The following is a 71,595-nucleotide window of genomic DNA, read 5'->3' on the forward strand; positions in this document are numbered from 1 at the left end:
ATGCTGCAAGGAGAAAGGCGAGGTAGCCTGGAAGGACTCGGCGCTCCTGGCAGCCAGGGAGCTGGAAGGAGAGGAGGCGGCTGCAGCAGTGGCTGCAACCCATAGCAGGGCGGGCAGGCACGAATGTTTCTCTGCAGGGAAATGTAGGGGGGAAGGAACAATACTAAGATATCTGAGGAAGTAGGGACATAATAAAGGGGAGGAACCAAGAAAGTAAGCCAAAACAACTAACAACAGTTAAAAAAAAAAAATTACGCAGGCTGAAATAACTGGCCTGTTCCACAGCCTTGATCTTCAGTCCTTACTCCTTCCTTCCTTATTCATGGATACCTGGCCTAAGGGACGTGCCAGTCAAAGCACTGCATTGAATTTGTATCTGAAGGCCAAGAAGATGGTTTAAAATGTGCTGTTGTTCCTATTTTAGCTACAAAGTCAAGAGACTTTTTTTTCTATCAAGGTAGTAAAATTCTGTAGGTTTTCACAGAGAGAACATAAGTGCAAATTAAGTTCTATAAAGCACATGTGTGATGATAAACATCAACAAACATAAATGTGGTTATGAATGCACCTGTACACCTGTGGTCACATCCTGCATGTTGGTTAATCTGAACTTGGCAGTATTAAATCTGCATCCACAAAATGCTTCTGAACCTTGTGTGTGGCCACAATGAGGAACAGGAGCACTACAATACCTGAGTTGGATTCTTCTGACTCCTATCAGACTCTGTTCTTGCTTTACAATGTAAAAAGCTACAGCATTACTAGATAGGGAAAAAATCCTCCTTCAGCTATGGAGAGCAAGATTGGCCGAGATTTCACCAATAACTCTGTTAAATCATGCTGCAGGACTCCAACACTCAAAATATATTCTTTCTTTTAGATACTCTGGTTTTTGTGAAGGATAAGGCCAAAGCAGAAAACCATGTCATAAGATTTCTTCAGTTACTTTGGGGTTTCCAGCTTTCAGGAAGAGAAGAATCCCCTCAGATATCTTCAGGAAAAGAAATCTCTGGAAAATCCCTCAGGCAGCCAAATGCTTAGGCAGACAGATGTACCAGTCTCCTAAGGAGTTGCATTAAAGGATTCATTAATTGGCAACTTGCATGTACCACTGCTTTTCTTTAACGATGCTGTGAACTCAGAGCAGCTGATAACACTGACAAAAATGCAAGATTAAATCTGGAGGGGAAAAACATGTTTTGTGTCTTTTCAAAAAAGCTATCAGTAAGCAAGTAGTAGAACCAACATACAAGCAAAACTCAAGAATGTAGGATTTTAAGCAATACAGTGATTGTTTCAGAAAAATGATGTACAGCTCCTGAGCAACCCTGTATGTATGACTGAAGGTAGTCCCTGCACATTTTCAAAATTCAGTATAGAGTAACACAGACATATGAGGGCAGCACACAGTATACTTGTTTGTCAACTGTACCATGCGCCAATATGTCATTCTTTATGTAACATTTGACTGATTACAACTTAAGGCCATTGATGGAAATATAAAGTCAATAATGTGAGATGAGCTCAGATTAAATATCAGCAGGTGTTCAAAGTCCACAACTGACGCTACACCTGAAGTAAGCCTTATGAACAGGATTCTATTGAATTTAAAACCTTACAAATATCACCACAAATAATGAATTGAAGAAAGCAAGACTTCAGCCCCTTCCCTCCCACAGTTGACTAGCAGACAGAAAAAGTTCAAATATGAAGCAGCCTGAGGGACTTCAGGCCAGTGAACTGACCTGCTGCACCTTTGCTCTCAGCCCCAACCACCAGAACAGTGTTGCAGCTCAACACTAGTGGCAAATCAGGCTGTGAGGCTGGGGCACCCAAAAACAACAGAGATGAATTTTATCTCGGTATGTCTATCAGGTTTGCAGTATTCTATTTAACTCTGCTTGGATGGTGTCCAGGATTGAGATCCAAATGGACAAAAGGGGCATGTAACGTAGTGAAATAATGTAGCAATCCCACAAAGGCAAATAATTATGAAACATGCATGGTACAGATCAAAGTTAAGTCATTTAAATGCAGAAAAAAACCCGCTACTGAATGGGAGAAGGCAGCTAAGCTTTTAAATTCAATGTAGTTAATGAACAGCATTATGTTCTCAATAGCAAACTACTGCCCTATGCTGGTACATTTTTGCCATTTCTTAGAAATTTAACTCTGGGAAATGAGGTCATCAATTCACATCTTACTTGCTATAAGTTGCACAAAGTTTATTTACTACTTTGCTATGAACACAATCAAATGGACATGTGCTTTCCATTAAATACTCAAGGCAGAAAGATTTTTGCATTATTTGCTAATGGTGGCTCAGTTTTATTATAAATAGATGAAAAGTAACAGGATTTCAGTGTTCACTGATTTGCCCTCCTGCTTAATAACTTTTTTCTGAATCTGACCTTATAAAAGATCACTATTGTTACCAAAATGTGAAGCCATTGCTTTTTTTTTCCTTAAATCTGACACTTGGAATGAATATTTGCAAAAACAGGTTTGTTTGACGTGATTTTTTTAATAAAACTAAGCTGCACCTCTTAAAGGAAAAAAAAACCCCAAATACAATCCAATTAATTTAAATTAAGAAATCATAATACGAGATAATTCTAATTTTTTAAATAGATTTCACAACTTTCCTGTGACAGCAAATTCTCTAGTCTATAAAATCTTATATACAAATACTGGTACTAATATCTGCCTAGGGCACTCAGGCTTCCTGGATGCCTTTAGTACCTTAAGGCCTTTTTTGATGTGTAAAAAGACAATTAATTCCTTTTCCAGATTTTCTTAGCAGTGGACTGACATTCAGTCATCTATGAGTAGGTTGAGCACATAAGGCATGTTTTAAAAACAGACACACTGTTTTCACAGTGAGGCAAACAATTACATTTTCTAAAATTTCTCAATCTCCCACCTGACTGACAGGGTCCCTGGAAATCAAGGCAATAAAATTTCCTTGGCTGTGTTAAGAGCAATCTGTGTTTTTCTTGAATCCATCTTCGTAAAGGAATGTTCATAATTTAGCTTGAGTCACCATTTGGTTGCAATTGTACCTGGATGGATTATCAGTCAGGGGATGTTTTCAGGAAAGGCTCTGGAGTTCACTCTCTAAATCTAAATCTAAATCTAAATCTAAATCTAAATCTAAATCTAAATCTAAATCTAAATCTAAATCTAAATCTAAATCTAAAATTTACAGTTAATTAAAAATAATTATTGCAAGAGCTTTCTGAAGAAGTTTAGTTACTTCTTGCTATAAGGAGGTAAGAAAAATAGGTGATAATTTCCATAGAAGTGTGCTAGCAGAGGATATAAAGATTGCATTAAGCCTGCAGCCAGGAAGCTTCTCTAAAAGAGAGAGTTCTCTGATGTCAAATTTGGGCTTTCCACAGCCCAGATCTTTACCTAGTATTTACCTGAAGGACCTCTCTGTATCACTTTCCTCTCAGTGCAATCCATAGATTTTATCTCTCTCCCACACCTGTGGGCTGCAGCAGCCTTTTCTGGTGCGCCTGAGAGCTCATTCTCTGCCGCAGATGTACCACGGGTTTGCCTTGCTCCATCTCCTGTCCTTACAAGTCAAGGACAGCCTTCGCAAGAGATGGTTTGCCTTTCTTTAGTTCCTGGTATTTCAAGGTCCTTTAAAATGCCAAGAGTATGTACAATTCTCCAATTTTTTTTTAACTTTTAAAAAAGGCTTTATGTCATTTCCCCCCTAATTCCTCACTTTCCTGACCTGCAGACTAATTTTTTAAATGAGTGTTTCACACTAGGAAGCCTTTTCCCTCACAGCCTTCCTTCCCTGAGGATGAATAGTATCCCTTGGAGCTGGGAAACATCATGGTATTTGTGTTGGTCCAGAGGGCTTCCATGTGAAACCAAGGGGTGGAATAGAAACCCAGAACTGAGCTGGTAAAACCAAGGAGAAACCCTCCAGTCAATGGATAATTAAATTAATGAGTAACACAGCATCATTCAAGGAACCTTAAAACCTGGTGAGCTGTGCTGCCCACACATTCATAATCTGGTTCCTATTCCATTTTATCATTACAGGTCAATCAATATATGAATTTGGCTTTTGGGTTGGTGCTTGGACAGATCATATAATGTGCCCTCTGATCCAAAGACCAATGCTGCTGCTGGGGGTTATAATACCACTAATTACTTGAAAAGCTAATTCACTCCAGTTACCACACTGTAAACACAACCCAAGGCGGGTGTCGACACATTTGTTACAGCAGCATTAAAAAGTTCCAAGTTAGTTCTCACTGTGTAATGTGATGTGCAAAACAGAACAAAAGAGTATTTCAGTTAAATGTCCTCTTCCCAAAGGTATCAGAGGACTGGTTACAAAATTGTTGCCCTTATTTCCCTAAACAAAAATTATAGGTGTAGCCTGATAATACACTTACTAAGCTGGAAGTACAGAAGAAAGGCATCTCGGAATATTAAGCTCTGCAGCTCTACATGCTCCTGTCTGCCTGCCTCTTGCTCAGCTAGCATATTTTCCCACAAAGGTAATCTACACTTGTAAAGATAAACTTAAAATAACTAGGTGCTGACAAGGGGTAAAAAATGCAGAAATACATTCTATGTGCTCATGAACACAAACAACTGTGGAAGGTTCACCATCCCACACCTTAGAGTGTATCTGAGCTAGACCTTTATCTCTACTGCTAAGAAGACACAAAGAAGGTTTGGTTTCTGAACATGATAAAAAGTAGCTGAACTCTAGACAGAGTACTGGGAGATCCTGAGTTTAAATCAACACTGATGCACAGAAAATGTAAGGTATGTTATACACAGAACAGCAGCAGCCCCAAGTGTATATCTGCATCTATTTTATGTAGGAAAACTTTCTTCTCCTGCTTGGTTTATATGCTTTAGTATTGTAATGTTTAGGTTTGCACACAAGGAAATTAAGCCAATTTGCTACATTAATGTTCTTATTAAGGCCTAGTCTAATATTTCAGTGCATCTCTCATGCTGCCATATTTTGGGATGGCTTAATCTCTAAATTGGTATCTTGAATGCTTAAAACAAATATCTGCAAGAAAAGCAGGAGCTGCTAATGACAGCGCTCTCTTTTAGCTTTTAAATGAGGAAAGATTTCAAAAGCATTCATTCCTGAATGGTCCTTTCTCCTTGTAGCCACCTTACCACCCTACCTCGGGTAGCTACTTCAAGTCTCTTGTAGCGAGCTTTGTAAACGTTCTAAGTTCTCAGTGAAAAATCTTTATATTCATATAAACACATGTGGACCCACATGTGGATGTGGGTTCTATCCTGATTATATTGTTTCTGCTACCAGTGAGAGTCAGGAGCACCTTCAGCACTGACATACCGAGAGACGAACTATTTCATCTGGGCGACCCGGGGGACAGACTAATTTAGCCCGCAGAAGCCTTACGATTTTGCCGGCGAAAGTATTTACCCAATAGCACAGCTTGTGAAAACACGGACACAAAGAAGGATAAACTTCATCTCAAAGCACCAGCTCAGTGCTAGATCGCAATGAAGGGCAAACTTCACTTTATTGGTTTTTATTCCCAAACGCGGAAACTGATGTTTGACTTCTTTAGAAGCAGCTGGAATTTAAATCCTTTAATTAGTGGCCGAGGGCACCGGCTCCAACCGACGCCGCCGAGCGGCGGGCAGGGAGCCCCGGCAGTCACGCCGAGAAGCCAGGCACCCCATCTTGCACTTAATTTACTACTGCGCGCAGTTTTCCTTCCCAGAGGTCCCATCTTCTCCGCCGGCCTTCCGGGAAGGCGCCAGGCGCTTTTCCCAGGAGGCGCCGGGTCCCGCTCCCCTCCCCAGCCGGTTCGGCGGGAGACGGGCGCCGCTCGCTCCATCCCGCCGCACAGCGGCGCCCCCCGCCGGCAGGAGGCCGCGCGGCACCCCAGGACACGGGCGCTGCGCCGCCCGTCGGGCTTTAAATCGGCGCACTAGTAACCCGGGGGAGCCGCCGCTTCCCGGCGTGGGCGAGCGACGATCCCTCCGCGGCGGCCGCCCCACGAGCGGGCCGAGGTATCCGCGCCGCAGGCCCGGCACCGCTGCGGCCCCGCGCCGGGTGCGCACGCAGCCGCCGCCCGCGGGGCGGGGCGGGCGCTCATTTCCTCCCTGGGCGCCATTTTGTAGCGCAGAGAATCCGCAAATAAAGAGCGGCGGGAGCGGCGCGCGCGGGGGACCTCGGGCGGGGGGGGGGGTGGCGGCGCGCGGTGGTTCCGCGGCCGCGGAGCTGGCGGCGGCGTTGGCAGGCGTGGAGGTGGCGGCGTTTCGCCCCCGCTCGATGTAAGGAGGAGCGCGGCCCAGGGAAGCGGCGTGCGAGGGGCGCGGGGCCTCCGCGCCGCGGGCGGGAGGTGAGTGGCCGCGCGAGCGCTCCGCCCCGGCGGGACGGACGGGACCGGGTGACCCACGGTCCCGGGGTGCCGAGCCCCGGAGGCGCCTCCATCCCTCACCTCGGGCGCCGGGGGGGAGGAGCGGAAGCACTTAGGGCCATTTTGTTCGAGGCCCCGAAGCCCGGCCTGGCTGCGCGGCCGGGATCCTCCTCCCCCTGCCTTGGGCTGCTGCCGCGGCACCAGCCGGGAGCCGTGTTTGTCGCTCCCCTTGCGGGACGGGAGCGAGGGCGGCGGGGCGGGCACTGCCCGGCCTGGGGGGCGGCCGCAGCAGCTGGGTCTGTCAAACACCTGCAGCTGCGGCCCGTGGAGCGGGCGGGATCCCCGCGGTTGCTGAGGCGAGTGTGAGGGCTGACTAGTTACGGGGTTACTGTGAAGCGTTTCTTTTTAAACATGAAACGGCTCCTCAGTACGAGAAAGACAAGGAGTTGCTGGAGGGCGTCCAGGGGAGGGCCACAGAGATGATTTGGGGTCTGGAATATTTCTTTTGCGAGGATGTACTGCGTGAGCTGGGCCTGTTTACTCTAGGAAAGAGAAGACTGAGAGTGGCTCTCATCAATATATACAAATATCCTAAAAGCGGGTAAATTTTATGGTGCCAGAATCTTTTCAGTGGTACCCAGTGCCTGGTCGAGGGTCAGTGGCTAAAAACTAAAAGATAAGTTTCACCTCAACATGGGGAAGAACTTTATGTTTAGTGCGGCAGAACACTGGAACAGGTTGCTGCGGTGGTGCATTCCCCCTTAACTCCTTTCCAGGCTGCAGTGTGATTTGAAAAATTTTTGAGTAATCTCAAGCACGCTCATTTTGGACAGCTGGCCAGGCAGGTCATGGAGTCTCCCTCTCTGGAGACATTCAGAACCCACCTGGACACGTTCCTGTGACCATGTCTTGGTGGGGGGGCAGGGGTGTTGGACTATGTGTGCCTTCCAACCCTAATGATTCTGTGATTCTGTGAAGTATTTGTTTGTATATATGTGCACACACATACATGCTTTTGGAGCTGGGAGCCCATACTGGGATTTTCCCTATGGAGCTCCTTCATATGATTAAAATAACTTTCAGTTCAGGTATAACAAGTAAAGGCTCATACCTGGCTCAATTACCTTTCTTCATTGAGGTTTTTTTTTTTTTTTTTTTTTTTTAAAATCACATGTTTTATAAGCGTTGTAGGAAAAGGTGTGCGGGCTTCTACCAGAGTTACTGGAATTAAAATGTGCTTTCCCAATTCCACATCTCATTTAATTGAAACTGCCATAGAAGCCTAAAACGTTGAGTTTTCATAAAAATTCTTTTAGTGCCTGTTACAATGCTATTCTAAGTATAGAATGTGGTTTTATGTTGCTTGTTGCCAGGAGCAGATATGCAGAAGGAGTTGTGTGTGGCAACAACTTTCTGCAAAACCATGAAAGTGCTTAGTTAGGATAGTACAGTTAAGCTGTTCATAACATAAATCAGAAAATACAATCATGTTAATGTCAGTTATGCAGGAATGTTGTTTACATTGGTTATTTTTATTGTAGAAAGTGACAATCATGTTCTTGCAAGATGTTTCTGATGTGGATAGTAGAGAGATGATCTCTTTTAGAGGAGAGCCGAATGATAAGAAGCATGTCTTGGTGCACAGTGCTGGAGAAGTTACCGTATTAGATTCAAAGAATGAGCATTTCAGTTGGAGTTGTTGTCTGTAGCATGGAGATTGACCTATTCCTTAACAGAAAACTGAGGCAAATCACTATGACAGCTGCTGTAGCCAGCCTGACACTGCTGATGTTCCTGAGAAACATGGAGCACAATGATAGCAGTGTACAGCAGTAATAAATGTTGAAGCTTCTACTAAGTTACTCCAGGTTCTCAGAAAGCTGTCAGAGGGCAGTAGTGAGGTGAAATTAATACTTGTGGAAAGAGCTCTTAAGTGTTGATCTGTAGGTATTATCAACCTAACTTTTCCAGAATAATCAGCAGAATATTTTTATATAGTGTGTTTTTATTTTTTAGTGTGTGGTTCTATCTTGGCAAGTAACAACAGGTGGCAGTAAGGCAGTAACTTCTGTAATGCAGTGGCCCATAGCTTCAGTCTTTTGTGCTCTTGTCTGAAAGCAAGAGGTGGTGAGTGTAGAGGTTAGAGTAGCCTGGTCTGGTGCTGGAATTTTGTGCGAGGTCTGGGGAGAGGAGGTTGAACTACTTTTGCATGGAGCATCAACCTTTGATTTCTCATAATCGTGTCTTGTAGCTGTGACAGTAATCATATGTTTATAATTGCCATATGCTGCAGCAGGGATTCCAAGCCAGGTCTCTGGGGGAAGTTCACCTTTTTTGGTATTTGTGTGCTTCTGGTACTTTTTTGAGGAACACACATGTAATTTCTGGATGTGTGTGCACCATTTAGTCAGTGTTAGCTGTAGTTGTGTGCAACAGTTGAAAAGCTTGTTTCTCTCTCTCAGGAACTTAACATTAGCTGAGATCTTCAAGACTACTTCCAAACTCCAAAGGAGTTAAAAATTCTAAAAATCTTTGGAAAAATCACAGTGGGGAAGGTATGCAGCCTAAATACAGGGGTCACAAGCATTCCATCTGTAATCTCCAGTTACCCTGAATGACTGAGTCAGGCACTGGCAATTTGTATCCATAGCCTCTTACGCTTGTATTTTGTGTTTAAGGTACGTTTTTGGTAAAGCAGTCTCAAATAAGGAGCTGTGTGCAGAAGTTCAAGCAAAATGCTTGAGTAACTTCTTGTGAGTGGGAGGGAAGGGGGTTGAGAGTCGAGGGGACTTGTTAGTTTAAGGAAGCACTGACATGCCTGTGTGTTACTAAGCCTAGCAACAGGAAGCTGCCATTCATTAGTGAGATGCTTCTACTGAATGTTTTCTTTCTGTGGGTTCTAATGTCAGTGTTTATTGTAGGGAGTGCGTGTTGGCTGTTTTGTATGTTGTTAACCAGGACCTTGTTTGGTAGGGTGCTGTGTAGTTGTCAGTGGTGTCAGTTAGTGCAGGTTGAAAAGGCTCTGCTTCATTGGAATGCGCTTGCTTGTCTTACTAACCCACCGTTTTAGGATTTGGAAAACTTAAATTGGCTCTTGGAGTGTCATTGTGAAAATACTACTGTACAGTAGAAATCATTGAGAAAATAGAATGTTTGCTCCCTAACAGCATTGTATCTTTAAAGCTAAGTGTTCACGACCAAGGAGTTGACACATCCTTTCCCTGGTAGTACATGTACAGTGGCAGCTTTACGAGCTTGTCAGCTCTTAATGTTATATGTAACTTTTCCACTGGAAAGCATATTGCAAAGATATATACCTCCAGCAAACCTTGCATTTGTTGAAACTTGAATGCCTGCAAGATTTAGGAAGCCAGTATTTTTTACATAATCATAGTTCTAGAAAATACTGTGTATTACTCCTTTGAGATTAGGAGGCATGTCCTGTAACTCAGGGCATTGTGAATATTTAACCTAGCAAAATGCAGTCCTCTTATGCTCTGTATGCACTAGAGGAATTCAGTTTGGCCTATCTGAGCCATTTATTTTGCATCTTACTTTTCCTGAAAATATTCACATGGGTTTTAAAATAACAGTACTTCGTGTTTATTAGAATCATAAGAGAATAAGTACTTGCAAGAACATGTTGTAATGTTCACAAATGATTCTCTTTCATTCCAAAGAGGAGGAGCAGTAGTATAAATTGCTTTCCTCACCCTTGTTATCCTTTATCTTGTAAAATACAATGTAGGCGTAGACACGTACTAAATGTTAGTTTGATACAAAGTTGGGTGGTTTTTGATTAGTTGAACAGGAAGCATTGATTACTGATTGGCTTTTTAGACATAAATAGAAAGTTTGAGGTAACTTTTAGAAATAAAGCATCGTCTAAATTGTAGGAGCAAACATGTCATAGTGTTGTTTAGTACTCTGGTGCTGCATTGTGTGGAACCAATATTTCAGTGGTGTAATACTGCAAACTGAAACAAGGCTAGAAGAACAAGTTTCTGACTCGTTCAGTGTTCCGGTTACACTAGAAACTGCACTAAATGTAACTCTTTTTTTTTCTTTTCCCTTCAGAGTTCATAATGACGAATGAAGAACCTCTCCCAAAGAAGGTATGTGTAAAATCACTTGTGACTTCACTCTTCCAGGTAATCAGGACAGCTTGATAAGTTATGCTTTTCTTTTTGTTTCATAGGTTCGCCTTAGTGAAGCAGATTTTAAGGTTTTACCTAGAGATGAACTTATCCTAAGGTAACGTAAAAAGTGTTTTTTCAATCTCATCATTTTAGTGAACTTTCAGTGGTAGATGTGTGAATTTACTCTTCCATTGTCTTTTAGCATCCTTGTTCTGAAAAACAATTTTATTTGTTTCATGATGCATCTTTTCTGTAACATTATCCTCTTCTCTCAAATATTTTTATTTGTGGTTTGGGAGGGAACACTTTTTCCCAAGAGGCAAAATCCTCAATAGTATTTTGTAAAACATGAGTATGAATGTTTTTTTTCTTCACTTGTAACTAGAGATGATTGCTTGCATTCCTTGATAGATAGGAAGTTATTTTAAACATCAGAAAAAATGTCAACTCTACTTCTCCAGTACTTCTTGCACTTTCTCAGTCAATGGAGTTGTCTTCTCAGCATGTTCAGATATTAACAGAAAAACTTGAAATCAAGTTTTCATCGCCTAGAACTTTGATAAGGAAGAATCTGGCCATCTTTTTCACTTTTTAGAAAGCTTAAGTGTCACCGTGGAAACAGTTGTAGGGAATCCTGTTGCACAGACCACCCCAAGCTACTCGTCTCCGTGTGCCTGAATTCCCTGATTTGTAAACCAGGAGCTATCGAAACTAGCCATCTGTGGGGCATCTGTTTTATCTGCTGGAGTAGTCCGTGCATTTTGGTAAACATTAATTCTTGGCTTCTTCTACACTGAGTTATTAACATTAATAGGGTTTCAAGGTAAATTATGCTGTTTCATAGAACAAAGACTAAATTGTGTAGAAACACTGGGTTACATATGCAACACTTAGTGTACATGGTAATCAGCTACCCTCCCTTCTGGGTAAAGTATCCTGCCAGCTACTTTTGGGGTGACAGTTTTTATCAGGCGGTAAACACAGGCTGGCTCCATATGTTTAAAATTGGTTTCTGTCTGCCTCTGGGTATCCAGTCTTTTGGGCTGTAAAGGAAAGTGTATTTAAACAGTAAGAAAAAGTGCTTCTTTCATAAGTGGCTTTGACCTTGCGATCCTTTTTATGGAAATGTCTATACTCAGGATTATCTCTGGCAGTAGTAAACTCCTAAGTCTCTGAAGCTGTGCCCTTACTTCCTGCAGTAAAATTCATGTGGAAGTGTGAAAGTACCAAAGCATAGATTCTGTGCCACTTGCTTTGACTGATAGTGTGAGAACAAAAAAAAGGCTGTCAGTTGTAATCAGTTTCTATAATGTGCAATGATTAGTTGCTGCCATAGAAGAGATGAATTTCCAGCACATGTTCAGGGGAGAATGTGATGGAATACACTCAAGGAGGTAAAATATGTCAGCAGCTCACCTGTGTTGACGAAGAGACAGGAGGGGATTTGCTAATGACAGCTATATTGTTATTGAATTATCTTCTTAGTGTGTAGAAAAACTAACATGCTCTCCAAAAGGGCACTTGATGGATTTAAGGAGAATAACTGTTCAACAAACCAAGACATGGAAATTTAAATTCCATTTTGGTCATGTCCGTTTTATTAGTTTGCATTGATCAGTCTTTCAAGCACTTCTTTTGGATGGGGGGGGCAAATTATGGATTTCTAGTTCACCTCTAATTGTGATTTGACATAAAACTAGCAATTACTGCACTAACTGCTGGCTTAATTTGTAGGCTGGAATAAAATATTATTCCACATGTATTTTAATCAATGTCATTTCTCTTTGAGACATAGAAAAGCCTGTGTTGACACCTTTAGATTGACTTAAGATTTGGATGGAATGTATTTTTTTGGTTTGTGTTTTGTTTTTTGTGAGGCAGTGCTTTTGGAGACAGGCATGTGTAATCATCTTTTAGGTAGTAAGTCACCATTGCTGAACATTTGCAGTGATGAAATACATAAGTAGAAAAGATTTTTTTTTTTTTTGTCAGTTTCCATGCCACGAGTCTCAGTTTTACCGTTCTTTCCCATGAAGTACATAATTTAGATTTGCTCATCTTTTATTGACTAAACATGAGCAGGACCAACACAGAGACTTCAGATCTGACCTTGAACTTCTGCTTGTCTCATGACTTGTTGGTGTGGACTCATCTCAAACTTTCCCCTCTTTAATGCAGTAGTTACTTACCTTGACTGTAGGAGCTTCTGAGAGAAAGAGGAGCCACGAACACAGTAAAGAAATACTCTGGATCATAGCTAAAAATCTGATCAGTATTGCCCTTATCATTTAGCTGAGTTACCTGGTAAAACACTGAAGCTGGTAAAACAACCTGATATACGCCAGCATTTTTGAGGAAATACAATGCTTTTACTAAACTTCAGTCAACAAGGACTTAGAGCCAGTCATTTTTGGAATGGCCTGGGTGCAATGTGTGTCTTAACTCTTAACTGCTTATCATTTACTGTAAACCCCAAAGCTCAGCATAAAAAATGGGTGCTTCAAGAAAAAGTTTTAGGACTTCAAATTACCTCTATAAAGTCTGATTAATATTTTTAGAGGATGAAGAGAATTAAGTAGCTGATGTAATGCTCTCATGCTCTCAGTTACCTTCCAGTTCTTGTGAGACTGTAAGTGATCCCTTGAACGCAGAACAGATTTAGGAGTGTTCTTCCAGTTCTCTCCTGAATGTCTTTTCAAGTAGCATTTCTATGAAGCTCTTCAGGTTATTAATTTTGTACCATCAGAATACAGACATGAACTACCATACTGAGTAGAAAGCATACTGGTAAGAGAAAAAAAAAATCTGACTTTTAGCCTTCGTCATTCTTCTCCTGCTCAGATTCAGCAGTGAGTTGCCTTAGTCCTCTACAGGTATGCTAGAAGGCATAATCTGGGGCAAGGAGGTCAAGGGTCTGGCTGTGTTTGCTCCCAAGATCTTGCTCATTCCTGGCCTAGTGGTGAGGGGGAAATGTTGGAAAACGTGCCTTGATGATGTGTGAGCACTTCCAGCAGTGGCTGAAACACTGGTGTGTTACTAACACCATTCTAGCTATGAGTGCAAAGCTGTGAGGGCTGCTATGGGGAAAATTAACTCTGTGTCAGCCAGACTCAGTACAAGTTGCTTGAACTGTAAGAGTCGTCACCAAAATGCCACATCTGAGTAGTTACATTTTCCAGAAGTGTTGGTAGGCATATGACTTGAAATCCATGACAGTGCCGTCTGTTTTTTTTCCCCAGGAGTTTGATTCTTGCCTAAATAGTAGCAGTGGTTGAGAGGTGACTTAGAGGTATTATCTACAAAATTCTTGGTGACCATAGGCTACATGGTTTGATTGTGGGTGGTTATTTCAGGGGTTCTTTTCCTTTTTTTTTTTTTTTTTTTTTTTTTAGGTAGTGGTCTGGTACATCTGTTTAACTTGTGTTTCATGTCCTTGTTTCACTTATTCTGTATGTTGCTCCTGTTAGGGGAGTGTGGACGTCTTAAAATTTTGATAGAATTACTAGGTTTGCCTGTGAGGTGTAACTTAAAAGTCAAGTAGTCCTATATATTTGAAGACCAGCTGTTTATTGCATGTCATTTTTTAATGTAAAATTAATCTTTTTCTTTCTAGATTTGCTATTTAGTAGACCATTTCAGTTTTACTTCTGGGAGATTGAAATCTCCTGAACGAACATATAATTGTTAATAGTCATATGATGAAACTTCTTAGACCAGAGAAATTATTTTAAGGGTCAAGTACAAATACTACTGCTCGCTTTTACAGAGCTTTGAGAGTTCATTCATGCTGTTGTCATTTTCAGCCAAAGAGATGTAAAATTTTTTTTTTTGCTTGAAGGAGGAGATATTGTGCTTCCTTTTCCCAGTGATGTGGTCTTGCTTGCTATTACAGATCTGTAATGCTTTTCAGACCCTTTAATGTACTGTTTGAATTCAATAAATGGTCCAAATTACCTAGAGCTAGGTTTTATAGTTTCAATTAAAGAAGTGGTGTCGGTTAGAGAGTTAAAATGGAGCAGTTGTGATGAGTCTGGCATAAAATACGTGTCAGGGAGAAAAGTTAATTGGGAGGAGGGAACAGACACCTTTTGTAGTGGTAAGCTATTAGATGAGTTTTCTTTGTAATGTGCAGTTGTACCATCATGAGGAGCACACATAGGTGCAGGGTACTACTTAAAAATCAAAAAACACTATGCTGTGAACTTTTTGCATAAAGCATTTAATGCTGAACTTCACAGCAGACTTTATTTGCTACTGATTTGATGGTTTGTATAAATTGCAGTGCTGTTTTTAAGTAATGTTTTTTGACTGCAGATGAATTGTCTAAATATAATGTTTTAAAACCGTTTGGCTTATGGATGATGAATATAATCATAGAATGGTCTTAACCTGCATGAGCTGATAAAACTGCTTAACCTAGACTGCCATTTCTAGTGTTACAATACACTTTTGCTTGTCCTGTTCACTTGGTAACATACTTAGTATTGTATTTGTATCACACTTTCTGTTACAGAATTTTCTTTGAATTGATCTGCTATGAGAGTAAGATGTATTATAGGGTACTTTATGAAGTTAACAAAATAAGTAGTGTTTGATTTTAATGTTTGTCTAAAATACTGATTTTTAAGATATCAGTTTTAAGTGTTGTAATGCACAGCTACTATTTTATTCCTCCGAGATGCAAGGCAGATTTAGCTATTTCCACCATTAAAAGCTCCTTTTTAAAAACCGGAATTGTCTTTTGTGCAATTATGTAATTCCCTCTTGACATTTTTTGATTGTGGTAACAGTGTGTGCTCTGAAAGCTTAGGTATGAGATGCTATGATTTAATAAACAGAGCTTCAGAAAATTCTTCTTTCTTTTTATATCTGCGACAGGTGGAAACAATATGAAGCATACGTGCAAGCTCTGGAGGGCAAGTACACAGACCTTAATTGTAAGTTAGCCGGGTTTCAAACTGGTGCAAATTATCAGAATGTATCAGAGTGGTCAAGTAATATGTGTGCTTTCTCAAAGTGCTAGAAATAAGAGATTGTAATCTGTTATGTCAGTTACTTGTCAGGAAAAGAGCCTCTGTTTATTCTGCTGTAAGTTTTCAGCCTCTCCGAGCTTCCTTACCATTTTCCAGTTGCAAATTTATTGCACTATCTAAAAGGTCTTATTTTTGCATCTGTAGGACACAGACTGCTGGGCAGGGAAAAGCTCAAAGCATAACCCCATAAATAGGTGTACTTTAAGAATTTTGCCGTTAGAAAAGGAAACTTTATCTACTGAAATACTCCAGGAATGCGTGTGCCTTTAGTAAGTCTTAGAGAATTGTAAGACTGGGAGGGGAAATAGTGTGTTAGAGGTCAGTGTCTAAAATGAGTCCCCAAGGATTATTTGATCTGATTAGGCAAATTTGATTGTCATTCTTACATGGTCATTAAAGCTAGATCTTTTGGAAGATAATATGGGGAAAACATCCTACTCTGAAATGAGAAAATACGAATGCATTCTGGGAGTGACTGAACAGCCAATCCTAAGTCACGTTACAAGTTATGTTGGCAGCTAGAGATGGTATATTTCCTGTTTTCCACTCACCTTTTCAGTCTCAGTACTTAAAGATGTAATACCACTTAGCTTAAAGGGTATTCTTCTGTCAGTCCAAATGGATGTCTTCTCTTTCACTGTTGTTACATCCTTCTTCTACTGCTGTCTCATAATGTTTCAGGTTTTGGAGAGACTAAAATATAGTAAGTGGAAACAGGTGATTCCATTCAGATCTCAAACTGTCTAAACATAGATAAATAAGTTGTTTCAACATTCCTGGTTTCTTGATTTTGGAAGCAGTACACACAATAGTAATCAGTGTTAATGAATTATCTGCAAAGATTTGTTTAGAAATCATTGTCCTGAAGCAACTTAAAATGTTCAGGTTGTATTTACAGCTGATTATTCTCAAGACATTAGAAAAAAATGAAAATGTAAATTATTCAAATTTTTAATTGTTTTACATATGACAAGTAGCAGAGTGAATACAGTTGGTATTGATTGCTTGCATGTGTTTTTGTTTGAGTAATTTGGAAATGTGCTGCCTACTCTCATATTTAATATATAAATTTTCAGAAATTTCCATAGATAAGAATTCTGCTTGTGACAGAATGTTCTTGAATATCTTACTGTTGGCTCATGGGAGTGTTGAGACCAGTTTTAGGATTGCCTGTAAACAGTCCTGTTTTACAGACTACAGACTGTTTTTTGTGAGAGTACTGACTTCCCTCCTGTGCCACCCTGGCCTCAGCTTTTCTTATACATACCTGGGCAGTTCCAACTTCCTGAGTTTCAGACTGCAGGTTGTAATAATACTTGGTTCAGCAAGCAGTTTAAAAGTGATTTCCTGTATAAACATGGAAATAGCTTCAAAATTTAGTAAGTCTTAAAGAAGTATTGGGAATACAGATTTAAAGCCACCTGTTGTCAAGCTTTTCTAATACTTAATGATATTTTTTTTTCGTTTATGCTAGTTATGAACAAAAAGCATAACTGTTTAACTTCTGTTTATGAATTTGGCTTTTAGAATCTTTTAACTATCTTTTAAAAGCTTCCTGTGAGAGGGTACTATAAAGCATGCTTTCTCTGTGTTGTTTGTGTTAGCTAATGATGTGACGGGGCTGAGAGAATCTGAAGAGAAGTTGAAACAGCAACAGCAAGAGTCTGCCCGAAGAGAAAATATTCTGGTGATGAGGCTGGCAACTAAGGAACAGGAGATGCAAGAGTGTACTGTAAGTATTTAGAAAGGATAAATGTGCATACAGTTGCAGCAATATCAGATGTTGAGCCAGTATCTATGTGCTATGCTATATTTTTGTATATTTACATCACATTTTCTGTGTTTAAAGACATGGCAGGATACTTCAGCTTTCACTGTATTAGTAAAGATCACTTCTTAAAGTTTGGGGGTTTCTTAATATTAGTTACTTATACTGATTTTCAGCAGCAGTTGTGATTGGAAGGGCTTTTACTTCAAACCAAGCTAATTCTTGCGTGTCCAATGCTTACTCTCTTCTAACATTTATCTGTGGTACAAAAATGTTACTTCTGATTATCATTAGAGTCAGGAACAAACAAAAATATAAGGATATGATTGAGTTTATTTGGTTTCATTTAGGAGGTTTTAGGCTGATACTTACATTGCCTTTGGATAGCAAGGTATTTGCAAGCTTCTGTTTGGCTGGTTAGGATTGCTACTGACTTGTTCAAAGCTCTTTTGAAATTTGGCAGATCTGCTTGATTTCTAGTATTCTAAATATATATTTTGTTGATCTTTGTTTCTCTCCTTTGTTTCAGGCCATTTTCTGTGACTTATATCTGTCTTCAGTCTTGGTTTCTTGGAAACTATCTCATTTTGGATTACATTCTTAACATAATTTTCATTCTGCTTGAATCTGACAGTTTCTGAGAGGATTGTAAAAAGCTTATTGCTAGTTTTGGTAATATACTCTTCAGAGCTTCTCTTATGAAAAATACAAGCTCTGTGCAAAACTAATAACTATGTTGTAGCTTTCCTTTGCTTTTTAAGTCTTCCTTTGTTTTCTGCCTGAAGTTTTTTAGAACTTTCAGGTACAGGTATAGTAGTGTGACTGAACTCCGTACACAGTATTTTCACTGCTCTTAAGACTGTAAGATCACTTTACTTCACAGTAAATAGTGTTATAAACAGGAAAAAAATAAAGGGGATTAAGCTTACTTTGCAGTGGCAGAAAACAAAGCCCAGAATCACTGAGGTTGGAATAGACTTGCAGTTCCTAGTTCAGCCTGCCTGTTCACAACAAGGTCAGTTGGACCAGGTTACTCAGGACTGTGCACTATTGGCTTTTAAGCATCTCTTAAAATGGAGACTCGAAAACTCTTCGTTGACCTGTGCCAGTGTTGAACCACTGTCACAACAGAATGGATTTTCTTACGTTTAGGTGGAACTTCCTGCATTTCAGTTTGTGCCCATCACCTTCTGTGCTTTCAGTGGGCACCACTGGCTTTGCTTTGTTTACTCCCCATCAGGTATTTACGCACATTGGTAACATCCCCTGAGTCTTCTCCAGATTGAGCAGCCCTAACACTGTCAGCCTCTGCTTGAGAGTGTTTTTACTTTTTTCTTCAAGACAGACAATAACATTTTCAATCCCCCTAGTTCTCACATTTTTGGAAACAGTTGCATGCTTTCATCTGAAATCATCCAGAGACAGATGTCACATGCTCCAACCCCTTCATCAGCCTCATGGCCCTTCATTGGCCTCACCCTGATGTGTCTGTGACTCTCTTGTACCGGGGTGTCCAGATCTGGATGCAGTACCCCAGATGTCTCACCAGTGCCAAGTGAGAGGATCACCTCAGCCTGCTGGCAGCACTCTTGCCAATGCAGCCCAGGATGCCAGTGAATATCTGGTACTGTACTGTAGCACTTCCCTAGTTGTAATGCTACTATATTGGTTCTGCTTCATTTGTGAAGTTTTACTGATAAATTCTGCCATGTGGAACAGCAATAAATAATGTTTTCTTTTTCTTTTGAACTTCTAAGTATATAGCTAAAGCAATAAATACTAAAAATAAATAAATAAATAGATAAAAAGAAATGTTTTTCACCAAAACTAAATTTCTGTGTACTATATTTGTCCTTCATCCTCCCTTGAAATTATAAACTTCAGATATTTAATGCTTTGAATTTGACAATATCATGAAGACTATAGGGGTTTTTGACTGCACTTTGTTAGATGTTAATAGCTGCATAACCTTTCCAGAACATCTATTTAGAAGAACTTCTGAAGAGCTTTTATTTGCAATGTACTTTAAAAAAGAAAAAAGGGTGGGTAACAACCTACCAAAAAGAAACAAAAACAGACACATGCCCACACACTCAGGTGGCCTTTATTTCTCCTGCTCTTGATTCAAGAATTAACACCAAGGATGTAATCTCCATAGTATATGGAGGTAGGAAGATACATCCTTGAAGAAGAGGTGTAAAATGCAGGTGTATAATGGAGACATTGTCACTTTTAGGTATTTTCATGTTTAAGAATGCATGTAGTTTCAAGAAGGTCTAAAGGGATACTTGGCTTTTTATTTCTATAGGGTATTTTTTCCACTAGAGAAACAGTAGAAAAATATAACATGTTGATTAGGATACAAAGTTAAGCTATAGGTTGCTAAATAATTTATTAACCTATTCAGCAGGTGATGTTATTTGACATGCCCAATTTTAATCCATAAAATATTTTTTCCATATTTTATTATAGTTAACGAGTTTTTTTTATAATCCACACTTACATGTAAAATATACCAGTAACATTTATATATAAGTCTTCAGTGTTTCCTGTCACAGTTTGATTATGAAGACTGAGCATTTATGGTGTCTAGTTTCTTGAAAAGTACAGATGTGTTTTTGAGACATTTTATTCTTACAAACTTACCTCTTTTCAAATTTACATGGTTGAAAACAATACTGTACCATATTCATCTGCTAGTAGCTGGCAAAGACTGAGTTTTCTGATTACTTGTGTAGAGCACCTTGCTTACTAAAGTACCCTAGCTCTGTTTTAAAATAAGGTGTGATGAAATCCATTTTGGTGTTTTAATTTTCACCCTTTTTTAAAATAGTAACTTTTTAGTGTGTTTTCAACTTAGGAAAGTCACCAGTTGTCATCTAGAAAGTGTAGGCGTGCGTGTCAGAGCAGCAGTAGCAGAATCATTGCCCTTACTCTGTGTCAGTGCTATTTTTGAAGAAGCAAGGTGGGAGTGCGTAGCTCCATTCTCTTTAGTGCTCTGTGCTGAGTCTAAGAGGAGAATATATGGAATTCTTCAGAGCCAGTAGCTTAGTAAAAATCTGCAGCAGGTGCTGTGAAGTTACTCTGTCGTTTTAGGGTGGCTGAGGGCTACCTTGAAGTACAGGCTTTTAACATCTTGTGTGCCCTTGTCAGCAGCAGCCTCGAGCTACCGTCTCCCAGCAGGAACAACCCCTAGAAGAGGTTGCTGCTCTTAGGGAAGTGTGGGTAAGGTATTGGCTATGGTTCCCACATAAAGTTTTCTTTCTGGCAGAGGAATAAACAGAGTAGTTAATACTACTTCAGGGAAAGACCTTAACCTCCTCCTTCCAGGCTGCTGCACAGTTACTGAGCGTCAGTAAGTGGGTAGACATTTGGAAATACTTGCTGCTCAAATGTGTTTTTCATGGAACAGATAACAATGAGCATAACTTTCTGTGGGTGAAATTGGAGTGTAGCACTAGATAGTCATTACTCTTGGGGTTTAGGTTACAGCTGTGTAGTGTTTTTCTCTTCTTAGTTGTGCACTTTGTTTCTTCCTACTCTTTCCTTATAAAAAGGATGTACAGTTGATCTGAGTTAATTGGTTACATTTTCTCACAGGCACCTGTGATCTATCTGGCTTGAAAATTCTTCATGTTCAGGGAGTCTGTTCTTTGTAGCTGTCTTTGGATGATTTCAGCTGCAAGCATGCAACTGTTTACAAGAATGTCAGAACTAGGAGGATTGAAAGTGTTATTGTCTGTCTTTAACAAAAAGATAAAAATCCATGTAAACAAAACCTCACACATCCTGATGTCCTTTAAATAGAGTGCTTTCAGTGCTCTGCTGCCTTGGGTTGGAACAGAGAGAAAGCTGATGGCAAGGTTTTTATTCTGTTTGTGAAAATTACCTCTACTTGTCCATCTGAAGGGCCTTTGAAAAATGCCAGCTAGTGTGCACTTTTCACGTTTGGGATTATGAACAGTCCGAAGGCATTTCAGGTGTTAGAGTGGGCATTCCCTGGGGTCTGGGATTGGACATGACTATTCTCTATGTTCAGCTATAGCCTGAAGTTGGTCCTGGCTGCAGGCAAACTCTCCTGTTCCCTAACCCTTATCACCTGGAATATCAGTGAGAGGTGACTCATACCAGAAAGTTATTAGAAGGCATGAGAATGTGAGGTTTGGACTGGCTGAGCAGGAAGACAAATGTAATTAGGAAGTTGGCAGAAAAGGCATTTGGCCTGCTTTGGGAGCAGGTTGTACTGGGAGAAGGTTGTTAGGCCTTCATGTATGAAAAGCCTGACAGATGAGAACTCTGGAGTTATTAACAGCTGGAGAAAGCACCTGTGGAGGGATCGAGAAAATTTGAGTTGGAAAAAGTGGGAGGAAAGAATGATCTTTCTAAGTTTGGGGAGGGAATGAGCAAGGGTTGCTAAGCTTAAGTAAGTTTTTTCTACGTGACTGCTTTAGAAATGATGGTTGAGCTGAAGTCCTGTGCAGGTGCAATCTGCTGGGCTCAGGATTGTGGGTTGGAGAGACCCCAGTGAGGTTGTCAAATAACTGGCATTGCACAGCATTGGCTGGCTCCTCCAGAGTGTTTAAGTGCATTTCTGGCGTGGCTGAGGAACAGTGGCAGCAGCTGTGTGTGCTAGTGATCCAAGAAATCTGTTACAGTTTTTAGATTTACAGTGGAAGAGGGAGGATTTTGGGCCCTGGTAAGACAAGGAACATGGCCCTTCCCCCCCCCCCCCCCCCAGTTAGTGATGCCTCTTTAAAAATGGATTTGGAGCAGTGTTGCTGTATCATGATTATATTTCTGAAATATGTTGCCAGTGAAGTTTTCCATTTCACTGTCTCCTATCTGTGGCTGTCACAAAGAATTGACAAGTTGTTCAAATACTTCAGTAGCAGAATAATAAAAAAATTGAGTGGATAGAAAATATATATCAACAACAATGAATAAAATTGATCTTTATTCAGTGAGCAATATACTGTGTATTCAGTGAGGCAAAGGACCCAAGAGGTAAAATGCCATCCAAGAAATGCTAGCATAACCTTAATCTGGATTTGCTGTTTCTGGGTAATGTTTGTATGTGGGTTCTTGAGTGCTTTATTTCTTGAAAATGTTTATATGCAGTGCTTTGTTCCCTTCATATTTCTTTCTGCATACATAGAAATTTGTCTATTTAAAATTTAAAGTACGATGATTTCAGTTTTTTAGTAGCGAAGTATTTTTATTTTTATAGTATCAAATTAATGTGTCAAACGAAATACTTCAGTCATTCACCTTTGAAACCACTTACTTGAAATCCCAGGAATTTTTGCTGTTTAACAATATATAAATTAAAACACATTGTTCTCCATTTAAAAGTGACTGAGTTGCTACCGCACACTGAATGTACATAGGACTTGGGTACTTCCTCCTCACCACTGCTGTGTAAAGAACCTCTAAGAGAGTAACTGCATGTACAGGAACATGGTTGAGCTGTCAGTGCTGCTGTCCACACTGTGTGTCCCAAGGAAAGTAGAGAGTGCTGGGAGACTCTTTCCTTTTAGGGTTTGTCAGTAAAATTCTCAAGTCTGGTTGCAGGACTGCCTGCATGGGAAGCAAACCATCAGACTTTCAATTAATGTCTTTTAATATTGTGTGTTTGTGTTCACCTCTTGCTGATGAAGAAATGCTTGTGATACAGGGAGTATAATAATTGAATTTAAGAATCAACACTTTCTGTGCAGGCTGATGCGATATCGATTAGCAGGGTTCTACTTTTAGTATGTGTTTATATATAATTTAAGATAGATATATATATATGTAAGATATATATATATATATATATGTAAGATATATATATATATATATATATATGATATAATTTAATCCCTATTATGATGGGATTAAAACTGAAGAAACTTTTAAAGTTATGCCTATTTATTAACATTCATTTTGAATAATAAATACTATATTTGAAAGAAAACCTCTCAGTTACTACTTCTGAAATTTTGACTATTGCAAGTGTTCTAAACATACAAAATTGTAACTCCTTTGGCTTGTGGTCATTGCAAGAGAATAAAATCCAACCAAAATCTGTTTTAATTGCTGTTAATATTTCTAAATTATTTTGTTTAAAAATACGCAATCTTAAATCATAAGTGACTATTGCAGTTGCAAAAAACCTTAGATGGTTCTAAAACCCATTTTATTATTTGCTTGTAAATATTTCTCCTTAATTTTAGCTGTAATGTTCTGTAATAACTTCAGCTGAACTTAAGTGAGAATTAACTGTCTGTTTTAAGCAGGCAATTCTTTCCATATGCTCTTTGCTCCCCACAAGGAGTGCAGGCAGATGCCAAAGAAAGGGAGCTTTCTAATGCTCCAGATATTGCTCTGATTAATGTAAATTGACATGTAGAAAATAATCTGGGATCTGGAAGGGAATCTGCCTGAAAGGTTAATCATGGAAGCTGCTTAAGATGGGAGCTTGGGTGAGCAGGCACATGGGCAAGGGTGCAGGGTGTGCACAAGTGTTTTTTATCCTGCATTTTTCAGGTTACAGTGTGAAAGAAGGCAAGCTACCTTGATGTTAACTTTGGAGTAACTATTTGTATTGAAATTACTTATAATTTTTTTAATATTATATAAATAACAGTCTTTTTTACTTATTTTATGCAGAATCAGATTCAGTACCTCAAGCAAGTCCAGCAGCCCAGTGTTGCCCAACTGCGATCAACAATGGTGGACCCAGCCATCAACTTGTTTTTCCTAAAAATGAAAGGTGAACTGGAACAGACTAAAGACAAACTGGAACAAGCCCAAAATGAACTGAGTGCCTGGAAATTTACGCCTGATAGGTAAACAAAACAAATACTCCCCAGTCAAGACTTCCCTGACAGTCCCACTACGAGAATGCTATGGTGGGACAGCCAAGTACTCGTTTCCACACCAAGACTCAGACGTTTTGAGGCAAAAACCACATTCTTATACTGTCCAGCTTGTAATGCTTAATGTAAAACTTACCAGATGAAACTTGTGTTTCAGCTTTTTTCTCCCCTTTGCTTCAGAGGCCTGACAGCGTCGGACTATTCTGAAGAAATGGCCATCTTCGAAAAAAATCTTTTCTAGAACATGTAGACATTTGCAAAATTGTTCTATTTGAAGAAAATAGAGGGAAAAACAGAAGTCTTAAGTCTGTGGCACACTGTGTCTACAGGCAGTTTGGAGGAGAGAGAACCTAGAGATTATAAATCATGAATTGAACATGTAAAATTTCCGTAAAATGTAGAAGTGGAATATGCTTCGCTCTTAACCTTGAGCCTAGTGACTTAGAGACACTGTAAGTCAGTTTTGCCAATAAGACTGTGGACTTCCTGCTTGTTCACTGAACTGCTGGGTCAAAACTCGATGAGGTGAATTTTGCATTAAAGAGTTTACTTGCTAACCAATTTTGCATAGCCACGAGAGTGGTGTTTGATATCACAACAGTGGTAGTGTACACATTTGACTGTTTAGCCTTTGGGCTCTCTAGCACTTGATGCAGCCTTAAATCACTGTTGCTAAATAATGAACTGTTTTCTGGATGGTTGGTAATACTGTGGACGCCTCAAAATTAGGACTGTACAAAGATGTACGTTCCATCTAAATGCAGGTTTAAAATTGTTGGAAGCAATATCTATTTGATCACAACTAGCATGTATAAGAAAAACTGGTTGTGATAAGAATTTCACTGCATGTTTTCATGCAGAAATGAGAATTTTTCGATCTTCATACTAAGAACTGATCTCAAATGCTCAATACAGAAGGCACATGATGGCAGCTGTCTTCAGTGTTGGTGGGGTGTTTTTATTCCGTTGTACACCTGGTTTTTTTTGTATTGTGCTTCTCTATAAAATGTGCCTTGAAATAGTTGTAATACATAGTTCAAGGAACACTTCTGGTTATACTGTTGTATCGTGAAACTCATGGGATGAACGAGAATTGAACAGGTTGTTATTTCTGCATTGTCTCGTTCGCTGAAAATGAAGTCAGTATTTTAACAAACCAAAAACAACCTTAAATGCATGCATTTTCGTTGGTGGATTCAGTGAAGGAGTTTTTGCTACTCTATTGTTGCCTCTGTTCTCTTGTCCCAAGTTACTTGTAAGAGGAGCGATCTGGGACAGTTGGGAGTGCACGTCTGAGGTCTGTAAAGCAAAATGGAGATTTGGTGTAGCGTTTGTGTGTTTGATTTTTTTCCGTAGCAAATAGAGTTCTCTTTAGTAATCAGAGGTTTTGATTTTTCAAAACAGTTGGGCAACATTTTATGACTCAGTTAAAAATATTTATTTTTAAATTAAAAAGAGACATTCAGCTGTCACAGAAGGTGATGTATTCTAACTGTTTTGATGACTTTTATTAAGATGCCATTACATTATTTTGACTTGAAAATATCTTTAACTGTTTGTGCTTCGGATGATTAATATGGGTCAAAGAGTAGTATACTTATGCAGGTTTATTTTTTTTTGCATGAGTAATGACTTAACAGCAAATGAAAAAAATCCACAGAAAAAATTTTACCTTTTTAAAAGTGATACATCCGGAATGATTTTGCTATAGCAGTATCTAAGATTTTATTGATCTAGCATCAAAACAGAGGTAAGACTTACATTAATAAATTGTTAATGTGTTACCAAGCCATTTGTAAAGCTTACTATCATGTGTTGAAAGAGGCATGCCATGCAGATTGCTTATTTCTAACTTGGAGTTCAGAAAGTATTTAATATGTTTAGATACGGGTTGGTTGTTTTCTAAAGTTCTCAGGCTCTGAATGTGTGAATACAACCGAGGAGCGACAAGTAACTTGCCACTTCCTTTCAAACCAAAGTGTCAAAAGAAAACATTATTTCTGTGGCTACAACATACCCTGATTTGCATCATACAATTTTAAGTCAGTGGTGTGAATGTGCGTAATTCATACATGCAGTGGCTGAAATGTTCAAAGTGGCTGAAAGTTATAGTTACTTCCTCGTAAATAATTGAGGTTTTGTTAACTGGGTTAAGATATTACTGGTTTTTATTTCATGAAAGGTAAAGAAATTGGCTCATGTAAAATATCTGTAGGGTTTTTTTTTTCATTCTCTTTGCAATCTGCCCCACTCCCCTGTTAATTGCTTTAATTGTCCATCCTTATACTCAACGACTCATTTCGTGGCATCTAGCCTAGTTTTTGAAAGAGGCAATGGCCCTATTCAGATCCTAAACTGATGTTCTTTTGGTGGATAACGCATTAACTGCAGCCCTAAGCAGAGTTAGTTCTGTACCTTAGTGTAGATAAGGCTGTACAGCATAAACATGGCTGATGTCTGGAGGGGGAAATAAAAGGGCATGTAATCAAAGGAGTGGCTATGCTAAACCATTTTAACCATCATTAAGCAGAGTAAAAACTTGGAATAAAAATTAGTTGAAATGTCATTTTGCAGTAAGCCTAGTACAACAAACCTTTAGTCTTCTAAAATTTAACCACTTATATTCTTACAGGTTTTGTTGCATGTATATTCAAGAGGATTTGTGAAAACAATGCTGAACTTAGTTTTGCAGTTCATAGGAATTATTTTAATAGTTATTGGATTTAATGTTCTTGAATGTGTTGTCTTTTTTTGTAAATTGCAAAGGTTATTCTCTACTAGTTAGAACATCTGGAAAATTTTGATGGGAAGAAATAGCATTATAGGTAACTATGCAAATTTCTATACAGGTAATAAATATTTTACATTTTAGCAGGAGTTAACCTGAAGATATTAATGGGATTCTAAAATTGTCCCAATTCCAAGGTAACCGGGACTTGCTGATTCTGCAGTTGATGTCGTTTTGTGAAGAGAAAAGCAGTAAATGACTTAAGCATTGTAAACTTTTTCTACTTGTAGTGATGATGAATACAGTAACAGGAATTTGCAAATGGCTAAAAATCCTGTCTGCCTAATAACTTTTGGGATCTGTCACATTGGTTATCTCCAAAGTGGTCCTGCTTTGCACAGAATGAACATCTCTAAGGAAACTTGCATCTTAAATGTGCGACTTGGACTGTATTAGGTCGGCACAATTTAAACTTCAAGGACCTGGCATTGGACATCACATCAAGAAAGAAAACAGGCTGCTGCCTTTAGCAGATTTTCAGGCCTCCAGGACTTTACACAGCCAGATTCCTTCTGGAGCAGCCCATCTGAAAGATTTGGGAAAGTCAGTTGAAAAATGTTAAATGAGGCAGAGTTGGCAGAGAACTTAAAAGTTGTCTAAGGCTTGAGTGCTCAGAAGGTAGCTGATAAGGAAGTTGCTGTTTTAAATTCTTGAATTCTTCTGGTTGGGTATTTTGGTTGCAGGAGAGAACTGTGGCTGTGATTGTAGCAGAAATTTCCTGTTCTACTTTTTTAATACTCAGGTTTTTTTTCAGTAATTGTCACTTGTTTAAAAGCATACAAAAAATTAAATGACCTTTCTGGTCTTGAAAAGTAATGCAAGTCTTGCTATTGAATTCACAATAAAACCATTGAAGTTTGGGGTTTTTGGCAGAGCTTGCACTTCTGTAGAAAAGATGACAGCTTCATTATGGTGCTGAGCCTGGTAAAAGGAGAACTGTTTGGGGATGCTATCCTGACTTGGCAGACTAAGAGTCCTAATGGACTTTAATTTTTCTCTTCCATGGAGTCAGCTGTATTGCCTATATATTAATTTGCATACTGCTTCCTATAATGCTTTACAATGAGATTTTTATCATGAAGATTAAAGATGTGTAATGTTACCAATTTAGTAAAGAAAATCTCGTCAGTTCCTACCTGTTTCACATTTCTTTCAGAAACTGAATGTCCTAATGATCATTACTTAACAATCTGAAATCTGTCATTTTAAAGGAAGTAGATAATATAACCCTTCCTTGATGTCCTTCCAATGTTCAGGTACATTTTCATTCCTCTTCACTGTACAAGATGTGCTTAAGAAATGCTGACCATAAAAATCATGAAAGCAGACTGTGTATGTGACTGTCAAACATGCAAGTTGAGTTGAAAAATAGACATCTCATTTTTTAAACTAGAGTACCTGGACAGCATTTAAGTGAATGTTTAAAGCTCTTAAAGAAAAATGGTTGTCAGTATGAAAAATGAACATGAGATGTATTATTTTCTTCATGCAACTTCCTTCACCCAAATTCAGTTATTAAATTTCATTAGTTCAACAAATGGGGAGCAATTTTTGCTTATAATTTGCTTGTGTAGTTTTATGCAGTCCTTGATCATTTGAATTGCAAAACACATCTTTAATCAAATATTTAACTCGGTTAAGAATTGGCACATGCAAGATTGTGCATGCTGATAATCCAGATGTTGGTATAAAAAAGTACAATATGCTTATTCATATTTTCAGTAATAAAACTTGCCTTCCACTTTGTGGGACAGCGACAGAAGATCAACTGGCATTGGAACAGCATGTGGTAACTATAGGGAGACTTTCTGCTATGACAATTATGTTGAGGCATAATGTTCCTTGAATTGTGACATGCAGAAATTGCATCTCCTTTTTGTCTGTAATTGTGATTGAGGAAGATAACTGAAGGTTTTATATTCATTTTGTGATAGATGGCTCTTTCCTTTACAGCCAAACAGGGAAAAAGTTAATGGCGAAGTGTCGAATGCTTATCCAGGAGAATCAAGAGCTTGGAAGGCAGCTGTCCCAAGGCCGTATTGCACAGCTTGAGGCAGAATTGGCTTTACAGAAGAAATATAGTGAGGAACTTAAAAGCAGTCAGGATGGTAAGGGATTTTTTAAGAAAAATAGAAGTTGCCTTGCACTTGTGCAAGTTGAATTTTGCAGTGATACACATAATATAAAACCATCTTTGCCAGAATGAAAGGGCAATACTGAGTAAAAGATGACAATAGTAAGTATTAACTGGTAGTCTTAGTTAAAAACAAACAAAATCCTTAACTTTGGGGGAACTGGTGGGAATTGCAGCTCCAGTAATGCAGTGTTTGAAATCAAGATTTTTGTACTGTAAGTCTTGCTATTTAATAGGGAATGTTTAGACTGCACACATTACTGGTGAATTGGCAAGATGAAAGCTGTTAACATTACATAAAGCCTAGGCATGCACTGAGAGCAGAAAGCTGCTTGTTAACTCTGACCCATTTGGAATTTATTTTAAAAAAATCAGCAACTTTTTAGTAATGCCTAAGAATATGAAAAACTGGGGTTTTCTTCCATTTGGTAACTCGGATGAATGAAAATGTCTCCTCATGTTTATAGTCTAAATTTTGCAACTAAATTGAAATTACTTATAAACTCTGACCTCTTGCTTAATTTAAATGGAGGGGAAAATGCAGGTTTAAAAGTCTTCAGTCTCGAATTCTACATGGTGTGAGTGGCTCTTAGGATGTTAGATTAGGTTATCTGAAGTTTGGGGATATAACCTATCTAGACAGCGCATAGATCTGAATATCTTCTTGTTTGTCTTACACCTGAAGATTGTAAGATACCAGAAACTTGATACGGCATCCCATCTGAGATGTCCTGCATTTTTAAGGATATATCTTCCCTCAGTCGTATTTTCATCTCTCTGAGAAAGTAGCAGTATAAAATAACTGGAACCCTTAAGATAAAGGGTTGTATAATGTCATTTTGTGACCGTAACTACTATTTTGATAATGCACTTCAACAAAATCTACCAAGTACATAATTGAAGCAAGTGTAGACATTAAAGGTTGCTGCTTTTGAATATAGTAATCTCCAGCATTGAGTTGCTTCTTCCCCTTATATGAGTCAAGATGATGATATTCCTGCAATAACAGTTTTCCTAATGATTGTTTTCTATAGCAGCAAGAACACTTAAAAATTTTTTCACAGTGTTAAGCAATTTGCATTTTATTTCCACTGTCATACTGATGGTGCAGTTGAATTGAAGACTTGAGTTGATGTTTCTTACACTGTTTTGAGGTCAGATTTGTTTTGTTTCAGAAAGAAGTACTAATTGTAAAAACCTTTTTCTGATACATAAATATTAAAGCACCCTGTGAAATTAGCTAACGCTTTTGTTGGTAAGGTCTTTTTTTGTCCTCTCTTGAAGGATTTAAAGGATTAAACACAATAAGAATTGAAGCTTCCTTGAAATATGGTGAAAAAGTAATACTTTTGGCTACTGAAATGGGTTCTGCAGTAACTCAGATCTGTTATGTACAGATATGGTTCATGGTAACTTTTACAGTATTTCTACCAGGAATTTATACTTGAAAAGTATATATAAAGGAAGACACATTTGGATCTTCTTGCAAAATTTTAATTATTGTAATTGAGCTTTTCTCTGAATATCTTACTTTCTTGCTCAGAAATTAATTTTTTCTCACGTATTTTAATAGCAGTATAGAAAATAGGTGGATATCACAATTGTTAAGCGTAAGCATTTTCTCCTTCAGAGGCAGAGTATCAAAACCAGTGCATACCTGATGGCTGAGAAATAGTTCATTGAAAATTTTCAGCATAAAATGTTGAGCTATGGGATTTTAATTTCTTGTCTGAGATTCAAACTATATATGGGCTATTAAGTGTTTGCAACAAATGTGTTTTCTCTACATAGAATTGAATGACTTCATCATCCAGCTTGATGAGGAGGTAGAAGGTATGCAGAGTACCATTCTAGTTCTTCAGCAGCAGTTGAAGGAGACTCGCCAGCAGTTGGCACAGTACCAGCAGCAGCAGTCCCAGGCCTCCAACCCAGGTACCAGCAGGACTCCATCCTCTGAGCCCACAGAGCAGGGAGAGGCTGCGGGCAAAGACTGCAGCCGCCTGGCAAATGGACCAAGCAATGGCAGCTCCTCCCATCAGCGGACATCTGGGCCTGGATTTTATAGGGAGGGTAGCGGCACGGAAGATGACTTCCCGGCTTCTCCAGGGAATGGTAATAAGCTGTCCAACCACTCTGAAGATAGAACTGGTAGAGGAAGTGGTAGCTACATAAACCAGCTCAGTACTGGGTATGAAAGTGTAGACTCTCCCACTGGCAGTGAAAACTCTCTCACTCACCACTCAAATGACACAGACTCCAATCATGATCCTCAAGAGGAGAAAACAGTGAGCATGAAAGGTAACAGAACTGTGGGTTCTCGTCATGTCCAGAATGGTTTGGACTCCAGTGTAAATGTGCAGGGTTCAGTTTTGTAACATTTTTCTGCAAAATTTTTATACAGTGTCATTGAAATTGGGAGAGGATACTGTCCAGAAGCCGTTTAAATTAGTGCATACTTGTCACAATTTTGCCTTTTTGTGGGTTTCTTTTTTGCTTCAATACCTCTGCCACTTTGGAAATTTTAACAGTTAATTACGTTGAATGTTGCTAAAAGGACGTTTGTGTAGCTCAAGTTATTTTTATATGAGTTAATGTGAAGTTGAAATGGAAGTTATTTCCATAAAGTTATAACATAAATGATGTCTGTACAAATCTGTGTATATCTAGAACCTGTGCTGTGTAAGGGCATTCTTACTCATACTTAACACCACCTTCAAGATTTGTCATAATAGCTGTGGGTTTATGACTGCCAAGTTTGCCCAGTACAGTAGTTTTATCACTAAAAAGATGGACTTACTGAAGGAGTCCTGTAGTAGTTTCAGTGTTAATTACAGTTTTTCCCACCATACATCTGTGCATTTTCTCCTTAGGTGACCGAATGTTTATGAATTGTGTGCATAGTTACTCAGTTTTTAAGAACTGTTGTATCCTGTTGATGCATATTGCTCTGTGACTCCAATATTATCTTACCTGTACTGACCAAACCTAAATAAAAACTTTTAATAATGTAATTTCCTCCTTGTTCTGCATTGGCTTACATGGCTTATTTGTATGTGGTGTATTTATAGTCCTTGCTTTTGAACTGAGTTTGTATCTGTCCATCTTCTCTGATAGAGCATATGCCAAATACATTAAGTTGTAGGTGTGTACTAGTACTAGTTTCAGGACAGCCTGATAATGTTTGTTCAACAGATTTTGTCCTTACTGGTGAAAAAAGGGTGGGGGTGAGGGGGAGGTGGAAAGGAGAAGTTAATAAAAGTATACCTTAGAGTTTGAACATGGTTTTATTAACGATTACAAAAAAATTGAAAACAAAATCCAAGCCAAACCTGAAAGCTTGAAGTACCTAACAGATAAATGCACAAATTAAACTAAAAAACTTAAGGAATTAGCAATTCAGCCTTTTGAACCAGATAACTTTGTTTTTCAGTGCCTGCCTGAGGAAACTGATTTTTTAACAGGTGCATAGGATGAAAGAATTCCCCTTAATTAAACATACTTTTATTGCTCAGTAGCAGTGAACTATGAATTTCAGAACCTGGATTTCTGGTCTTTATTTTCTATAGTTTAGAGTTGGTCGCACATGAGCAAGGAAGATGAAAAAGCACTGTTCAAGGTAAGACAGAAGTACTTAGTGGTGTATTTTAGGGTGGACTTAAGTCCAGTTTCAACATTTTTCTGCCTGTGAGTCTTGCAATTGCCAGATGACTAATAAAATTAATGTGTATGTAGCTACTAAAATAATAAGAAATAACTGCTTTGCAGTTCACTGTGGAAACAGACTTGTTTGAAAGCAGTAGTTCTCAAAAGTTGTAGAGTAGACTTGACTTTTACAGTAAATTTTGAATTTAAATTTAAGTATTTAAACTTACAGTTACAGTAAATTCTTAGATTATAGAAGGGCTTCTGTGATAGCATTTTTAAGTGGCATAAATTTGTGTCTCCAGTAATATTGTCCAAGACGAATATAATTAAAATGCTACCAGCTATGCTTGTCTGTATTAAAAATATGCTAGTCTATGACTGGCACCACTATTTTAATTTCAAAGGGTTCACATCAATGTTCCAAAATCACTTGGTAGTGACCACTGGAAGTATAAATTCCATTGGTGATACCTTGTTGGTTTTTGAATGTTGCTTCAGGCCGTATTTCATGAAAAATAGCAGTTGAATGGTTGGATGCATGAAAGGGGAGTAAGAAATACCTGTACGAAAATGGTACTGGCATCTGGCACCCAAATGAATTTTTACATCACAGAAGTCCCTGATGATGAACTTTATCTGATCTTAACTTACATTCCTTGCTTTTGTAGCATGTGTACATATGTACATTGTGGATCCCGTACGTGGTAAAATACAAGATTTGTAAGAAGCTTCAAATGCTCATAACACTATTTAGGCTTTATGTGATCAGATGGTAAAAAGCCTTGTGAGGAAATTTGGTCATTAAAATAAGGCATAGCTCTCAGGTGGTGACAACTTACGTCAGTCAGGTATTACAGAACATTAATGACTTTAAAATCATCTTTTTGTGAGGGTTTTTTATTTTCTTAAGAGTGGTAATGTTATTTTTGAATAGTAAAAAAAAAAAAAAAAAGACATGCAAATTATACCATCAGCCTTCAAGTTATATTTTTGAAAAAAAAGTGGTGTAAGGCAAACCGTTTCCCTTGTCAGCCTCTGCTTAAAGGTATCTTCTAAATAAGCAGCCTCAGCTGCTTTGTGTGATTTTTCTTTTCCTTCCAAAATGAAAGCAACCCAGCAACTGTGCCAGCTAATAATAAAATTAATATAATCACATAATTGACTTGCTTTCATGGAATACTTGATACAAGCATTAGTGAACTGCAGTGTAATACTACGTATGCAAATACTAAAGTCTGTAATGTTTTTTTTTTGCCTGGCTGTTGGTGCCTGTGTTATGACACTTAATAATCCTGAATGTAGTTGGTTCATTTTAACAAAAAGTGACATTTTATTGATACAATAAATATAAAATATTCCTCTTTAAAATTAGATGGAGCCTCTATCTTGCTGTATGTATTTTCAGTAGTCAGGGATGAAGAAAAAACTTGATTTTGGAGAACGTGCCTTACATCTTAGCTACTGCTAAAGCAGCTATTTCCAGTGCTCAGATTCCCGCAGGAGCAGGAATGGGCTGGCTGATGGGAGAAACTGTTTTACTGTCCTTTTCTAGGATGCCTGGAGAGATGAGCGATGGAAGCACTGTGTCTTCCAGTGGCTGGGATTCCCTTTGTGGGTGGGTTTCCAGGTGGATTTCCCTTTCAGGTGGATTTCTTCTGCAAGTGGCAAGATATTTATTCTCAACAAAATTGTTCAGGCTTAGCCCCCACTGAATTTTTGTAATTTGAGGTTTTATAGTCTGGTAAATGCGGGTGCTGTAAGATCTTAAGGCTATATGTATTTATTTATAAGGACAAAACACAGAGATCGACGGTTTTGTGGTAGAAAAGATTAATTCCGTACAATTTAAATTTTACCAGGCGTTTGTCCGGTCTGCAGAGTGCCTCGTAACTCTTGAGGGATGAGCTCCTCCTCCCTGACCTCGCTAGAGAGCCAGTTTTTAATGGGTCTTTGGCCTCATTCGCGGTAACTCTACCGATTACTTTAGCTGAGGGAGTTAAGGTAATTTGGGTGAAGGATTTTCATGAGTACTAGAGGCCGCTGAATTGATACATGCAGAAAAGCAGGTGCTGGGCAAAACAAGATGCCCTCCCCCCCCCCCCCCCCCCCCCAAAAATGGGTAGAAGAACAGAAATGCACCAACAAAGGACAAAGAAACATAGATAAAAACGCTGAAACAGTAGCGTTAGTGCAGCCCGGGCCGTCGCTAACACGCCGGACCCACGTCTTTGCGCGGCAGGTTTTCAAAGCCGAAAAAAGGCGTTTTCATAGCGCTGTGCTGTGCAGCCGTATCCTCTCGGGGACACTGGCACCGGGCGGCATTTTATCTGTTTCGTAGGGGCGCTGAGGCAGCCTCGCCTCGGCTGCAACTACTGCGGGCACGAGTTTTAAGATAACGATTCTAGGAGCGGCTCCGTTCGTAACGACGAGCAACCCCCACTCCTAAGGAAATGGCAATTGCCCGAACTGGCAGGACGGGGCTGACCGCGGGCTGTGCCACCTGCAGCTCTGCCGGGCTCAGCCCCCGCGGCTGGGGCGGAGGGCGGGCGGGCCGCGGCTGCGCCGTGAGAGTCGCGCCCGGCTCCAGACGCCGCCATGTTGCTCCGCTTTGCCGCCGCGGGCAGGTGAGAGCCGCGCCGCGCCGGGGAAAGCGCGGTGCTGGGCAGAGCCCCCCGCCGGGAGACGGCGGCCGCATCGCCTCGCTCTCTGCCGCCGAGCCGGGGAGCGGAGGGCGGGAGCGGGGGAGGAGGCGGCGGGAGGGTCGTGTTCTCGCCCCTCGGAGTCTGCCCCCCGCCATTTCGCGCGCAGGGAGGTCGCGCTGCTCCCGGCTGCCCCGCCGCGTCGGTGGCCGCCCGGGTGGGGGCTGCTGGCGGTCGACCTTGAGCGCTTCCAGCTTCTGCCCGCGCCGTCCGCCGACGAGCACTGGTGGCCTGACGCGGTGCTGCCAGACCCTCTTGTTTTTGCTGGCCGGGGTCGCCGCACTCGGCCGTTCTTGAGGGTCCCGAGGGCTTTGCTCGCGGTGTGTCCCTGGCTTGTGTCAAGGTCACCAGCGTTACGGCGGCCGGCCTCAGAGCTGGCCGTCCTGCCGGCCCCGCGATTCTCCTCTCGTCGTGGCCCTTGTATCGCACGACACGTGCGAGGTGTTAAAATGGGGAAGGGTAGCACAACCCGCGCCGTGTCTCTGCTGGGCATCGCGGCCGTGACGCCCCGTGTGGTTTCCGGTGCTCCCTATGGAGACAGGGAAACACATGTCCGTGTAAATGCTGGGGAGATTCAGGCCTGGGAACCCGGTGACTGTGCTGGTTCTGTAGCTTTTTTTTATTTCCCAGTACCGGGACCTTGTGGAATAGCGAGAGAAGGACGTTTCGGTGACATCTTTGCTTCTATTTTTAATCAATAAAGATTAGGTGAAGCTTTGAATGTCATCCGGTTACTACTGGCTTTTCATTGCTGTCCCTGCTTTTCCTTCACGTGTGTACTTGGGAGGGTACATGAGTCTTTGCAGTGGCCTGGAGGCTGGGTTTGAGAAGCTACAGCTACATAGTGCAAAGCCTTGTGTGTGTAATCTTTGTGTGAATTCATCTTTACAATTAAGCTGCAAAGTATGCTTGTTCTAAACTCTTGAGAAATGTGAATTTGATTTTTTTGGCTAAGATACCACCCCAGGTGCTTAAAGCAGGTGATCATTACAGCAGTATATTCAGTCTATTTCACTGGTAAAGCCCAAGTTTCACTGAATAAGACTGCTTCCGTTTCTTTTTTTTTTTCTTTTCTAGAAGCAGTGCCAAGTTCGTAGCGCCCTTGGGGTGCCTGGGTTCTAGGCAAAAGCACACTCTTCCTGACTTGCCATATGACTATGCTGCTCTGGAACCTCATATTAATGCAGAGATCATGCAGCTGCACCACAGCAAGCATCATGCCACCTACGTGAACAACCTGAACGTTGTTGAGGAGAAGTACAAAGAGGCACTGGCAAAAGGTTTGTATATCCACAGAGAGCAGGTGAGATGGAAGCTTATTGGCATAGATGATAGAGGAGAACAAAAAAAGAAAAAAAAGAGGAATTTTTTTTTTTTAATAAGTTTTTGATTATGTCATTGCAGTATTGTTAGGAGAAAAACTTTTAGTGTAGTTTTGGTGGTGCTGTTAATTGGAAATCAAATGTAAGTAAAAAGCATGAATTCCGTTCTCTGTAGTGCTGTAAAACTAGAAGTTTTATTGGTTTTTGTGGGTTTAGTCCCTACTTCATTAATAACTTGAACTGAAGAAAGACTGAGTCAGTAGGAAATTGCAGTCATTTTGCTGAAAAAGTACTTTGCAATAAAAGGTTAGTAGCAAAGTTAGATAAAGTGAAATTTGTGTGCCTTGATAGTTTTCACATCAGATGCCCTCCTTAGTCTTGGTAACTACTCTGGGTTGCGTGGAGATAAGTGGAGGTAAGACAAACATGCAGTTAATGTATACAACACACAGTGGAGAGACCTGAATTTGGGTGTCAGTTACATCACTGGGTCAAATTAAGGGGTCATGTAGGTCACAAGCCCATGTGAGACACTAAAATATGCAGGAAACCATAATGGAATTTTTTGTTGCAATCTCAAAATTTGAGATAACGCTGCTTTTTGCAAAAACTTTGCAGCTGTAGCAGAGCTATGCTAAAACATGGGATGTGTTTTTTTTAAACTTTGAGTCTTTCAGTTGGACTGATGAAAGTGTGTGAAATATGATGTATATCTTTTTAAGAAGGTGGAATATTTTCTGGGTTTTTTTTGCTGTTGTGATGATCTTCTAAGAAGGTACCCATTTATCTCAAAGGAATTATTATTGTCTAGACTCACTTCTGTCTGCTTGCTAGGTGGCTTCACAGTGGAATTTAACTGCTTGGATTTGGGTGGAAGTGAGAATTGCTGATGTCTGAGTAAACCTGAACCATGTATCCCTTGATAGTTAATTACCAGTGTATATGTTGGGGGTTGGTTACAGTATATGAATAGAGAATAGGGCTTTTCAAGTACCTAAGTGAGCCTAAAAATAACTTGTGCAGTCTGAATTAATGAACTCATGAGATTCGATTAAGCATCAGGTGATCAAGACTGACTGCTGCTTTGCCCTGCCAGTGGCAGATCCAGAAAAGGTGTATTCTGGAGATACCATTAATGTAAACACAACTGAGGAGGGAGCCTGAAGTGTAAGAAGACAGTGTGTCTGCTGCTGCTGTTACTGATGCTATTAAATGACAGAAGCTTCAGCCACAAGTGGAGGCAGAATTTCTGGTTATCAGAAGCATTTGCAGTGTTATGGATCCTTTGAGTTATTCTTTAGAAATTGTAGCTTTTGATAGCATCTCATCACTTGCTGTTGAAATGTTTTACTTAGAGGTAGAGATTAATTTTTCCTTAAGGATTCTGCAGAGATTATTTTCCAAATAGATTACTTATTGGTTGTGGTCATGTGCACCAAAGCAGACAAATTATTCAGGATATTTGTGATTGTGTGGTTTGTTTGTTTCTTTCCTAATTGTTATCTCAGTATACTGTGTGCAGTATTTTGACCCTCATTAGAAAAAATTCTGGGACTGGGCCAGGTCTGAGAGGCTACCTCATTCTGTCAGTATTGTTATTTTTTCATACTAAAACTGAGCAGAGTCAAAAATCTTTCTGGGCTGTGTATCAGTGTTGAGTTCCATTGCACATCTGATCAGTATCTAATGATTTTTCTCAACAGTAGAGCCTTGTCAATGTCTCTTGTTCAGCAACAGAAAGTAAAGTCTTCTCTTCAGATTATCTAACATGTTCTTCATTTCTCTGTGTCTGTGTAGAAAACTCAAAGCCATCCTGTTGGCTTACGTGTTCAATTCATTTGAAAATGAATGTGCACTTCTGTGACAGTGCAGGACTTTGTTTCAGCATAAACTGGTCCTGACTGCTGGCCCATCAAAATGTTTCAGATTTGCTAATTGAAGGATATTAACTTGAATCTTATTTTCATTGAAAACTTGTTCCTACGGTAGTTTTCCCTGCTCTTCTTTGACCATCACACAACCCGTGATTGCACTCTTTAAAGGAAACAAATGACTTAGGCTGAGAAGCTGAGCTGACTACTCTCTTGAGCACCTTTGAGCTTCTTGTCTTGGTTTACTAAATTGTCCATGGATTCTGTACCAATAAATTCCAGTATACTTTTGCTGTAACTTAAGGGCAAGTTACCCCTTTTCAATTGTTTGGGTTTTTTGGGTTTTTTGATTTTCTTTTTCCCAATGCAAAGTTCAGCAGCACTGAACTTAAAAATATACTGGTTTTTTTTAAGGACTATAATGAAATGCCATCTCTGGTTCCTAATGGTACTGAGGAGTGGATTCTTTGATGAAATGGTGGATTAAAGAGTGATGAACACATTGAAGGCATTCTAAGTTACTTTTTGATTTGTGGCTTGCTGTATGTTGTATGCTCTGGATGAACTTGAAAGTGTCATTAAGGCATGCAGAATTTAGGGAAAATGTCCCAAAGATACCATCTGAGTGGCCATGAGAGACTTCTTATCCTTAACCCAATACCTAAATCAGCAAATAATGTTTTTACAACCTGCATTGGGTGTTTTACCCCTCCATGAGGGTTGTGAGGAAATACTGAGAACATGGAATCCTGGATTAAAACCTTAGTAACAGATGTGCTACTGCTTTGAGGTGTACTACTGCTTTGAGGCTTGTCTTCATGTCTGTGTTGTTGAGGTGACTCAGAAGATTTCTACCACTCAGTCCTGAGAGTGGAGGAAACAGGTCTCCCACTGGTTCCTTACGAAGGAATGTATTGAAGTGGTGGAAAAAGCTTTAAAAACCTTTGGAATGCTTCAGAATTTTTAAAAGCCAAAATGGCAATGAAAACACTTCTATTGAAGTGGTGCAACACTGTTCAGAGGCACCACTGAATTCTTCAAGGCATTTTGTGGAGGGAGAGGAAGTACAGAGCTGTTTGACCTTGATTTCAGATGCAGGATTCTGTAACGTGTAGTAAAATGATTTGGGTCACTTTTCTGTGAGTACCTTCCTCCAAAAAAACCCAAATGAAACAAAATATAGGAAGGAGAAGAACATTTTGTGTCTGTGCTCACTGTACTTAGTGACTTTTCTCAAGCATGGGCTGTTTGCCCTGTAAATTGTTTTAAGAAGTTTAAAAATGCTTGGTTTGCAAATCTGCTAATGGGTGAGTAGAATTCTTGCCTTGTGATGATACTGAAGAATTTATAAGTGCTGGGTCCTTAAAGAGTTCTTGCTGTGCTTGTTGCTTTATTCTGCTGTAGAGTGGCAGTAGGTCTTATGTATGTAGTATGGGCTGCCTGATAGCTGCAATATTGTAGATCACTTACTACAGCATAAAAAAAGGTCAAAAGTAATAAATCTTCAATAGAGTTTGTCTGCAACTGTTTAAAATATGAGTAACAGCACAAATCTTATGTTTTCCACTGATAAGTTATATGCTTGATTTTTGAGATCAGTGGATGCCTAGTAGAAACTTAGTGCCTGTTGTGGTGATGATAATGTTTTTATTTATGTGCTTTTATTTTCTGTATCCTTAGGTGATGTTACAGCTCAGGTGTCACTTCAACCTGCACTGAAGTTCAATGGTGGGGGTCATATCAATCACAGCATCTTCTGGACAAACCTTTCTCCTAATGGAGGAGGGGAGCCTAAAGGTTAGTGTATGTTACAGTGGTTTATTGCATCAGTTTTATAAACAGGTAGAATTGATGATCTTTTCTCTCTTTGAAGGGGTCTAAAGGATCTTTGTTTTTCAGAGTTAATTCACTTTTCTATGTGACAATTAACAAAATTCTGAGATATTTGGGAGGTTTTTGGGTGTAAGCCAAAAGTATAAAAACTAGTCATGTACAAAGTATTTTTAATTTCTAGAGCTGATTAAGTATGCACTGCAAAATACTTGGCTACTGCTGTATATCTGCTTTCCACCTTCATAAGAGAAAATAGTTGTACAAAGCAATGCTAATTAAATTGCCATATGTACTCAGTTCACAGAAAGGGAAGAAATGTGGTACAGACTCACCCAGCCTAGTGGCTGGAGTTATGCTTCAGTTTGGATAGGGATAGTTTTGCAGTTAAAGCCTAAAGAAAGGGATCCCCTTAAGGAGGATAGAGTACTGATTACCTGAAGTCACCTGCAATTAAAGGTAAAGGCTCTTTAATACAGATCTCACAAAAGCTGTTGTGATAAACTTGAGAGATTTTGATTGAGATTTATATTTTATATGGCTGTGATCTTTCTGTGCTTTTTTTCTATTAAAGGAGAATTGATGGAAGCCATCAAGCGTGACTTTGGTTCCTTTGCAAACTTCAAGGAGAAGCTTACAGCTGTATCAGTTGGTGTTCAAGGATCAGGCTGGGGCTGGCTTGGCTATAACAAGGAGCAGGGGCGCCTACAGATAGCAGCTTGTGCAAATCAAGATCCTTTGCAAGGAACAACAGGTCAAGTTTCCTTCCTTCCCCTCTGCTTCTGTAAATTTGATAGGCAAGTGTATGACATCTGAAAAGTGGTTTGTGGACAATGTTGAGAAGAAATTGCTGGATAAATAGACCTGAAAAACCAAACGATTTTTTCTAGCAGAAGTGAAAATGCAGTTTTTAGAGTAGCATTTGTAAAGCGGGATTTGCAAGCTGTGAAGAGCAGGATAAAGTATCCTTCTAGTTCAAGGGAAAATAGGTATGCCATATTGTGAAAGTACTTTTTGCTTGGTGAATATTTTAGCTCAGCTTCCTTGGATTTTTGAGTAACTGGAGTAAATTGCACATATCAAGCAACATTGACACTTGCCTTCAGATTTTTTCTCTCTCTCAAAGGAGATACAGCACTGCCATTGGAGGCCAATGCAGGAGGAGAAAAGGGGAAGATGAGCATAGTAACCTCTTGTTCCTATGTAGGTTGGGTTTAAAATGGGGCTTTATAGTTTGCTTCCTTTGTGTTGACAGAGTGATGAGTGTCAACCAAATTAGTCTGTTATGTGGTTAAACGTTAGTTGGACAAGCAGCACAGTACTGGCATTTACATCTTTCCAAAATATTCTTTCTTACTTCCTTAGAGAGACATGGCAGTGGTAATGGCAGGCTGGACACCCTTCACAGAGAGAAGAGGTCATGACCAGTGAGAATTTGCCTGCAGTGTCAGTTTGTGCAAATTATTTTGCGGATACCTTTAAAACATGTTCTGCAGAATTCATAGAGAATGGCAAGGAATTTAATGTATTGCCCGCAGTCTGTGAATTGCCTATCAGTAGGGTGAAAATAAATAATAGATTTAGTATAGGGACTTAGAGTATAATGGGGATAAATTTCCCTCTCCCTCCTGTAAAAATTTACAATTAAAAATTCAGTGACAAGGGTATTTTAGCACAGAAGCAAGGAGGTAATTAGGCACTTATCAAATCACCTGTAATTAAAATATTGGAAGCAAACTGGCATAGCAAGAAACCTTTGTAATGTAATTTTGCATGAAAGTGCTTGTGTAACTGTGCAAAAGATAGACCTTTCAAAAATTACTTCACCTGGTTTCAGTTATGTCTTCAAGGCAGTTCCAGAATATTTATAGATGTGTTTACCCAAATCAGCTCTTTGAGTTTATGCAGTGTGTTTGTGTGTGTGTGGAGCACAGTTTTATAAAATATTGCAGTAAGGACCAGTATGCTGCAGAGCTCTTTGTCTTCCTGCGGATTAAGACTCAGAAACGGTACAACTTGGGGATGCGATATAAAACTTTGCATATAAAGTGTGTTTTCATACATTTACAGAATTTATCCTCTTTTTTCACAGGTCTCATTCCTTTGCTAGGCATTGACGTATGGGAACATGCTTATTATCTTCAATACAAAAATGTTCGACCTGATTATTTGAAAGCCATCTGGAATGTGATCAACTGGGAGAACGTATCTTCAAGATTTGCAACTTGCAAAAAGTAGAGTGGAATTCTTGCACAGACTACTAAAATGTCACCAGTTCTACTCTGATGCCACTCTTGTAGTAGTGCCTGTGGCTTACAAATGAATTGTTCTACTGCAGAAAGCACTTCACTCATCCAACAAAAGCATTTCATAATCAAGCAAAATGTCTGCTTGTTTAATTCTGTGAAAGGTATTTACTTAGAGTTCTGAAGCTTTAAACTGTTGTGCAGCAAAGGGAGACACCTTAATCTGTTCCATTGCATATAGAACATAGGTCACCTTGCTGAAGCTTAATGGATTTCCTTGTTGCACTAAAATACCTAAGTGGAAATATGTGCTACTGTTGCTATAAACAAATAAAACTCAAAAAAAGTATCTTCTATAACTGTTTATAAGAGACTCATTTTTAGTAGTATCTGGTGTAGTTACTTGATTTAAAAAAAATTGGAAGAGAAAAATGCCTTTTGTAAGTTGTTGTATTACAGGCTCAGAGCTTTCATAAAGATTGAAAAGATAAATGAAAGTGGAAATAGGTGTTGCTCTGCCTGCCTGAATTGACTGTCTTCAGTCATCCCTACCCCTTCCTGCATCTCTTACATGAACTCTTCATGTATCACACTGATGCGTGAGTGTTGGAAGCATTACCTTGGGCAGGAGATTACAGTACTGGCTCAGGCAGATTGTTCACATAGGGGCTGATTGGCAGCATGTGACACTCATTTCATACTAGCTGTTCAGGTATGTCTTAGACCATCCTGTAACTAAAGGGACTGATTCCATGCATGTATCAAGTATGAGTTGTCTCTGCACAGCTGTGTTGCTGAAGCAGTAGTAACAAACTTGATGCTTGAAGCAGGGATGAAGTAACCTGTGTGGTGGAACTTGCACATGGTCTTGAAAAAGAAATGATTGGCATGTTGTGCTTACCATGGTGTCTGCTTGAAGGTGAAGGAAACTGGAGTTTTTTTCTGTTCCTTATTACATATGTTGAAGTACCACATAGCAGAGATGAAAAACAAACTGGTGGAGTGCTCCTCAATATGAGTGACTGCTGAGGCAGGGCTTTGTTGGTGAGTGCTGTAATGTGTGTGCCAGACATCCTGGTACTGCACACTCCGAAGGAGCATGAGGTAAATATGCCTGTAGACTGGTGCTCTGGAAAGGAGTGCTTAAGCTATGGAGGGAGCCTTGAGTTAGCTCCAGGTGGTGAGGCTTTAAGCCATGGAGAGCTCCTCCAGCACAGTGAACATTTGCTGAGGCTCTGAAGGTGGGTAGTGTGAACCCAGCACATGCTGGTACAGCTCAGTTTCTGCTGTGCACCAGCTTAAGGAAAAGTTCCAGTCATCTCTTGCTTCCAGTCAACTGGTGAGGTAGTCCTGCTGCCTTGTGTCCTGTCTAGGTCTGAATGTGCAAAGTCCTCAGCTCTATACAAAAAGAAATGTATGTGGGGTAGAAAGATGAGAACTAAGTAATTGTTGAAGGCAAATAGTAGGGACAGTGAAGCAGTGAAAATTATTTAATGCTTGTTCTGGTGGACAGCTGGGAAGGATAAAGTTTTCTTATGTGGTTTGTTTGAAGTGAGGGCTTGGTTAAACTGTCTTAATTCCATACTGCTGAGAAATCTGGACAAAGTGGTTCTTGTGGCACTAGGAGGTGGAGTATGTGCCTGTAATTTTAGCAAGTGTTCTAGCAAAGCTGTTGACTGGGCAATGAAAGTGTGTAAACCTTTTACTAATCTGTGTTACGCACTAAACACAAAATTGCTGCTGAGAGCTAGCACTTTGTGTTACAGTGGTTGCTGTGAAGGCGGGCAGGTCTGTCTCTCGCTCATGAATTGAGAAACGGGAAGGGAAAGCCTTACAGCTGATCTCAAATGCCTTGTCTGGACAAGTCTGAGACCCACCAGACAAACATACAATTACCAGTTTGTTCTACCTAGGCCTTCCAGGAAAATCCCAGTGGTAAAATAGCTGTGTATAAAGTCATCTCCAACCAGAACTGTGCAGAGTATCATCAATGAGCATGGAATTATTTGCAGACTTGAACTGCATGACAGGAGCAATGAGTTGCAAAATTCAGTGCTGGATTAGTCTTTGACCTGGACCAAACAGAAGAGTTGCAAAATTGCATCGTGACAGACGCCAGGGCTTAGCCGTGTCACTGATGAAGATGCCGTGATTGTGGACACAATTAATTTATGTATAGGCCCCATTATGTTGAAATAAAACCTTGGAATAATTTTCAAGATGGGAGCAAAGTGCAGTACCTAACTCAAAACCTGGGAAATGATAGTGTGTCATGGGCTGAAAGAACAGGGTGCATCAGGGTGATCCCATAATAAATACTTGCAGGTGGCAAAGCTGCTGCACCTGTAGACTTTGGTTTGCACATTGCAGATTTTGGTCTCTGAATGTTTTTCAGAAACATGCAGTTGAGTCCAAAAGGGCAATACACTGCTGGGAAATGCAAGTGCATGCTTTTGACTTTTGGTGAATCATAACAAGACATTTGAAGGCTAATTTGAAACACAAAGCCTGTTGTTATCTCATTCTGTACCAGAACAGATTAAAGGAATTCGAGGTCAGCCAAACCGAGTTCTTGCAGCCTTTCTGCCACCCCCCTTGCAGGCCGTGGGGATGATGCCACGGCCAGGATGGCAGCTTCATCCTGCTGGGAAAGAGGAGGGGTCTGTGGGTGTCTTTACTGAGCATGCAGAAATGGAAAAAACAAAAAGGCTTTCTCCATCCAGCTTCTAATTGCCTCCTTACAATTTTTAAATTTTACCTTTATCTACAGCATGCATTAAAAGCCTGCCAAAGCAGTAAACCCCCTAAACTGTCTCCAGAAAATATTGACAGTGACACAGCTTGTGAGCTGGTATGGTCTCCTAGATATTAAAGCCTCTTTAGTTACTGTAGACTTACTTGTCTTTCAAGTAAGGGCTACTTGTCTTTCACAGGCATTCAAGAATTCAGTTCTCTCTAGTGTAGCAAAGTAGGTTTAAAATGCCACTGTGCCATTCTGCTAATATTTTACATTCCTGTTGCATTCAACCTTGCAGAGGTTAATAATTACACTATTATAAAGTGGAAGAGTTGTGTTTGCAGTCACGTGTAATACTGAGGAGATCAAAATACTGGTAATTTGGTAGGCTTAACCTGCGTTTTTCTTCTGCTTAGTAACTAAAAGTAATGCTCTCAGGTTTCGTCATAGTTGTTATGTTGATGCAAAAAGCAAAGGGTTCTGTGGTAGGAGGTGTGTGAGTCTGCAGAGCTGAAGCTGCTCCAGTCCCAGAGACCCAGAGCTGTGCCTTCCCCACTAGGTGGGAGTGTCAGTCTGTCTTACTCTGTTGACTTCGGGCTTCCGAGTTGAATTTCCAAGAGTCAGGTTAGGAACTTGGCCGGGTGTTCTCACTGCTCAGGAGGGGATCTGCTTGGATTTCCACTTTCTAAATAATCAAGGTGATCCTCTTCGGTGAACAGTATGTGGGGAGGAGACAGTGCTGCTGTGGAGAAGGCAGTTTATGGTAATAAATACAGACAAATACAGAATTTACTGTAACTAGAGCCAGGCAGGCGGAGGATAGAGGGAGGTACTCCTAATTAAAATGAAGATGCTTCTAGGGTTCCCATCTGCCTCATTGGGCTCTAAGTGTGTCTTTGTAGGCACATGCTGTACATGACATCCTGAATGATCTTTCAAGTCCAGAGACCACAGATTTAACTGCAGGGGGTGAAGCCCATCACATTGCTGTAATTAAGCTTTGCAGTCACTACTGTGCTGTTTTATAGGGCTGCTGCTGCAGCACCTTTTCACTGGGTCTTCTCACCTAAAGAGATGGATAGACCAATTGGCAGAAATTGGTAAACCTGCTGCCTGGAGCTGCTGGAGCTGGTGGTGGACCCACACAGCCTTGGGACACCATAGAAGCAGCTTTGATATGTGTCCTACAGCAGTGTTTTAAAGCATATCTGGACTGATGGGAAATCCCTGGAGCTCAGAGAACTGCCTACAGCACAGTATTTGGGAAGTCTTGACATTAGGGCTATGTGAAGTGATTGGCAGTCCCCATAGTTGTGGCTCCTGTTGCATATAAATTTGAAGAGGAAATGGCAGTTTTCTGGAAGTATTAATTTCTGTGGAACTCTGTGGAAACAGACAAGTTGCTGGTTGTTGCTGGTGGTATTTGCAGACAGGTTGGAGGCTTTCAGAATCTGACTTCCTGTGAGGGAGTTTTGTCCCAGTTGGAAAGGTAAAAACTTTGAAAAGTCCATGGCTGTCTTCAGTTAGACTATGATTCCTTAGTCCTTTCTTGTTTTCATCACTTTTTTTCTGAGGAGGAACCAAGTCTATACTTCTCTGGCTTCTCCCTACCTCTCCTGAGGTCCCTTACTGAGCTCCACTTCCTTTGGAGTGTGCTCTGCAGTTCTGTTCCTTGCAGCTCTGTTCCTTCTCACCAGCTGCTCCATAGTGCTGCATCTTAAGGGCTTGTCCTTTATCCTACTGGCACTAGGACTGTAGCTCTAAAAGGTCAGATCTAGAAGCAAGCAGCATGGTAATGTAGCTACTTTTACCCATAACCTTTGCAACACTCAGAAGATTAATGCACAGGAATTTCAATTTTGCCTTGTTTTTGTAAGAGAAAGTTAAAAGTTTTTATGCAATTACTACAAAAGATACCACTGACACATCAGAGGTCTGCAAATCAGAAGGCAAGAGAACAGAACATCTGTTCATTTAAGTGCCATGGTTTGAAGGTAATCTCATAATTCTGAGAAGGAATAATTTGAACTATTTCAATATTTGAACTTGACAGGAAATGGTGATGTTGCAACCCTTGTTTTGCCTCTAGAAATTCAGACCTGAGGTAGCTAAAAGCAAGGGCTCCCAGTTTTCAGGAATTTTGAAATTTGGCTGTGGTCAAAGCCGGATAGAATTGACAACTTGTCAGTGTTTCCAGGAATCCCGAAGCTCCCCAGGCCCCACAGCTGTCAGGGAAGTCTGGTGTCTTGTCTGTCAGAGCAGCTGTTGTGGGCTTCAAGCCTCAAGCTTCTCCAAAGGTCATTCACATAGAGTTGTTCAAACAAAATATTTTATGCTCATAAAGGCATTGTTTAAGAAAGTTCTCTGTCTGTTCATCTCTCTGTCTTCTGAATAAATGCTCCACTGGAGTATTTGAAGCCATCTTATCCCTCTAGTAGAATTATCTTAAGAGGCTGTAGGGAGGAGAGGAAATGCAGTCTTTCAAAGGATACATCATTAAGATGTCTTTGATTTCTTCTTCCTGTAAAAAATGCACACAAGCCTGACCAGCCTGCCAGGAGAGGAGCCTGACTCTTGGGTGCCTTCAGTGTTTGAGTTTGTTTCCCAAGTCACTGAGAGGAACTTGTGCCAGACGGACTTTAACTTTTTCTTCCATCTGGGCTCCTCCACCTCTTCCTGGGTTTAACTGCAACAGGTTGTACTTGTATTTACAAGGAAATGTATTCATTAATTTCTGCCTATTTTTTTTTTCTTATGAAAGAATAAGGGTCACAAAACTAAAGCTCTCACCTGGGCTTTTTTGGGGATGAATGGATGTTATTTATAAAAGCTTAAGTGTAGGACTTGGTGCTTGTTTGTGTAACTAAATAAAATGGGAACAATCAACTAGAATTAGCCTGTCTGAGGGTCAAATGCTCCAATGGGAGTTTTCACTTGCCTTCATGAGATCGAGGTCAGTTAAAAGCAGCTCAGGGCCAGAATTGCTGCTTTTCTGTATTATCCAGCTGGGAATTACAGTTGTTCCTGGATTTTGTTTTATTAGAATGTAAGTCGTAGCAGTTAAGTGTTGGTTGTTGTCCATCTGCTGATATTCCTTGCTGTCCCAAATGCATTCTCTCCAGCTTGTGTGAGACTGTGCAGTGCACAGGGAGTATGTGAGTGGCAAACCCATGTACAGGGAAAAGCACAGGATATTAAGTGGAACTAAATGTTTTTGTTCCAGATGTGGCTGTCTGGCATAGATACTGCGGAATGGATAGAGGTATGGGCTAGTGATGAGGGCTCAGCCTTGAAACTGGTCCTTGAAATTAACATCTGCATCTACTGATTCTGAGCTGACCTGCCCAGGTTTCTCTCTAGTGGGTTCTTATATCAGCTTCATTAGAAAGCAGTATATTTCTGTGGCCTCAGAGAAGTATCCAACAGCTAGATTATGTTGGGATGTAGGAATATCCCATCAAAGCCTTCTTTCCTTTGCCTGAGCATTTTGCATCAGCAGCCAGTAGGTCACAACAATGCAGTTATCTTTGTGCTGCATTTTTTTCATTCCAAATCCCAAGCAGTTCACTGTAAGGCAGTTTTGCATGGGTAGAAAAAAGCAAAGCTGTCTATCTGATGAGCTGTCCCCAGGTACTGCATCCAGGAGCATGATTTTTAAGTGGTTGAAAAGTGATTTTCTGAATTGCATCCTTGGGCTGATCCTGCCATCAGGGCAGCAATATGGAGAAGTCCTAGTCTGGCTGTTACTCACTTGGAGCTTCTTGCAGAGTCTGAGCTGGACCTGATGTCTGAAAATCCTAGTCCTGCCTATAATCCTTAGGGATTACAGTTTTGAGGGGGCTAATATGTGTCTAAATATACAAATATGATAACAAACTTATCTCTATGTGTGTCATTCTGTTAACCTCTTCTGAATGTTTGGATTAAAAAAAACAAATGGCAGAAAAACCATCTGGTTGCACTCACTCTTGCAAACCAACATCTGGCTACCAGACTTGAGAGGCTGTGTAATCTGTGCTCATGTGGTTTCCATGCCTTGATTCCCTGTTACGACTGAGTGCTGCAGAGGAACTCATCCCTCCCAGCAGAGTGTGATCTGATGATGTGCTGGAAGGACAGAAGGTGTCCACCATTAGACTTTGTTTACATGGAAGTGTTTCCAAGGTAATCCAAGTGGCAGTGTATATGTGTGGTTCTCATAGTGCTTCATCACTGAAGCTTTGGCCTGAAAAAGCTCTTGGTTGGGCTGGAACTGTGCTTGCAGTCACCCAGATACATTGCAGAGTTGAAATGTCAGTCCTGCACTATGAATGTGATAAAAGAGAATGCTTCCAGTTAGACTCTGAACTGAAATTCAGGAAGAATATGCTTTGCTGTCCTTGCACACCACACACACATGTGCAAGGAAATGAGACCTTGTGTCTTGCTTCTTTGATTTATTTGTGGATGAATGAAAAGGGTGGGATGACAGTGCTGTTCAAGCAAAGAAGGAGGACGTGGGTGCTGGAGCATTGGCTCTGCTGTCCGGGTAGGCACTACGGACACTCCAAAATTCAGGAGAGCAGAGCAGCATGGAATTCTTCCTGTGCTGACATGGGCCTGAACATGTAGCTCCTACTGTTGTGCCCTGTCTGCCATGGCAGGAGCATTTCAGAGGTGATGTATTTTGAGTTCCTGCAGCCAAAATGACTTGTTAGCTGAGGTAGTCAGGCAGAGGTGGTCCCCTCCAGACCAGTCGCCAAGGTACTTCCCCAGCAAGGAGAATCTGGATATTAAAAAATACTGAGGGCAGTATTCTGACTGCTCAAGGAGAACCATCTGCCCTCAGCATGATCCTGTTCCACTAACTGAGCCCCACATCCTCTTTCCAGCCCCAAGCATTTGGTGACTTTGGATGAATTGGCGAGACATTTTGAATCAGTCAACACCCTGTATTCAGTAAATAAGTTATTCACTTCTCCCAGTCTTGCCCAAAGCACTTTTCATGTTGCATGAAACTATTTTTTAATGTCTTGAAAGGGGAAGAAGAATGAAATAAATTTGTTGACTGACTCAGAGAACATGTAACAGCAGCTAAACAAGAACTCTGATTTACTGATTTTTGTCATGATCAAATTTAGACTCCATCTTCCACAGATATCCAGGCTGTGGAATGTTTTTTTCCAAAGGAATTCACAATGAATGAGTTCATCTCAAGTCAGAATGACTGTCTTGGTGGTAGCTGGAAGTGACATTTGGGTTATGTTAATGAGAGCAAAATTAAATACAGTGCCAAATTAAATTTAGCACAAAGTAGGAACCAGTAACGTGAAAAATAAGTGAAAAAGAAGAAAGAACTACCTGTCAGACTGAAGATCAAAGGGAGAAAGTTATTGGAAAGTCCCAACACTATTTTTATAGTTTGGGGTTTTTTCAAGGAAAAAAAAAAACTATAGCCTGAAAACTGCAATAATAATTTTCTTTTTTGGAACCACATAACTTCACCTTTTGTTGGAGGAACAATCAGGTTTTATCCTTCACCTTCACCAGAAAAATAAATGCAGTGGAAGAGCAAGGGAGAGGAAAAGGCTCTGTTTTTGTCTTCCATACTAATTCGCAAAGTTCTTGGCAAGGGTGAAAAATTTGTAAACCTTTTCTGAGAAATAAGCCCAAACAAAGGAATCAGAAAAATAATATAACTGGAAAACAACAACAACAACAACAACAAAATTATTTGGTTATCTGTTGCAAGATATTTTTGGTGAAGATTTAAAACTGCCCACAGAGGTAGTAGTATCACCACCATCCACTCAAAACAACCCGTCACCTCCATTGCCATCATCTGGCAAAATCTCAGGTTGCAGGATTCAAGAATTATTAAATGCTCCGGTCTTGTTAGCAGTAATCTTTAAGAAAAATACATCAAATAACAAAGAGGCCCCACTTAGACGAGAGGATATCCCATTGCCTCATTATTTTCACTCTCAAATTGAGGTAACGTGTAACTAGGCAGCATTAATGTGTGTAGGGACCCTCTGCTCTCTTTAGAGGTAGCTGCTCCTTATCACCAAAGGAAAAGCTCCCAGAAGAGCCTGTGGCTGCTTGTGGGGTTTATTGTTCAATGTGTCAACATTCCAGCTTCCAACACCCACCTTTCCTGAGTGACAGCAGTTCCACAGCCCAGATCCTCATGACCCAAGCAGAACAGGCAGCTGGATGAATCCATCAGACAGCTGTATGCTAAGCCATGATCTACAGAGGCAGAGAAGAGCACTTCCAGCAGGAGATGGTATTTATTTCCATAGAAACAAAACCATCCATTTTATGTCACTTTCTTTGCCATGTAGCAAAAGAGAGAACAGACAGTGGTAACCCCATCTGCTTCTTGTGCCCTCTCATGTGTCAGTATGTAGAAGTTTAATCTGAACAAATACATTTCTCTCTGATTTATGTTGAGTTGTTCACATGTGGCGAACATAGTCAAGAGAGTCATGGAGTAAAAGACCTGTTGCATTTCATAGACCTCTCTACCAGGCAAGTCTCAACACATCTCTAGAGCTGCAGAAGTCCTTGAGGTTGTGCCTGCTGGTCCTCTCCTGCTTCCTCAGCATGTAGAACTTCCATTCTTAACAAGTCCTTCAGGAAACTTCAGTTGCATTTTCCTTAAGATATAGGATATCAATACATTTCAGAAGAAACATAAGCAGCAGAGACCAGAAAAAATGCTGCTGCTTTCTGAAAACACATCAGATTTGTATGTATTTGGAGAAGGCTTGCGAATCTTGAGAAGTGTTTTGTATTTTTCATTGGGAACTGATAGAGTCCTTAGGAGCCCCAGAAGCATGGAAGTGGTCTGTGGATGTCTGATTGATAATGCTGGATTAGAACAGCTATGACCTCCTGGCTTCTCACTCTTCCTTCAGTACCCCTTAGCAGATTAAGGTTATGAAATTTAGTGTGGTGTAACAGACACTTTGGTGGTGTCTAGAAGGTCATTGCCTGAACCCTTGGCCTGAGATAAAATTAGTATTAAAAGAACCCTCTGTGTAAGTAGGGTCCAGGAAGTGCTGGCTGTGTGTGGGATGGATGAAGCTGTCTGCTTGCTCCCCTGAGGCACAGCCATAAATACTGCTGTGATAATGAGAGCTTGCAGAAAAATCTGAAACAGTTCTTCCTCAGATAGATGCTGACTTAGAAGTAGTTTGAATAGCAGCATATGTTCTCTAGCAAAGGGGTTTGGGAAATTCCATATTCTTCTGAGATTCTCTAGTGAATGTATTAACCATATCTGAAGTATTTTTGCACAAGTACACATCCAGCATCTTGAACAGGACATAGGAATATATGTTCCCAAAATGTGAAGGGGTGATGCTGGTAAAATACTGCTATATTAGCATACAAGTAAGTATTTTTTTTTTCTGAAAACACCTGCAATTACAGTTATAGAGGAACTAACCACCTATTTATTTGGAGGTAATCAAACATGTTTTGGCCTGGTTTGTGCAGGAATTTATGTAAAATGGATGATCACAGTGTCTCTTTTGTGTTTTAAAGCCTGTAAGTTTAATCTTTTTCTTCCCTTTCTCATTTCCTACATATTTTTTTTTGCTCTATCTTTCTCCTTGATGAGAAGTTGAGTTCTCTCTCCTTGCAGAAGCTGAAAGCTTTGATCAAATCCTTGCCTTCGTCTTTCTAATGTGTATGACCCAGTAGAGAAGGATGTCTATGGCTAGTCTGAGCTTCTGCACTGAAGTGTATGGAATAACCAGGTTTTTCAAGGCCAACCAGTTCTCTGTGATACAAGAGAGTGTCAAAAAAGAAATTATGATCTCTTGTTTTAGAGGCAGCAATAACTAATCTCCCTCTCAATTACAGCCATGAAATGTAATTAACTTTTTTCCCTAGAAGAAAGGCTTTGGATAGGAAACTTTCAGGGAGAACTAAGGAGCTGTACTACTAATGTAGGCAGGAGATTTGGGTTGCCAAGAGGGTAGGTTTTACATGATGAGCAATAGGTTTTTAGGTGGACTAAAAAGATGTTTACAAAACCAGTTTTGTGTTTCCATGTTTTGTTTTGTTTGACTGAGTTCTCTTTCATGCTCTGTCACCAATTGCATGAACACGGACTCTAAACCAAAGATGAGATTTTTCTTGTAGCACATCTATGAACCTGCTTTATTTTCAGCATCCCTTTGAATGAATGGTTGTCAGCCTGGTACTTACATCTCTCCTTGTCCTGTCTTCACCAGAGCTATGTGCAGAGGGTGAAAGCACCTCTGATTGATGCTTAATATCCTGTTATCACAGCACCCCATTGCCCCCGTGGAGAATCTCACACTCTTGAATCTCACGCTGTTGCTCTTATAAATAAAAGAAGGAAAGTTAAGTTGAGGCAGGATACATTGTTACCTATGAAGCATATATACCGAATGAGACTACAAATGCAGTTTTTTTGTGATCTTGGCATAACTTCAGTGATGACTGATGTAAAAAGCCACAGAGTGGACCCTTTAAAGTAGCAAACATTGCCTAGGAAAAAGCTCTGCTGCTGTAGAGGTATGGCTGAAATGACAGATGGGTTTTCCTTTCTAGTACAGTGATTTTCCCCTCAAGTATGCTGGGAAGGGAATTGTACCACGCCAAAGCACTGCCCTCCTTCTACCCCAGGGCATAGGGTCTGAGTGTTTTCTTGCATCAGCCTGCCATACAAGAAGCCAGGATGTAGCTGTCTCCTGTGTTTGATCAGTTTTTAACTAGGCAATGTCTTTGGGCTGCTGGGGAAGTTGCAGATGCTGCTGATGCAGCAGATGGCTCTGTAGGAGTCCATAGCAGGGAAGAGGGCTGGCCTGAGTGCATCCTTCTGCAGATCTGAGAGAGCTTCATTGCAGCAGATGGCTTCCTCCTGTGGCTCCTGGGAACAAACCTCCTCAAGGGAGGCCATGCAACTTTGCAGCCTTCCAGGCTACTCTCTCCCTGAGCTTGTGCTGTGCTGAGCTACTTCTAATACCATGGCCTGTGTCCAGATCCCTTACTTCAGCTGCCTTGCTTCGGAGTCACGTCTGTCCATCTCCACTGAGTATGAGGAGAGCCAAAGGCTGGCAGTGCTGGAGGATTTGTTGCCTTGGTTGTGTGTCCTGGGGTACCAGTTAGGCTGTCCTGGGCATCCCTCCTGGAGAAGAGGCAGCAGCGGCATTTGAATCCCTTATCCACAGGGACATCTTTTCCAGCACTGTAGTGACTTTGCTACTGCTATGAGGATCAAATTCCAGCTGTGTGTGTTGCTTGTGACTCTCAGGAACACAGGTGTGTAGGTACTCTTAGGCACTCAGGAATGGCAATCCCTGAATCCAGCAGCGCCATGGTGTCAACATAGTGCTGGAGGGGAGTGTGCTTGGAAGAAAACCATTGATCAAACTGTATTTTGTTGACTCAAAGCCCTAGAACAGCCAAACACTTCAGCAGATATTTGATTATAAACAGAGGAACACTCACTAGATTGAGAGCAACCAACCATGAATTACATAGATGGGCAGTGCTATTAAAAAGGGCAGCAGCTGGCCAGCTGTGCCCTTCAAGAACAACACAGGACTCTTGGTGTAAAATTACCTTTTTGGCCAACATTTTGTCATGGATGACACTGCTTCTCTTTGATAGCCAGAGCTGACTGGAAGAAAAACTCAGAAAAACCTAGAGAGATTAAATGAGGGGGAATCTACCAAGTGTAAACCTAAATCTCTAATATTCCTATTTCTGCAATGGTGTGACTGTCAGTAATAAACTTTGTATGAAAGCTGAAATTTCACTTTGGATTCATTAGAAGATTCTCATGCTGCTGAGGAAAAAAAAAAAAGAAAAAATTTCACTCCCTTTGGAATTGCCAAGGGATCGCACAATAGCTGCATTTATTTTATTACCCTTCTGACCTATCCCTTCTCTGGTGAGGTTTCTTTTTCCTATTAGCTCTGTTAGAGTGTCTACTGAGATGGCAACAAAACAAACACTGTTATTGTTGGCTAACTTGCACTTTTAGCAGGGAACAGGGATGCACAGGCCATGAGCAGACACTGGACTTGCACATCCAGCCTGTGGTAGGTGTGGGAGCCACACCATGCCTGGGACACCAGGCTCTGGTAGGAAGCCCTCACTGTGGACACCACCATGCTGCATTTATTTTCATAAATGTATTAATTGCTTCAAGTCATGCTTCACTTGTAGCCTGGATGTGATTTATTTGCCTCCAATGGCGGAGCATTATTTTGTTTTGTACCATTCATGTATTTTTGCACAGATATTGGAGGTTTCCCCCCACTCTTTTTTATAACTGCCCCCAAAACCTCTTCCTCTGTGATCAGTGATCATTAGACTATGTGGTGATGTCTGGATGCTTTCTGCCCCCATGGTTTCTAGGGCAGGTTGGTTTGCAGCAAAGAACTGAAGCGTCTGGAGAGATGGATGTGATTATTGTGGCAGCACTTTCCCAAAGTACAATGTGGATTTTGTGTCCTTAATTTAACTGGCTGCTCTGCACCAGCGGAACTGTGCGTTTCAAGAATTTATACCAAGCAGTAAGGGTCGACTGTCATGCTGGCACAGAGCAGGACTATGGAATTTTTAGACTTATATGGAAGTTTGAGAAAACTTCAGAAATAATTCTGGAATATGCCCAGCAGACTGCATGGTAACAGAGGAGCTGGCTGAGGAATTTATAGCTGTGGGGAGAGAATAATCATCTTTTTTCTAAAGAAATTTTGATCCCAGGAGGGGAAAAAACAACTCAGAATACTAGTGGGGAGTTTGTCAATTATCTTTTCCTTTGTGGTTAGCTTATCTGGACCTATATATATAAACCATAGTAATAACACAAACACTGCTGAAATTAGCAGCAGCATTTAAGGAGAATTTGGGGATAGGATCTCACCAGATTTCCAGAATGCCAAGATTGTAGTCCTGTGTTATTCTAATATTAGCCACTTCCAGCAGATAAGATTGCATAAAAACCTCAGTCCATCTCCAGTTTCAGGAGGGCTGAACCAAGCCAGTTAGGAACAGTTAAATTGCTGGTTCTTGAACTTTAGTGGCAGCATGATAAATGTGAACTGTTAACTCCAGGAAAATGCAGCCAATTTTTCTTTAGTCTAGCCTTAGGGAAAAAGCATATTAAAACTTTGTGTGTTGGCATTTGAAGTCTTCTATCTTTAGGCAAATGGCACAACTCTAGAGTTTAAGGAAGAAGGCTGAATCAATTGCTCTTGTACATTTACGCCATGTAAGTACTTTTGTTCCCCTAAATAATTTCCTTATTTTACCACTTAGGAGACTTAGGTACTTGCTGTAATCCATGGTACTAGACACTCTTCAAGCACGCACCACTACCAAAAACTCCCACCTTTCTCTCTTTCTGTGGTTGTCTAGGTACTGAGAAAATGTTTACAGTAGCTGTATTTCTTGTTGCACACCAGGGGTGTTTGAAGTACTGCATCAGCTCAGCAAAGAGGCAGCTGGAAGCAGCCCTGACACCCCAACATGGGTTGTGCTTGTCTTTAACAAAGAAAGGGGTAATTGCTGGCTCTCTCAGGAAAGCTGTACATCTAAAAGTGAACAAATGACTAACTGTGCTATTAGAGGAGATAACTGTGCTATTTGAGTGATAGAAAGGAGAGACCTCAGACAGTGGGGAGAATAGAGAGGAATAGGGTCAGGGCCCATCCAGTTATGGGATAGGCTCTTATGGATACTTTGGGATCGTGCACCATCTCAAGGTAAAGTTATACCAGACCTTTGCTGACAGTCATCAGGAGATGATCCTAGATTCCCAACACAAACAATCAGGAATTGGGACTGTGGTATTGCAATTAAAATAGTAACAGCTGCACTGTCACAAGGGCTTGCTCACAGCGTGAACAAGTGATGCTCACCTCTGTGTGATTTCACACTGATCCCACCTCTCCAGCCATTTGAGCATCCTGTGATTTTCCAGAAAGCTACACATGACAGACTGAACAGCAGAGTCTGATGCTCTTCTGAGCCCCATGGCACAAGGACCAGGGTGAACACAGTAGAGAAACATAGGTATGAACTAGAAACTGTCTTCTAGCTAAGCATCTTACTGTATTTTTCACCTTCTTTGGATACGGGTGTTCTTGTAAATTCCCAGTTAAAAGACAGAAAGCATCCCCTGCTTCCAAGGCCTTACTTAGATACAGGCAGTACCTCTAGTTACCCAGTTTGAGCCACAGAATATGTCAAGAATGTATGTATCTTTATGGACTGGGAAGATGTGTGCTCCACAAACTCTGAAGCCTTAATTGGCTCAGCTAGAAATATCTCTAAATGAATATTGCCAAACAGTGTATGGTTTCCAACTGGCAGTTAGTGTTTTAATATTTTTTTAATCAGGACTAGTCAGGAGAATAATGAAGTCAAAGAAATTTCAGCCCGATGCATTCATGGCATCATGTTTAATTGCAGTGAACTGGATAGTGCAAATTACCCTAATGATCACTTTCAATTTAATTGCTGGGCTACCTCTGTATTTTTCAAATAACTGAGGTTGTAAAGTTTTCTCCTTCTTAACTAGGTTGCTTTTTGGTGTCAGTTAATGTTATGCCTTATTGAGTTAATATGGTGGTTTCCTGCCAGTTTTATTTAATGTTTAACAGGCAAGTCATCTCTATAGGGTACTGTTAGAAATTATGTTACAACATTTCATGTCTATTTGTTAACCACAAACAGTCTCTCTGGTGAAACAAAATGCATTCAACTATCTTTATTTTTGCTAATTTCACTTTTCTGTGAAAAGTCCCTTCTGATGTGGAGAGCACAGCTGCACAGGATGAAGCCAAGAGGAGCCCGGAGAGAAAACAACGGTGCTGGCAAGAGCCACTGGATGGGGACCGCACTGCTCCCGGAAACCCAGCCCGTGGGAAAGGGACTCCCAAGCTCTGCTCCCCTCTCCCTGCACCCGGGGCAGGCACACAGCTCAGCCTCCAGCAGCTTCTGCCCCCACTGCCAAGGCAGCTGTCCCACCTGCAGGTGACAAGGGCATGGGTGGATCTATGCCACCAATGGACAAAAGCATCATCCCTTGGTGCCAGCAGCCTGTCCACAGAGGCTGTGCTCCTGCTCTGGAGCAGCAGGCACTGAGCAGTGAGTTACACAAAGTGGTGCCAACAAAAACTGTGCTCTTGCTCTTGATGGGGTGGATTGGCCCAGTCCTGCTTTTTGTGATGAGCCCAGGAGGCTTTTTGTCTGGGATATGAGTCTTTACCAACATCTTCTGCACTGTCCTTCAATAGAAGTCAGCTGCTTTAAATACTGCATTTCCAATATGGTTCTTTGCAATACATTTTCCATACAATTTTTTTTCCAAACATCAAGTATATTGCCTTATGGCCAGAAGAGTTTCTCATCTCCTCAAACATGTGCATGTAAAGTAACCCCCGCAAGGTTCAAGCTCTGAATGGTGTGCAAGGTTGAATCATTTTACTGGAAGCAGGGACGGACAAATGGAAAGAACAATTTTAAGCACATTCTGTCACTTCAAGGAGTGAAGTATGTGTTGGGTATAATTCCTATTTATACTTGTATTCTAAAACAGTCCAAAATCCAAGTTAGGTTTGATCTCCTTACTGCAGTGGAACAAAGTGCTCATCCCATATGGGGACTGGATGCCTTGAAGGCATTCTGTTACTGCAAGCAGCCTTTCCAGGAAAAAGATGTCTGTCCACCTCCTCAAATCTGAGGCATGAGTACAGAGTGTGATGCTGCAGTCTTTCAACCCCCAATAACCAGAGAGGGGTTTGCAGGAGTCCTGTGGCATGCAGAGTGACATGCTGGACCATAACATTGTATCACCTCTATATATTCTCTCAAAAATTTCTGTCCACAGCTGCGGCTGTGGTTTCATGGTGCTGAACAAAACATCCCCAAGGCACTGCAAGAAAGGTCTGTTCTCCATGCAAATTATCAGGGATTAATTAACATTGCATATTTTAGCTAGTGTGGCTATATAGGACAGCATAGGTGTAGGCTACTGGGTGTAAAGACTGGCTTATTCTGATTTCTTTTCATTTGATGAAAATAAAAATTCAAAGTTAAAATAGAGTATTAAAGCACTTTTTGCCTGTGTATAAGTTTTCAATGGCTCAATCAGACTCATTAAAACACTTAATACCTACTACACCAATGAAAATACTGTGTAGGAAACATTTGATATGCTCTTTCATGGAAGGAACATCTTAGAGGAAGTGTGGAAATGATCTACCAGTTATTGACCAGATTTGCCATAAAATGCACCTTTCATGAATACAAGACCAATCAAGTGGTCAGAACAGAAGTTCATCCAGCCCAGCAAGATGAGCCCTGCCATTATGCACACTCAAAGCCAGAGAATGATATAAGACTGGGGCAAATGCACACAGGAAGGGAAGGGTTACTTCCCTATCCTGCAGAAATTTGTAAATAAGCTAGAAGTGAGTCTGCAATAGCTCTTGATGTACTTCTGGCTCATGAATGTGTAAAGTTGTCACTTGAACCTAAGTATACCTGCAGCTTCCCATGCCAAGTTTGTTTGGGGTGGAAAGATATTGATGGTGGAGTCTTCATGTCATGAGCAGAATTAAAGGTTTTATCTGCATTTCTAGAGTTGTCAGCAGTGAGATTCAGAAAGCTGCTCAGTCTTCTTGCAAATATTTTCTATAACCAGGTGTTCCAAGTGACCTGTGATGAAATATTTAGTCATAGTAGTGGCATAGGCCAAGCTTCTGACACACTGTGTCTGCAGCTATGTCTGCCTTCGGCAGTCCAGGTATACCTGAAGAGCCATATTTCTTGCTGTAGTGATTCATGCTGCATTTCTGTGCTGTGATTTTCCCATCTGGCATCCTTTATTCATAGCAGCAGTTCTTCTTCTCTTCCAAGATTCTGTTTGCTTTTACTTTGTTCTTTTTCCTTTGAGGTTTCTCACCAGTTCAGGGAAGATAAATAGATATGGAGACAGTGTTGCGCTGGGTGAGGGGGAGCAAACATCTGTTGTCATCAGCTTTTCTGATTTTGTTGCAGCTCTTGTGCTTTTCTTTAGCTGCCTTCATGCAACAAAAGCTCTGGAAAACAATGGAGCCTAAGGCTCGTCAGCTGTACACAGGTGCTACCACAGTGCTGATGCTGGGCTGTACAGTCTCCAACTTTTTATTCAGGATGCAAAATTTTCAGGCCCCGGAGGGAAAAATCTATGTGTTATTTCCTAAAGAAGCTTTAATATGCTGCAGCCACCATCTGCCTACAGCTTATAAATTAATACCAATTTACTGTACAAGACATGTCAAGTCACTGCTTCCCACTGGCATGCCTCCTCCCTCTTGCCTGGTACAGTCAAGCCATGAGGAGGCAGCTCCTCTGGCAGGAAAAAACCCAAACCAGCAACAAAACCCAAACTCCAACTCCCCAAAAGTGAAGGAGAAAAAAAACACACTGGGGAAAAAAATAGAAACACAAGAAGCTAAGTCTTGTGACCCATTAGCTCTCTTGTTTGCAGCATAAATCATTCTGTTATAATCATAAATTTTGGGACATAATTGGACTGCATGTCTAAATCTATTGCCAGTGATTACAGGCAAAATGCCCTGAGCAGTGAGGTCTGCAATCCAGCCCTGTGTGGTTTAAGGGGAAGCTTTGGGGAGGGGGAAATGAGTCTTTGCCATCACCAGAGTATTTTCCATGAGCAGTTCTGAGGCTGGAAACAGATGCTCCATGTTGCTGTCCAGACAGCAAAGTAATGTAAAAAACATTACAAAGTCATCCTTCAAAGCAGTCTTCACTTTGCTCGCTGTCCAGCAGTGGCTTGACCTCCTCCTTGCTCCTCACCAAAAGAAAACCCATGTGGGTGTCCCGAGGGTGTCTCTGCCCCATCCCTCTGAGAAGGGGAGAATGGCCCCAAAGCTGCAGCAGCTCTCTCTTTTGTGGTTGAAGATGGGTAGCATTACTCTTTCCTAGTCTCAAGTCCTGGCTGACCCTGAGAACCATTGAAGGGCTTTTGGATCCCCTTGGCAATTTTTCCTGAGCAAATGTGAGCGCTGTGGCTTCAGGAATGAAAGGTTAAACTAATTTCCTGCCCAGCCATCTATCTGGGCACCATTCTCTGCTGCCCCAAGTTGTGTTTGCTCTGCACTGCTCTCTGCTGAATTCAGTTCTTGTAGTTAGCCATGTCGTGAGGAACCTGTGAGTGCAAAGTCCTGTCATCATTTTGATTCCTGGCCTTTCCCCAGATGGAAAAGACTGGTCATGCAGGGCAGCATGGGCTAACATTGTGCCAGCCATTTTTAGTCAAGACCCGATAGATATGTGCAGGGATGAAGTCTCTCCCTGAGTTGTCCTTCAGAGAGAGGATGTCCCACCGAGACCCTGCTACAACTGGGGTGCTGGAGCTCTGTGTTTACAAACTCTGTTGCAAGCTTGTGAAAAACTCACAGATGATTCAGGGCGAATTTCTCCCTCCTCTTGATGTTTCTCCCTTGTGTGTGTTCCTGCACATTCTGCCGTAAGTGTGTTGATTCCCCCAGGGCATTCCCCATGTGCTGGACACACTTGAAAGTAAACTTAGATGGACAGAGATTGTTTACTGCTAGCTGCAGTGCAGGTACTCTGTAAGGTAACTTCTAAGTGTGCATGTGACCTTAGGAGCACGTTTCTGCCCCTGCTCTTCTACAGCCAAAGTAGCCAAGATGAGGTAATGCTGCTGTGGAGATGCCAAGTGAGAGGTGAGACTGCACAATGATGGGCTGCTGCTCCACTGATGTAGGGCTGTGTTTGCTTTTTTTGTAACCATTTTTGACTCAGGAAAAAAATCTTCCCCTTATTCCTGGCCTTGCATGCTTTCTGCAGTAGATCCTTGATAGTGTTTTAAGTGCTGCACCCCAAAACCAGTGCAGCTGAACTTCCACTCCCCAAAGATCTCAGTTTACTTTCCAAACAAAAGGTGTCTGGTGTCCAGACACACCTGCTACCTGCATTGTGATGACATTTTTCTTGTTCCCTAGGTTTTTGTTAAATGCAGTATTTTGAGCATCTAGGGTTTTTGTGAAGCAGAAATAGTGATTTTTTTTTGTCTATGGGGAGGCATTCCCCATGTTGATAAGCTTTTGAGCTTCAAACTGTGAAATTTTATTCTTCCTCCCATGGCATTTCCTGCTTTCAGTAGCATACTTCAGGAACTTCCATGTCTAGTTATATTTTGAGGAGAGGAGAGGAGAGGAGAGGAGAGGAGAGGAGAGGAGAGGAGAGGAGAGGAGAGGAGAGGAGAGGAGAGGAGAGGAGAGGAGAGGAGAGGAGAGGAGAGGAGAGGAGAGGAGAGGAGAGGAGAGGAGAGGAGAGGAGAGGAGAGGAGAGGAGAGGAGAGGAGAGGAGAGGAGAGGAGAGGAGAGGAGAGGAGAGGAGAGGAGAGGAGCCACAACCATTTTTTAAAGGGAGCTCTTAAAACATTATGACTTATTTCACAGCTGGTCTAAGAAAGTGAAAACGTAAGAAGAGCATTAAAAACAAAAAGAGAGCATGCTCCAGCACATGGAACACAATTCACACCTCTCAAAACAGGCTCTCTGCTGACTCCCACCTGTACTGGAGGAGTGTGTCAGAAGTTCTCTCTAGGGAGGGCTGGCATAATCACTCACAGGGAATCACTTCTTTCAGCGTGAGGATACAATGAAATCTCCTGACCCAGCCAGGAGAGAAACCCTGAAGATCACCTAGTTCAGCCCTACTCTGTACTGACACCAGACTAGGTTAGCCCTTGAGAAGCCCCCAAGGAAGGCAACTGGGATGTACCTGGGACTTGCTCCAGCACTGCAGTACCTACTGAGGAAAAGATCGTTCCTAATATCAAGAAAAATATCCCAATTCAGAGGCTGTGGGTCTTGTCTTCTATAGGATTTGGCACCCATAGGACCAGTTTGGCTCACAGCTCCATTGCCTCTGTTTTCTTACAACTTTCTGCCAGGGCAGCTTTTGGTTTTTGTGGCTCAGACAACACCCAGCACCATTCAAGGGTTGAAGCCAAGACCACCATTTGGAGTGGGAATGCTGGTGATGGTGGGGCCACACAGCCACATGGATTTGTTTCTCGTTTCCTCTGCTGGATTTCCTTTGAAATTGAGTTACTGGGGGCTGAATCCAGTTGCTGGGGGGGTCAATAGAGGACACATGTGAGCACAGGGGAGGAGGAGCAGCCCTGTTCTTTCCACCTCCTTGAGCTCAGGCTCTCTTTGAGCTGTCAGTGAGTAGAGAGGGGAGGATAACCTCTGGAGGTACCAGCCTCTTTCATGGGCTGTAGAGTGATGACCTGTTTGTATGAGGTGTCTAAATTACAGACAGAATATCCAGATGAGATGACACCCATGTGTTTTGCCAAGCTTTTCTAACCATGTGGTTTAGAAAGACAGTGTGTTTATAACAAATGAAAGTTTAGATTTCCATCTAATCCAGACGCTTTCAGGAGTGGGGACTTAATAAAAAAGTTCAGTATTAGGAGCTATGATACAATTGCAAAAGTTGGCAGTGTCGTATTTCTGTTTGCCAGTGTTTTTAGAAGCCAAGTTGTGCAATGAACAGTGGCAGGAACTGCAACATTTCCCCCATTTTAGAGATGGTTGTAACTCTCTGTAATGTCCATTACAAACATCCTTCAGGAATCTCTTCTAATAGATTACTTTACACAAGCAGCTAACTGCACTCCCTGGATGAGTTCTGGTTTGTCGATGACAAATTCAGAGCAGAAAACAGCTATCAGTGCCCACAAAAGAAAAACAAAGAAGCCAAATAATATGCAATTTACAATAAGATGAAATATTTAGCTCTGTAGAACATATGTTAGTGATGAGGGCAGTGGATGTTAGATTTAATTGGATCCAGAAAAATGATGACTATTAGCCCCTCTGGAATTATCCCTGGTGAATCTCCAGGAAAATTCGCAAGTATTTTAATAAATTAATAGCAAATGGGGAAAAATGGAAAGGAAAAAAAGTCAACCAATTTCTTCTTTTCATCTCAAAGATTCCAGTTTCAGATCCTCACAGTAACACCGATAATGCTCTAGAATGCTGCATTCAAACAAACAAAAATAATGTCCAATGACAGCGGTGACGTCCTCTGGGTCTCTAAGATGCTAGAATTTATCTCTAGCATTCTGCAGTGTTTTGGTTAACCAGGACCAGCTGGATTGCTGGGGTAGGGCTCAGCTCTCAGATGCAGAAAGACAACACCTGCCACAAATTAGGTCCAGGCTCTTCTGAGGGGTGCCAAAGCGGCTGTGCAGCCACAGCTGCCAGAGCAGACTCCCCTCCCCGAGCAGAATTTAGGGGTTGTCTTTCGTCCTCATAGGACTCCAGTCCAGGGATTCCTCCCAGTTTGCAAGCTAATAGTATTAAGTCCAGTTTGTCACCCTTTTGCTGGTGTCAGTGACATCCTTCTCTTTGGGCAGCTCTTCCTCCCTGTTTTTTTGCCCAGGATATGTTCTTACAGACTTGTTTTATCCTTTCCATATTTAACATTTTCAAATTAGGTAAGTCAATTGCCTTTAGTATATAAACTCACTTGTGGAAATCAAAGTCTGTTTTTCTGATCTTCTTGTATTTGCATGCAAACCAAATCATTTATCACTTTTTAAAGTATGTGTTTTGACAGATGCAAGGGAAGGTTTACTCCTTGTTCTCTGTTTCAAGACAGATTTTCTGCCTCCCAAATCTTTGGAAAAAGAGGTTGTGTTTCTTTATACTGGTAGTCTGGAGCTGAAACACTAACTGCTAGTTTGTCTAGCAGTTGTGATAAACCTGGTGGCTTTCTTTGAGGAAACAGGAGAAAATTCCAGCTGAAAGCTGAGCTGTGGAGAAGACCTGGGGATAATTTTTTCATCTTAAAACAGATATTAACTGTTATTATCAGGAACTGGCTGTAAAATAACAGTTACATGGGGAACCATACCCATTGGACATGAGAAAACAGCTCTTGGGCCCTCAGAATCGATTTTCTTTATTTTTTCCCTTCAGAATAGGAATTAACAACCACTCTGTTCATTCAACGGGAGTGTGTAAAGAATCAGCCACTCTGTGATGTCCAAAGGATATGACATGCAGTGCATTTTGTCTTTTACTGTTTGAGAAAAATGAGCCTGAAAATGGGTGACGTAAATGGAGACAGCACATGGTGGGCTGTGAGAGGGAGCAGCAAAAGATTGTGGCATGTACAGGGCAGAGGAGAAACAAGGTGACAAGGGGAAGAGCAAGCAGTGAAGATTCCAGAGTGGTGGTGTCTGGTGTGTGGTGGAGATGGGTTCTGGGACAGTGGAAAAAATGATTTGTTACAATGCAAGAACCAAAGGAATTTCTGCCTGGAGTTGGGCTGCTTCAGGAGGAGGTGAGGTGGAGGTCTTCTTTCTGACATTGCACCAATGCCAAGAAGCAGAGAAGCCTGCAGCAGTCAAGAGAAGAAGCATGTGCTAAAGCAGAGACATTTCTCTGCTCTACACTGAACAAACCAGTGGATCAAAACCTGACAGAGAGTAAGTGAAGCAAAGAAATGAATGTTCTTGCTCAAGAACCTTGCTATGAAATGGGAAGTCACTGAGGGGCCAATTACTTGTGGTGGGATAAAGGAAGAGATTTTAAGAGTGGTGACATATTTTAAAGATATTATAAAAGAGGAATCCTCAGGGTAGATGTTTTCTCAAAGGCATTGGAACACAACACTGCAATGACAAGAAAATATGCAGAAAATGTGTGGCTGTTAGAGGATGGCAGCAGCCAGACAGTTCTGATTAACTCAGCAATGACTGCTAACACAAAGTGCAGCAGCAGGTGGGTCAGAGCTGCAACTGTGCAACAAACTGTGTATCCTGCATCCTCTTTACAACAGTGGAAACATCTGGCCATGGGAGTTCATAGAATCATAGAATGGTTTGGGCTGGAAGGAACCTAAAGGATCATCCCCCTGCCATGGACAGGGACCCCTTCCACTAGTCCAGGTTGCTCCAAGTCCCATCCAGCCTGGCCTCCCCAAGACTTCATGAATAGGGCATCTGCAACTCCACTGGGCAACCTAATCCAGTGCATCACCACCCTCACAGGGAAGAATTTCTTGCCTATATCTGATGTAAACCTGCCTGTTTTCAGTTTAAAGCTCTTCCCCCTTGTCCTGTCACTATACCCCCTTGTAAAAAGTCCTTCTCCAACTCTCCTACTCTTCCCTTCAGGTATGGGAAGGCTGTCAAGAGTCACCCTAGAGCCTTCTCTTCTCCAGAAGGAACAATCCCAAATATGTCAGCCTGTCTTCAAAGGAAAAGTCATCCAGCCCTCTAATAAACTTCATGGTCCTCCTCTGGACTCATTCCAATAGATCCATCTTCTTGCTGTGGTGGGGATCCCAGAGCTGGATGCAACACTGCAGGTGGGGTTTTACCAGAGCTGAGTACAGGTGGAGAATCCCCTCTCTCATCCTGCTGGTCACACTACTTTTGATGTGACCTCACACTCTTCATTGTATTATGTTAAACTCTTTAAAAAGCTCTGCTTTGAATGCTTAGGATAAATGTAAGCCTTGTCATGAGTGAAATTGATTCTGGTTGCATGATAAAACGATGAAAAACTTGCAGTTTCAGCTGGGTCATGAAAGCAGATACACCTTAGCAGATTTGACATGGGCCACCCAGAAAAAGAGAACAGGATGACATAAGCTTGCCAGCAGCCAGACAAGGGATCATGCATAATGAAGGTTTTTGGTGGAGCAGCTAAGACCTGGACAGTGTTTGAGCTCATACAGTCACAGGCACAGTGGGCAGGAGGCCTGTGAAAGAAGGAAAGAGAGAAAGTGTAGACTCACAGGGGAAGTTGGAAGGAGGATAATCTTGAAGATATTTTTTTACCTGAAGACCCCGTAGGATGCTAGGGAAGGGAATAAATTGTTCAGAGAAAGGACATGAGAGATTTTAGTAATAGACAAAGATGATGAGCCTGGAGATATATAGAAGTGCTGCTCTACAAGCAAAGCCATGTGATGGGGCAGCCTCTGGCCCTGTCACAGAAAAGATGATGGTTCTGGCTTCCAAGTGCATCTGGAGGGAGTGCAGATTCTTAGGATCCCCAGGTAAACAGTGTAAGCATTCAGGACTTTGCCAAGCCCAGCACTGCTCTTGTGGTTTGAAGCAGAGGAGTTTCCTGAAGACTGCTAGACATGTTTAGCTTGGCTCCTCTGAGGAAGGTCTTTTTTATAAGCTTTCCTTTTGTACAGTATGGTTTTATCTTTCATTTTTACTGTATAGGAACTATCTGCACATTTTGGAGAGAATGCTTGCCAAGAACAATTATTCCTGTTGCTTCAAAACATGAGAGACTTAGAAAAGCCTAAGTTTCTTAGCTCTAGTGCTGAAAACGTGGCAGAGACTATGTCCTCTCGGGGGACACAGTAGTGTAGGGTTGTGAACACTGCAGCAAGCAACTGCATTTCTAGGGCTTTCTCTTTGCAAGATCATCAATGGGATCTGCTTTGCCTGAAATATTTCCTATTAACAGCATACTGTTAATCATTAGTGACTGGCCAATAACTTCTTTTATTGGGTTGGCTGAGGCTTAGCTGACAGTTCAGCTGGGCAATGTGGACTTAATGAATGTGTTTCTAGGAAATGGTTTTATTATAGAGGTTTAAAAGTGCTCAAACTCTAATCCCTGTTTGAGGGTGAAAAGTGAACTTTAGATGAAATAAAACATTTGAATATGAATGCATGTCATTGGCACAACAAACTTGCTTGTAACTTGTTGCCAAAGTGTTAGAATGAGATGTATTTTTTGACTTAGAGCATCTGCTGACTGATATTTTACAACTATGCTCAGTGGCTGTAATAGCAATTCAGAAACATGAATAACATAAAATCCTGATATGGGTACTTTGGAGTCCTGTTATTAGGCTCTTCCACCTGCCTCCCCTTAAAATGTTATCTTTTCCACCACTATTAACCTTGCAGTTTATTTTCATTTAACATGCACCTTTGTGGGATGTCTGCTACTCCTGAGCAGGTTCTCTACATCTGTCTGCATTTATCCCTTAGTTCTTTTCTGGTAAAATCTCACAGTGTGTCTATTTGTTCTCAGCAACTTCAGCTTGTTTTTTATTTCCTTTTCTGTTTAGAGAAGTACACTGCAGCAGTCTCACAGTGTGGGATTGATCAACAATTCCACTGATTATGTTTTCTGGGAGGAATTTTGTTCCCACCTTTAAGATTCACATTTGAAGGTCTGGACTGTAACTGTCAGGCAGGTTAAAAATTTCACTGGTGCTCTGGGCTGTATCATCTTGAATTACCAAAGGCAAAATGTGGGTTTGTCATCTTCCATTGTTACCAAAATCAAACTCTTCCCTGACTCACAGAGAAAACATTCTCCTGTTTGATTAGCAGCAGTGGACAGGTAACAAGAAGAATTGAAGTAATTGCACTGAAAACAAGGCATTTAGGAGCATGGTCGGAAGCCTCTACCTGTCATTTTAATTCGGAGAGCTGGATGTCATTTGTTATCCATGTATCCTATATTGATGGTGACTTGCAGGAAACAGCAAAAGCTCTGTTGGTGTGCCCCCAAGCAATGTGGGGCATGAGGAAGGGAAGATCTGAACTTGAAGCAACAACTCCCAAGGTGTTTCTCCATTTTTACCTGCCAGGTTCGTGCTTGCTGAAAGTAAACCGAATAGCTGGGGTGTTTTGGCTGGGTCCAGGCTACTGCAGAGCGACCTTTGCTTTTGTTATTGGGTTCTTCTGGATTTTGGATTAGTTCCCTGTCCTTGCTGGTCTCTCATGTAGCTTTCTGGGGGAGAAGGAAGGGGGACAATACTTCTTAGAGATACTTCTGTTTATCCCATTAGGGAAAAATTCACCTCTGGACAAATGTGTTTTCATGGTAATGTTGTGACAATGATTAAGGAAGTTAATGGAATCAGCATATTTACCCTTCATGTGGGACCTCTGAATATTTCAGTATTCTTCAACTGAAGGAGGAAATCCCAGCTTGTCACCTCAGCCTACAGGCTGGAAAAATAATGTTCTACTTCTTTATAGATAATGTGGTCTGGGCCAAGGTGATAACATGCTCAAAACAGTAGGACTGCTCACTGATGGGTTTGCCATGTATAGAGATCTCTTCTATATACACACAGATATAGTTCTGTACATATAGATACATATATGATTTCTGGGTAATACAGCATATCTGCCCATGCTTATAGCTCTATACTTGACTGGGAAGTCCTGAAAATAACTCATGCCATCCTTCTCACTGTCATCTCCCATCCCAAAAACAGGTCTTGGTAAGCTGGAGAGCCGTAAACAAGACCTTTGTCTTCAGGTCTAGCTTTATCGCCTGAGCCTGTCACCTCTGCAGCTGTAGGACAAACACCTCCTGCCTCAGCTGCACTTTCACCAAATGCTGCCTTGCTGCAGGGCCAGGGGAAGAGAACGAGATGAGGTTTTTGGAATTGCTGTTTGGGTTAACCAGAGTGACTTTGCAAAGAGGACTGGAGCAGCGATGTACCACAAGCCAAGCAATGCTGATCCATGTGGGCAGCCACAGCAGGGTGCTGTGGTGGTCACTGCTGGAATAGCCTGGATAATGCTCTGTAATGGCATGGCTGTGGTTTCTAGTGTAAGAAAAATGTTTTCTACAGCTCATTTCCATGGTGGTATTTTGTGATGCTCCCCTTGGTGGCTGGAGCTCAGCACTGGTCATTTGCTATGCTGTCTTGCTAGCCACCAGATTCCCAGGCTGGAGGCTGGGATGCCTGTCAGGACATCCCCTGGACAAAGAATTGCTGCATGGTGAGGAATGGCAGAGGAAATTCCTTGCTGATCCCTGCAGGAAGACAGTTCCTTTTCCAGGCTCCTGGGACAGCATTAGCCTCCTAATTACAGTGATCTCTATGATTACTGAGGATTGCTTCAGCCAAACCATTTGCCCTTCTAGCCACAAGCATTCATTTCATGGACTGTCCCTCTTCAGTATCAATTACACACCCTCTACCAGAAACCCAAGCACTCAGAACCTGAGACATGCATTTTGGGGAGATTTCCTCTAGAGAGAGAACACTGGTACTGCCGTGAAAATTGGCTTTTTCCTTTATAAGGTGCTTGCCCTTATACACAGGCTACAAGGCTGTGTTGCTCCTGAGCAGCCTGGAGGAGATTGCACTGCTGGCTCAGGTGGTTGTAGTGGTGCTTCCAGAAGTGCAGTACAAGAGAGGAAGCTGCTGTTTTGCCACTGGTGGGGGCAGTTTCTCTCCTTTCTGCCCACACCGGGGTATCTGTGCCAGGGCAGAGGCTCCCACAAGCTAATTGGAACACAGAACAGGGTTGGCAGGAGGATGCTGCCACTGTGATTCCTCCTGCTTATTGTGGAGGCTGTTCTGCTAGCAGACTGGGGTGGCTGGAGCTCCTGAGGATTGGGACACAAACACCTACTGAGAAGCAAGTAATGATGTTGGGTATTTGTGTGAGATGTATCTTCCTCATCCACGCACCAGAGAAACATCCTTGTAGTTTGAGATTGATGCGTTTCACTCATAAGGGAGAAAAAAACAGTGATGGGATTAAATGCCAAGGTACAGAAATTATGGAGGGCAGCTACTGAGATGTAAAAAACTCAGTAACTACTGCCAATATCCTCTTTATTTCAGTCAGTATGCCAGGTTTTTTTTTGGTCTCTGGGATATCTGAAAGAGATGGTCTTTCAAGACATTGTCTCATCCCAAGCGCCCCTGAGATGCCAGACACCACACGAAGGTTCATCATGGAATAAAGGATGAGACAAGCCCAAGGCAAGCAGCATTTGGAACAATGGCCCTGGCCATACATTTGGGGTCCAGGACAGACTTTGTCCACTATTGTCACTTCTTCAGTGTCAGGAGGAGTCAAGAGGGTTGTGCTCGTCTCCTGCTTCCCCCCTTGCACTTGAAGTGCTGGTGGTGTGAGGCATGGCTGTGCTTTTTGTTCTCCATGAGCCAGATGAAGGGAAAAAAATATTTGGCTTTGGATTGAAGTAGTGTGAAAAAGGAAGTCTGGTTTCTCACCCAGTGAAGCAGAATCAAATTAAGTCTACACAGTTTGGCAGAAAATACAGCTTTGGACTCCAGATTA

General features: G+C 41.1%; 2 protein-coding genes across 2 annotated transcripts; both read left to right on the top strand.

Annotated features, from left to right (window-relative positions):
* Positions 1-6,260: 6,260 nt before the first annotated feature.
* WTAP (WT1 associated protein) lies at positions 6,261-32,122 on the top strand. Its single transcript, XM_062490009.1, has 8 exons — positions 6,261-6,371; positions 10,467-10,504; positions 10,588-10,643; positions 15,407-15,465; positions 17,166-17,293; positions 23,981-24,159; positions 28,931-29,085; positions 30,903-32,122. Exons 2-8 carry the CDS (start codon positions 10,475-10,477, stop codon positions 31,484-31,486), a joined length of 1,191 nt encoding a protein of 396 aa, XP_062345993.1. The 5' UTR covers positions 6,261-6,371; positions 10,467-10,474; the 3' UTR covers positions 31,487-32,122.
* Positions 32,123-35,233: 3,111 nt separating this feature from the next.
* SOD2 (superoxide dismutase 2) lies at positions 35,234-43,074 on the top strand. Its single transcript, XM_062488856.1, has 5 exons — positions 35,234-35,380; positions 36,533-36,735; positions 40,329-40,445; positions 41,053-41,232; positions 42,571-43,074. Exons 1-5 carry the CDS (start codon positions 35,352-35,354, stop codon positions 42,714-42,716), a joined length of 675 nt encoding a protein of 224 aa, XP_062344840.1. The 5' UTR covers positions 35,234-35,351; the 3' UTR covers positions 42,717-43,074.
* Positions 43,075-71,595: the final 28,521 nt, after the last annotated feature.

Source organism: Cinclus cinclus, chromosome 3, assembly GCF_963662255.1.
Source record: "Cinclus cinclus chromosome 3, bCinCin1.1, whole genome shotgun sequence".
Classification (NCBI taxonomy): Eukaryota; Metazoa; Chordata; class Aves; order Passeriformes; family Cinclidae; genus Cinclus; species Cinclus cinclus.

Coding starts and splice junctions, on each gene's coding strand:
- SOD2 (XM_062488856.1), top strand. CDS start 35,352: ATGTTGCTCCGCTTTGCCGCCGCGGGCAG. Junction 36,736..40,328: donor CAAAGAGGCACTGGCAAAAG/GTTTGTATATCC, acceptor CTGTATCCTTAG/GTGATGTTACAGCTCAGGTG. Junction 41,233..42,570: donor TCCTTTGCAAGGAACAACAG/GTCAAGTTTCCT, acceptor CTTTTTTCACAG/GTCTCATTCCTTTGCTAGGC.
- WTAP (XM_062490009.1), top strand. CDS start 10,475: ATGACGAATGAAGAACCTCTCCCAAAGAAG. Junction 15,466..17,165: donor CAAGTACACAGACCTTAATT/GTAAGTTAGCCG, acceptor TGTTTGTGTTAG/CTAATGATGTGACGGGGCTG. Junction 17,294..23,980: donor AGGAGATGCAAGAGTGTACT/GTAAGTATTTAG, acceptor TATTTTATGCAG/AATCAGATTCAGTACCTCAA.